At 38.1% G+C, this 64934-nt stretch overlaps 4 protein-coding genes and 1 pseudogene across 8 annotated transcripts; 3 read left to right on the top strand and 2 right to left on the bottom strand.

The window, feature by feature from the left end:
- The first annotated feature begins 7009 nt into the window (after positions 1-7009).
- Positions 7010-17259, top strand: LOC105059573 (ribose-phosphate pyrophosphokinase 1). The gene is given in 10 exon segments (XM_010942912.3): positions 7010-7320; positions 8409-8585; positions 13014-13209; positions 13212-13261; positions 13632-13775; positions 13935-14102; positions 14854-14923; positions 15258-15339; positions 16299-16458; positions 16833-17259. Coding segments are annotated over 10 exon segments (1227 nt in total). The 5' UTR covers positions 7010-7179; the 3' UTR covers positions 16872-17259.
- A 6044-nt stretch (positions 17260-23303) lies between these two features.
- LOC105059571 (vacuolar protein sorting-associated protein 55 homolog) lies at positions 23304-26978 on the top strand. 3 transcript variants are annotated; one of them, XM_073250087.1, is made up of 5 exons: positions 23304-23523; positions 26050-26207; positions 26318-26357; positions 26445-26529; positions 26624-26978. In XM_073250087.1, exons 2-5 carry the CDS (start codon positions 26109-26111, stop codon positions 26814-26816), a joined length of 417 nt encoding a protein of 138 aa, XP_073106188.1. In that variant the 5' UTR covers positions 23304-23523; positions 26050-26108; the 3' UTR covers positions 26817-26978. The 3 variants fall into 3 exon arrangements, with proteins under 3 accessions (XP_073106188.1, XP_010941210.1, XP_073106187.1); XM_010942908.4 differs by having other exon boundaries at positions 23307-23523; positions 26043-26207; XM_073250086.1 differs by lacking the exon at positions 23304-23523 and adding an exon at positions 24106-24602 and having other exon boundaries at positions 26043-26207.
- Positions 26979-28711: 1733 nt separating this feature from the next.
- LOC109506702 (eukaryotic translation initiation factor 3 subunit B-like) lies at positions 28712-29681 on the top strand (annotated as a pseudogene).
- Positions 29682-33903: 4222 nt separating this feature from the next.
- Positions 33904-35158, bottom strand: LOC105059572 (transcription factor MAMYB). The gene has a single exon (XM_010942910.3). It carries the CDS (start codon positions 35105-35107, stop codon positions 34121-34123), a length of 987 nt encoding a protein of 328 aa, XP_010941212.1. The 5' UTR covers positions 35108-35158; the 3' UTR covers positions 33904-34120.
- Positions 35159-53671: 18513 nt separating this feature from the next.
- On the bottom strand, positions 53672-59530 carry LOC105059570 (UMP-CMP kinase 4). 3 transcript variants are annotated; one of them, XM_010942905.4, is made up of 11 exons: positions 59397-59456; positions 58911-58997; positions 58313-58369; positions 57735-57789; positions 56711-56828; positions 56305-56461; positions 56061-56141; positions 55872-55979; positions 55264-55335; positions 54797-54842; positions 53672-53896 (listed from the first exon to the last, which is right to left on the bottom strand). In XM_010942905.4, the coding sequence occupies exons 3-10, from the start codon at positions 58328-58330 to the stop codon at positions 54834-54836; spliced, it is 618 nt and encodes a 205-aa protein (XP_010941207.1). In that variant the 5' UTR covers positions 58331-58369; positions 58911-58997; positions 59397-59456; the 3' UTR covers positions 53672-53896; positions 54797-54833. The 3 variants fall into 3 exon arrangements, with proteins under 3 accessions (XP_010941207.1, XP_010941205.1, XP_010941209.1); XM_010942903.3 differs by lacking the exon at positions 58911-58997 and having other exon boundaries at positions 59397-59530; XM_010942907.4 differs by lacking the exon at positions 58911-58997 and having other exon boundaries at positions 58313-58384; positions 59397-59515.
- Between the last annotated feature and the right edge of the window lie 5404 nt (positions 59531-64934).

The following is a 64934-nucleotide window of genomic DNA, read 5'->3' as shown; positions in this document are numbered from 1 at the left end:
TTTTCGTCGCAAAAGCTTAAACTTTTGTCGCTAAAATTGTGACAAAAAAATATTTTCATCGTTAAAAATGAATATTATTCGTTTAAAATTTTTATTATTTTTTTAAATTTTAGCAACGAAAAATAGAATTTCGTTACAAAATTTAGTGATGAAAAAAAATTTTGTCGCTAATTTAGCGACGAAATATGAAATTTTGTTGCTAAATTTGTGATGAAAAAAAAAATTTATCATAATTTTAGTGATTAAAAAAAATTTCAACGCAAATTTAGCGACAAAATATGAAATTTTATCATTAAAAAAATAAAAAAAAATAAAATTTACGATGAAAAAAATTTATTTTTAGTGACAAAAATTCGTTTTGTCGTAATTTTAGTGGTAAAATAATATATTTCATCGTAATTTATAGTGAAAATTTTTATTTTAGAATGATAAATTTTTTTAATTATTTTTTACGATGAAATTAATATTTTATTACTAAATTAAATTAGAAACAAAATAAAATATTTTTTACTATTTTTACCACTAAAGCACATGTTTAAATGCAAATTTCTATCAGATCAAGCATATTTTTCATAAAATATATGAACACGATAAAAATATTCAAATTTTAAATAATAATAAGTTTCATAGCTATCATTATCAGATACAAAAGTATAAGTTCATACACCATTTAAAATTTAAAAAAACTACAAACTATATATCATCACAGTCATTGGTCTCGTTTCCTCCTCCAGGCATTGATCTCTAGCCTGATGTGTATCGCGATGGCTGTGCAGAAGCGGCATCATGTGGCTGTAGAGGTGCTAACTCGGAGGTATCAATACCGAGCCATCCCGCCATCGCAGCCACAATCCTCTCGAGCATCTGACTGCGATTTATCCCATAAGTAATTTGATCCTGCATCATACTCATCGATGTCCTGACTGCCTCTGGCATCGAGGCATCATCAGATTGGCCGGACGATGAACTGCTGGATTTTTTGGAGCGCATGCTATGCCCAGACCCTAGCTGTCATTCGAGGATGACATCCATGATCACATCATCTGTCATCGAACAAATGAGCTGTGATCCAGCATCGCTGTCAGATCCAACCTCCCTCATCGTCTGCTCTCTCAATTATAATATTTTTTCCTTCACAATAGACCAAATAACACCATAAATTTGTTTCAAAGACTTTAAAGGCATTCAAAATGTAGTACCATACTTACATAATGCTGCCTCGCCTCCTCAGTCACAAACTCACCATTTTTATTTTAATAGAATTTACCATAGGCATCAATCCCGGATACTCCCTGTTCAAACAAAAGAAAAGAAGAAAAAGGACATCAAAGTAATTTAAATATTTAATAAGAACTTACAGCGTGCAATTACAAATGTAGTTACTTACCATCATCTTCATTCTTTGTGCAAAAGAAGCACTCCCTTGCATGTGAATAGAATCAATCTTATTCTTATTCATCTTGTTCGCCTCCGATCGTCGCTAAAAAATACATACAGTTATAACTAATAAAAGACATAACAATATCAAAATAACTTGAAATACTAAACATATTTTAAATACCTTACTCTCAAAATGCTCGCATAACCACCGTCAATCATCATTACACTCAGCCTAATTTCTATAAGACTGGATCACAGGATCAATCTCCTTCACCTGCAGCTGATTGTAGTACCTATGAAGCCTATATCGTCGATCTCTATATCTGTTTGCAGCCATTTTGAGAATACATGCCATCACTTGTTCATCGGTGCAATCTTCGAAGTTAATATTATCCTGCACATATGAACATTCATCATAATAAGAAGTAAAGACATAGAATTATTCATATAATAAATAATTATCCATATAACAAAAAATTATCCATGTAACATCCTTGAAGTGTAACAAAGAGACTAGAGAAAATTATCCATTATTTATGAGGACATTCTTATTATCCTGCATATTCGAAGTTAATTCTTACTTTGATGTGAGAGATAAGGGCATCACGGTATCGAGAGGCGACATGCTTGAAACTTTCGGTGGTCCATAAAAAATGATTTTACATATATAGATTGATCTTGTTGGCGACTATACTAGCCTCTATGCCAATCGGATGATCCTGAAATATCTATACTTTCGACTTTTCATTGTGCATATGCACGTATTTCTCCAAAACGAGGCCCCTACTAAAATCATGCACCGTACGTCGCTGCTATATTCCTGCATATGAAAATTTATTAAATGAACATATATCATCTACCAATGGATGTATATAACCAAAAAATTTATATAGTTTATAACTTTGATAGAGATATACCTGCAGGGGGATGATGCTGTGGTGCCATAACTTTTGGCTGGATAAGCTCTGGCTGAGCACTAGCTTGCTCCGTGGACTCGGACAGCTAAGTCTTATCTAAGTCTTCTAACTCATCGTGCAAAATGCTAAAGTGAGGATGTGTATCATCAAGTGAAGCCTACAGTCTATGCCGTGAACGTCCACATCCAGGACCAGCCATGATGCTGTAATGATTAAAATAATTTAAATCAGCACATAATCAAAAAAACTCAAATACTATATGATGTAATAAAAAAATAAATTGAATTTAACTCGGAGGTTCTTCCCGGTAGCGGACTTGGTACCTTTTTTCTGCAGGATTTTTCTCTCTCTCTTTGATGGGCTCGAGCTCTTTCCAACTTCAGTTCTACAACCATCATGGAGATCCAATTGTAAGACAAACAAAGCCAGAAGAGTTAAGATCAGAATAGCTTACTCACATACCTTGAGAAGCAACTTGACTGATACTGATATTAAACAATGTCTGAGCCGATAGCAGCTATTTCAACTCTGAAATCTTGAAACCCCGCAGAGCTGCCATCTCCTACTCTAGAGTCTTGTTCATTGAAGGCTCCTTTAACGAAGCCTCTTGGGGTTCGCCCTAGGTAGTAAAGTTTTAATCTTCGGTTGATGTTTGCGAAATGAAGAGAAATCTTGACTTCCAACCGTGCGTAGCGGATGGCATATCCAGAAACATCAAGTGAAAGCCATCCTTTTTTCTCTGCGGAGTCACCTACCACCATCCGCACAAAGTCAGGATGTAGCTTGAGGCCTAAGAGAAAGTGAAAATATGTGACGTTCGGTATGACCGCAGCTAGCACACATACCGTAGTGAATTCGCAGATATATCTCCATACATTCGGGACCACCATGCACGATGATATTTCGAAGTATTGAAGAAGCGCCATGAAAAAAGGATGGAGAGGAAGCCTCAGTCCAGCCCGAAAGTACTCCTCATAAAAGCCCATACGTTTCGGAGGTGGACGGTAAACTCGATCATCTGATCTTAGAACTTCAAACTGAAATGCGGGAGGTATTTGATACTGCTCATGTAGCATAATTATATCTTGCTCTGTCATTTCTGACCGGAAGTCCAGCGGTGCAAAGTTAGGCTCCGTGGTGGCCATATCTCTCTCTTTCGTGCAGGAAAGACACAAAAAGATGAAGAAAAGAAGAATTCGCAATGGAAGGAGCAGGTAACCATAGCTATGTAAGGTCCGTGTCTCATCATGTTTGGAGATTTTAAATAATCTCAGACTCGAATGGGACCACTAAAGTCGCACTCCATCTGCGCATTAATTGTAGGTGATGTACACCATCAGGGGACTAGCGTACGTGCGATGCGTGGAGATTATGAATAGATATGATTGCTGCCGCTGATATGGTAGTTAATGCCAGCAGTAGGTGCATTGCATTTTATGCCACTTTCGAAGGGGTGCATACAGACGTGTGCCAGCTGCTCATATGGAGGCAATTCGAATTCCAACCTTCAACAGGAACCTCGGATCACACACAAAAAAAAACAACAAAAGAATAGGAAAGCATAAATCATTCTTCAAGGGGATTGCCAGGGTAGTCGTCTGTATGATGGTATTCCTCGGCACGATGATGCTTTCGATCTGAACAACTGCATCGGTCTTGTCCATCTCATCTAGAAAGTAGGATGTCATCGTGAACCTTAATAAGTTATCAAACAACACCGCCTGCAAATCTTCATCCAGACAATCAATTCGAAGCTGCTGAATGAAGTCAGGAGGAAGGTGTACCTGAGCAAAGGACTTGCACCTCTCAAAGCCCGCGAAGAAAGCTGCCTTACAAGCTTGGGCTATAACTTTAGCTCCTCCTTTCTCCAACTGCTTTCTCCTGCTTTCAGCACATTTAAGTAAAATTCTCTGATCTATAAATTTATCCTAAGGAAGCTTATGATTTATCTTTTTCTCTTTCAGCTTTTTCTTTAGGTGCTCCACCTCTGATCCAGCCTCTTGGATTTTCAAGAGCAATTCTGGAGAGGTCTGAACTCCCTTGAAAGTAGAACGCCTATCTCCTCGAGGAACCTTCTCTCCACAGCTCGTCTCCTCGAAAGTCCTGGCCCTCTTGGACGGACCCCCATTGGGGCTCCTTCGAGGGTGAGTTTTAAGATGAGGAGAGCCTCTTCTCCCTTCAGGTGCCCTCCTCAGATGCTCCAAGTCATCATGGGCCCAACGATAATCTCTCTCAGCCTCAGACTTTTGTTTCTCGAGAGTTCTAATATGCTCCTCGAGACCTTCGATCTTCTCATCGTCTTTGGATTTTAGCCGCTCGAAGGCCATGATCTTTCTTTCATCTCGCCCTAGTTCTTTGTCCCGATGGAAGATTAACTCCTAGGCCTTCTGGAGAGCCTCCTCAGTAAAATTGAGTTCCTTGACCAGCTCGACATTGTTCCTTTCTAGCTGCTCTGATCGGTACTTCAGCAATTCGATTTCTTCCTTCTTCATTATCAGAACATCGAGATTAGAACTTGTAAAACTTGTCAAATATTGGCCCACATGTGCAAGGAATCTTAAAACATTGGCAAATCGCTTCTCTCCCCTTTGATCGTTGAGGAACAACCTTTCGGCTGGTGGTAGGAGATTTCTCAGATACTCCATCATGGATTGGAGTTTCTCTCCTGCGGATGAAATATGAAGCGTCGGATCTGAAGGATCCATAGGAAAAGTGGCTGTAGGAAGGCACCAAGCAAACAACCGCCTTTTTCATCTGCGATATCTCAGTCGGAGCCTCTTTGATGCATCCCACGACGCTCGTATCTAGTGTTGTCTCCAAAGGTGCCCCATCGATTGAAATTTTCTCTAGCGAATTCTACACCCCAGCTTCCGATGATGGGGACGTGGGCTTGATGGCAGGAGCGGCATGATCTTCTTTCTTAATTGTAGGTTCCGCTTGAACAACTGGAATCGCAACCTGTCTCCTTCGAGCCAGAATCTGCTCTAGCCTCTTCACACTCTATGGACTCATCCTGCCCCAAGGAAGTGATGAGAAATCAACACAAGAAATCTATGGATACTCGTTCTTCAAAAGCATGAATTTAAAAGAGGAATAAAAATGAAAAGCTGTCGTAAAATAATTAAAGCCTCGAAAGGATCATCGTCTGAGTGATTCCATCAGTTATGCCCATCCACATCGGTCGTGTCAAGCTAGCATCACAAGTCTTGAATGTGAAAAATAGACGTGAAGTCAGAAATACCCGACACCAGATTCGAGGCACTTTTAGAGTACTCTCTTCTCCTGATTCTCAGACTCGAGAGTAGGGGGTAATGTCATGTGGGATACTGTGAGCATCTCGGATTGGCATTGCATCGCAAGGCATTTCAGGCTCTGGGGTCGTCAACACGATCGCTGATTATCATACGAGCTAAGGAGTCGGTCTCCCTACTGAGCTGAGCATCCGCGAAGTCTGACCTATGCATAAGCTGTCTCAGCCGACTTATCCCTTCATTATGTGCGACAGCTGTCCATCTTGAATAGATAAAAATATGACGTAACAGTCTCCTCTGATCTCACGGGAGCCATCAAGGGCTGAATTATCTCACCCACTATGACAATTTCAATGATCCGACAATCTCGGGATCACACGATCACACAGCTATGCAATCAGCTGTTCGATATTCTTCTATATAAATAACTAGAGCTCCGAGGATCCAAGTAAGTCAAATCGAATCTCTCTCGGAGAATCAGTTACTATTTTTTTGTTCTCTGCTTTTCTGACTTGAGCATCGGAAGATCCTCGTCTGAGTCACAACTTCTGGTTCGGGACTTATTTTGCAGGTCTCTCCAGCACCAGCATCCCTGCACTAGGATCAGATATCTGCTTTCCGACCTTAAATGTTCGTCTTTCGGTCTCGATTGATTTAAACAGCAACAAAATGCAATACACTTGGTGAAGAAATGAAATGCACTTGATGCTAGGTACTTCAAAGAAAATTTTGAAAGGATTTTACTTTTGCAGTTTCTAGGAGATGTATTATGCTACCACTGAGGAGGTTGATGAAATAGATGGAGGTGATGGCTTTGGCTTTTGGGACTGGATCACTTCTCTTGGACTTCTGCATTCCATCCCTTCATTTTTCCCTCCAACAAATTTAGCTCTTTGATGGCTTTTCCTGCTATCATTAGTGCATTAAATTTTATTATTTTAATAAAAAATCAAAAAAATAATTATTTATAATATATCAAATTAAAATTGTGAATAATTATTTACCTTCTTGGCTTTTAAATAGTTCTAACAAGAATGTACCTTTTTAGTTTTTTTTTTTGCTGTTTGCACTAGATGTATTATGTTACCACGAAGGAGGCTGATGAAATATATAGAGGTGATGGCTTTGGCTTTTTGGACCGGATCCCTTTTCTCAGACTCCTGCATTCCATCCTTTTATCTTTTCTTCCAACAAATTTAGATCTTTGATGACTTCTCCTATCACTATTAGTATATTAAATTTTATTATTTTAACAAAAAATACATAGGTTTACAACAAATAATTAATATTTTAATATTTTTAAAATCCAAAGTGTGTGCGTAAAATATGGGCAAAGTTAAAGAGTTCTATGGGAATCAGACTGACACGCTTCCCTTCACACAATCACACGTGCCAGGCACTGGCGTTTCCCCTCAAGTGCACCGCACGTGCCAAACACTGCTGTCAAATACCATCGTCGCTCTCCATGAAGCCCCCGAGGAGTCGAGCGTGTGGCCGACCCATTCGCCGGTAAGACCGCGACGCCATTCGTCCGCCGAGGTTCTGGCGATTAATCGCCCGCCTCCTCGTTGCCTGACGCTAGCTTCCTGTGAACCGTATCTCCCCATTTCCATCGATCGAGAGAGACTGAGATGGCTTCAATCGCATTTGCCGCCTCCGCCGCCCCCTCCGTCGGCTCCTGTCGTCTGCCGAGATTCGGCGTTTCTGGCGAGACCGAGCTCTCAAGATGCCGCTCCTCCTCCTCCTCCTCCTCCTCCTGGCGTCTGGCCGTGGTTAGCGCTGCTTCCTCGACTAGGGTTTAACTTCTTAGGGTTTTAATTTTTGCTAGTATATAACCTTGTTTTCCTGAATGCTAGTTGATAGACTGGAATTTCTAATTTGAGAAGGTAAAGTTTGATTTTTCTCGGTCTTGCATCGTTTGATCAGATTTCATATTGCATCGCAGCTTTTTTGCTGTATATAATGGGGTAAATATGTTCTTTTGATCATCCGATACTGTTGTTGCGTGTTTTTTTTGTTCTTTTTTGCTTGCCATTTTTGTTGCAATTGGGGGTGGGATTTGTCTTATTAATACTTATTTTTTTGGGTTTATTGGACATATGATACTTTATGTTTTATTTATTATTTTATCAAAATTTAGATGCCGAAGTAGACTTTGTAACAAAGAAGATGTTGCTATGGCCTTGCTGAAAATACGATAATTCGTCTGGCGTTCTGGTGATTATGCATGTTCTTTGAATTAATCAATCTTCAAATCATGCAAATGGATGTTTGCTTGTGTTCTGACTCAATAATATCCTAGAATTCGTGGAATGAGAAATTTCGTTTTGCTAGTTCATCATTTCTCCCCTTGATGTCACATTAAATTCTTTTATTTTTTTTAGGTGTTACTCACAATAACGAGATCCCTGAAGGGATATTAAATAAAGAAAATGGAAGATGTATAGTTTTGAAATTTACACCTTCACCTGAAACCTTAATCCATGAATGAGTTTTGCATCATCTTGTCTGCATGGAATTATAAACTTTTAGTGAGATTGTTATATTTGTCTTGCTTACATAACAAGGGGATTGGAAGTTTCCATATGCTATGATCAGCAATAATATCATCTTTTGCACGGTACTGAACCTTATTGGGATGGATGGAGTTTGGCTTTGGACCTAAAACTGTTACTAATTATACGGAATTCATTAACAAAAATCTATCAAGAAAATGAAATGCATGTCAGGTGCAGTCATGCTCATGTGTTCTTTATGAAATTTGTCTTTTAGTTCAAAATTTAGCTGTATTTATATGTGCTAATAAATAAAAGTTAACATTATTAAGTATATATTTGTTAACGATTGTCTCTGTAAACAGAGATGCAAATTGCTTGAGCCACTGAGGTCTGACAATGGAGCATCACCATGTATTCCAATCCTTAATGATCAGACATTACCTGGCCTCTTGACAACACCACACCTACAAGAGATGCACAATAAGCATGACACGAGGTTGCGTATCTTCTCGGGCACTGCAAATCCTTCACTTGCTCAGGTAACTTTGTTAATAGTTTGATGATATTTGCTTTTGGTTCAATAACCTGGGTATGAAGGCAATTTAGAATAATATGCTTTGGATATGAGATAAGTTGTATGACATATTAATTTTCTTTAATTAAAGATCTTGACCTTTAATATTCCTATTTGTTCTAACTATCAAATGGTTAGATGTCATTATGTATGCTTAATTGTTCCTGTGATATGGACTCATAATTAGAATTTTAGAGAAATGGATTTTCTCTGTCTCAGCCAGGTCTTTATCTTGTGTTTGTTGCCTGGTCAACTTTAGTTTGTCTGCAAGCTGTCTAGTTAGATATCCTATAGCATAAGTAATTCGATGATGGCCCAAGGCATTCTGAACATTTCTTTTTGTTGGGGATTTGATAATATGGGTTTTGCATCCAGTAGGTGTTATGTTTTGGTTGGAAGAGCTATTATAATTAACACCTTTTCTTCTGATTAATTTGATCTTGTTCAAGGCAAATTGTTACTAATATTGATATGGAATATGCAAACCAAACCATATCCATTTGGCTAAGGAATCTGCAAGTTTGTAAAAGCAAGGTCAGTTAATCAACTTTATGGGAGTTCCAATTTCCTGTATCATGTTTTTTTTTCATGAGTCGGTTTTAACCAGTGTTGCATGATCATGAACACAAGATTGGATTCAGTTGCATATCTTAGTTTCTGATTTGGCAAACTGGAAAACAATGTGGGGTTTTTTATTTTTTTTTAAATACATTCATTTTTTTTTTTCAATATTATAGAATGGAAATACGGTAAACAAGAGATCTATTAAAAGATAAATATTGGTAGCTTGGGAGCAATGGGAGATTGACGCAGCAGCTTTTATAACTATTATGTCAAATTTCTGCTACAAAACTTATTGTATGAGGTTTCTGTTTTATTAATTGTTTTACAAAAGAAACCCACACAAAAGTGATTGGCAGTTGAAATGTCATACTTTTATTGCGGCTTTTATGGCTGGAAGAAGTTAATGCTTCTACACTTACCATTTTGAACTTGAGGTGATGTGCCTAGGTAGCAGCTGCTTATTATAATAGCTAATGGCTAAATGGTTGTTGAATGGGCTGTAAAATGGCTACTATTAAGGCAATGTAGGTATTTTGGCCCTGAAACATCCCAACCTTCTTTTAAGTCATGGATCTAAGACCAATTTCTATAAGGGAATGGCTAGCTATGTTCTTTAAATCCTAGTTGCTGCATGTTTTCCTTTCCTTAGGGCTCGGAAAAAGCAATGGATAGGGGAGGTGAAAGCAATGAGCAGTGGAGGAGGAAGCAGAAGGATTTGGATGGTACCAATTCTAGGTTGCCTCTATTTTGATCTCTCTTTCCCCTTGCTTCCTCTTTGTTTCCATGCCTACTTTCTTCTATGCTTTGATTCAGCAATGAGCCATGTTGGACTCACCTTTGGAGATCTGACTCTTCACTAACTCCAAAAACCTGGAAAGTCCCATATCCTATGCATATCCCACGAGTCTAATACTTATCAACATGCAATATGTATCAACAAAGCATTTTGTGGCTGGACTCTCGTGTTTGGGTAACACTGGTTCTGCCTCTCTTTTGCAATCTTGGCAGATTGCTTCTGCTCTTTACAGGGTTTAACTTATTTATAGGATGTCATTTTATTGAAGGCTGATATCCTAAGACAAACCTTTACATATTTTATCCTAAGACAAACCTTTACATATTTTAAAGGGAAAAAGAGCCCCTTGTTGTAATGTGGAAGCATGATTACTCCTAGATTGTTCCTGTAATATAAATATGAAGTATAAACTGTCCAATCTTTTTGAAAAATCAAGATGAAAACATCAATTTAACCACTTTCCATCAAATTTCATATAAAGAAACTATAAGGCAGCTGTTATTCGCAAACTTCTATCATTTTCCATGCTTAACTCGAAAATAATACCTCTGACTTGGATAAAACTCTAAGCATGAGGCTTGTTTAAGACTTAAAACATAAGTAACTTGATGGCACGAAGTTTGGAAGCTGTAAGTGTTTGATAATTTGATGCTTGTACCATTAATCCTAGATTTAGGTGCTGATCCTAGTGTTATCATGAGGACTTGAACTCAGATTAGAAATTCATGTATGATGTTACAAGTTGGTGAGGGATGTGGAAAGATTTATTATATGGAATATGTGCTTATCATCCTGAGATCTGCATTGACAGATTTAAAGGTTCTTATTTATTGAGACAGTTATAAAATTTAGCTGAAAGGTTCCATGTTCCTGTGATTGCGGAAAAGGAGAAGGTTTCTGATTATTAGGGGCTGCCACTGTATTTTATGGAGCAAATATGCTGTGAACAAAGTTGGTTTCTGTCATTTCTAATGTATACATCTTGGTTTAGCTTTATAAAAAGTTTAAGTCTAAAGATTCTGATTTGAATGGTTAATAGGTTTTGAATAAAAAGTATATATAATCTGAACTGTTTTTGAAAGCACAAGAGTAGAGAAGGAAGAAAGAATGGAGAAAGAAAGAAGAAAGACAAAAGAAAGAAGAAATTGATTTTGAATAGAAAGTACGTGTAGTCTAACGTGTTTTCGAAAGCACAAGAGTTGAGGAGAAGAAGGAAGAAAGAATAGAGAAAGAAGGAATGGGTGACCCTTCCTGATTCACCTCTAAAATTGAGCCTGAAAACCACTTGCCGTTTTCTGTGGGATGCGCTTTATGATACCTGTATACAGCAACTGCTTGTCCTCTTGAGGGTGCTGGGTCATCAATGGGCTGATGGTATCCTCTGTTTCCCCTATTTCTGTGTTGTACTACCTCTTTTGTCAATAAGGCAAACTGGATATTGGAGAACCCATGCCTCTGGCAGACTAATTGGGTTAACTCATGTCCCTGGTGCTTAATTTTGGCCAGATTTGAGCAGACAAGCAGACATTCGCTTAAGCATGGGTTATCCTATTGACATCCCTATGAATACTAAAGCATTTGATTTTGAGAGTTAACTGAGTTTGGATGGAATACATGGATCTTGGCAGGTCTTATCAATTTTCTTTAGGGCAAAATAAATCATTGAAATCAGCTTAAATGATGGATTCTTTTCCCTAAAATATAAAAAGGATTTTAGTGTATATAACCAACTAACCTTAAAGTTGTTGAATTTATGATCCATGTCTACTGGCATACTTGGCTTGGGAGGAATTAATGAGTATTTCTTCAGAAGAAGGCAGTTTTTATGGTTCATCACAAAGCTCTTCAGACTTCTTCACTGGGGCAATTTGTGTAATGGGAAGGCATCAGCCGCAGAGCTTTGACTCATTTTCTGACCCCTCTGTTGCCAAGGCGAGATAACTGTCATCAGGGGTGATCTCTATGAGTTTGTATTTTGCTTGACAGCTGTACATTCCTTCTGCCTCTTGTAATTACCACTCCTTTTAATTTTAATTAATTCTGGGGGAAGCTTATTGCTTCCTCCATTTGCCTTCATGTCTGGCAATGTCACATGGATAGGTGGCACAGGTTTCAAGTGTCCAATTCTTTAGTAGTGTTGGACATGGGAACCTTAAAAAAAATCAAGCATAAGGCAACGTCTATACTGTAAAGATGTTTTTGTAAATTTGTAGATATTTATGTGTCTAATGAATAGTTTGATGAACCATTTTTTTTTAAAAAAAAAATTGTAGAACTGACAAATCTTGCTATATGTTATGTTAGACTTGAAAACTTCTAGGTATCGATGCCAAAAGGTGGTAGATAACCATGTTGACATTAGAGAGCTAGGGTTGCCACCAAGGTTTATCATACCGGTCGTTACTGTACTGAACCGAACATATCATAATGTACCGATATCGAACCGATATGCAGTCTTATATCGTACTGACACTTGATATCTTGTATCGTACTGTATATTGACTTGGTAATAGAATAGTACCGGTATGAGATCCAGTATCGAGATTGGAAACGCTGGTTGCCACAATTGTCACACACCTCTACGTAATAAGCAAAGATTCTAGGACCAAGTCCTAGGTGGTGTATCCCAACGAATTTGTGCCTGGATAATTTAAATCTTGGTGTCTCTCCCTCCTTTCTCTCTTAAAGAAATAAAAAAATAAAGGTAACAATTTGGTTGTTGCTTTGAAGTGTCAAGGAGTCATGTAGCATTCAAGTGTCTGGACATGTAAAAAATCCAAATGTTGAAGTGCCCATGGTCCCATGCAAGACAGATGTTTGGAGGGCATTTTTTTGCTCTCTGTTCGTTATGTTACTCGTTCAAACTCGTATCCAAGCTCTTGAATCATCTTCCAAAAAATAGACATCTTATTTTAGTTTTTATCTATTTCACTTTGTCTTCCCTTTTGATTTTGCTATATGCCTGTTTCTTTACTTGTGCCTATTTTTGGATAATTTACTAATGGTGCCTCTTTTTTTCCCCTTTTGTGGTAGGAAATTGCAAGTTATTTGGGTCTGGAACTTGGAAAAATCAAGATAAAGCGGTTTGCTGATGGCGAAATTTATGTTCAGTTACAAGAGAGTGTTAGAGGATGTGATGTATTTCTTGTGCAACCAACATGTCCACCAGCAAATGAAAATCTTATGGAGCTCTTGATAATGATTGACGCATGCCGCAGAGCATCTGCAAAAATATTACTGCAGTTATACCTTATTTTGGTTATGCTAGAGCTGACAGAAAGGTAAAATCTGTTTGAACGTACTAAGTGAATTAGTTATATATGTGCTGCCAAAGTGCACTGGTTCTTCTCTTGATAGCAATTTCTTTTTAAGGAATTGTGATTGTCATTTTAAATCTGTGCGAAACTCTTATCACTGGTCTGATTTCTTGTTTCTTTGGCCTACTAACTACAAATAAAAAATTAACTAGTTTCAAGATTTGATTGTCAATTCTCATGCTTAGAGCACTGTTTTTATCGTTCAATTATCTTTGTTCTGATGGAACATTATGTGTTTTATTATATCAGCCTAAAAGCATTTCACCTTTTCTTTTGTGTTGATCGATAATATTAATATATCACATTTCCTTTCTGTGTCCGATTGTCTTCTCAGACTCAAGGGCGTGAATCCATTGCAGCAAAACTTGTAGCAAACTTGATTACAGAAGCAGGTGCAAACCGTGTACTGGCTTGTGATCTTCATTCTGGGCAGTCCATGGGATACTTTGACATTCCAGTCGATCATGTGTATGGGCAGGTATTAAGATTTGGTCAGTTCATCTGGATAAATAGTATTAGAGAAGCCCCTTGGTTTAACGGAAATCTAGGCCAGCACATTATTAGATTTATTCCATGTATTTGCTCATTTTGATTATATGTTCTAATTGATTGCATTCACTATTTTGCATGTGTTCAGCCTGTGATACTTGATTACCTGGCCAGCAAGACCATTTGTTCAGATGACTTGGTAGTGGTCTCTCCAGATGTTGGAGGTGTAGCCAGGGCACGTGCTTTTGCCAAAAAGTTATCAGATGCACCTTTAGCCATTGTGGATAAAAGGCGTCATGGACATAATGTTGCTGAGGTAAATATGACCGGGTTATTTTGATAGATCTTCATCTAGTAAAGAGACCTGTTTGTGAATTGTTTCCTTTTGTATTTATGTCTTTCATCTAACGGTTATCTTATATTGTAAATTTAAGCAAGGAGTGGAATATTGAGAAGTCTTCTTGACATTCTATGGAACTTGGATATGCAGTTAAACCCACTTCTTTTATTTTGTATTACATATTTGAAAGCTTATATACATCCATTATCTATCGTAAGTTTGAAATGCTCCAGAAGGTTAGTTTTTAACATTTCTTGTATGCTTGGTTATATTCGTGGATCCAAATTGGTTTCTACTTTCTATATTAGTCTTAGTAATGGCATTTCAGTGATCTTGGATTTTAGTTCCATTGTTTGGTTCCTTGCATGCATCGTTGCTTTTTTTCCTCCATCCATTCTCTAGAGGCTTCCAAGTCTTGAGAAACCTATACATGAGCTTAAATTGTGGAATCAAGAAGCTAGGTCCCTGTATCCTTCTAGATATCATGATGGTTGCTCTTCATTCAAAGTTGTCTTGGACAAGGACTTCATAAAATTTAAAGGTTGACTTAGATTGGAACCAGTTGTAAAATGATCTCAAGGTTTATGGATCATATGGATAAGAATTGTTGGTAAGGTTAAAGTTAGAGCTCTCTCCACTGCATGACATGCGCTGCCACTTCTATTGATGTCCTTTATATTTGAAATTATGATATTAAATTAATAGATATAAATCGTCATTTCTGCAGGTGATGAATCTGATTGGTGATGTTAGAGGAAAAGTAGCTGTAATGGTTGATGATATGATAGATACTGCTGGTGAGTTGACTCTTATTGATTAGAAAAATCAACACCATTGCTTGTAAATAGTTGGATACATATTTCGGTGTTGATTTTTGTAACTTGAATGTATGGATCTCCTCATCTGTTTGACAAGATGGATTTCAGACATCCAGTTTGTCCATCCTTTTCATCTCATAACCTTTTTTTATTCATGTGTTTCCCACTATAAGCAGCTGTTGGTTACTGATCAATATTCTTTACTCCTGCATGTGTTTTACACTAAACTTTGATTTGTATGGATTGCTTTTTCCTATGTGTTGTTATTCTTGTTTCAAAGTGGAAATTTTAATTGCTACTTTGATGAACCTAGGAACAATTGCAAAAGGTGCAGCTCTGTTACACCAAGAAGGAGCAAGAGAAGTCTATGCTTGCAGCACACATGCTGTTTTCAGGTATCTCTTTATTCCTTGAGACCAGAACTTAGTGATTTAATTCTTGAGAGGGCAAAGTCTGTAACCTTGGATCCTTAATGAAGGATTTTATTACAGTGGAGCAAGTATAGTGTTTATTAGTGTTTCCGCTCATGCTAGGTCATTTGCCTTTTACTTCTAGTTTCGTAATCATGGTGACTTGGACATCTGACAGAATCAACAGTACTTGAGCCCAGAAAATACTTGGATAATTTGTTGGGTTGTTCAACAGATGTATATACTCTATAGTCACATCCTTTTAGTTTTGGAAATTGGATACTTCCCAATAGTGATGCGCTAGCTGCAGACCATTCTATTTTGTAGCAGTGGACCAACCATCATAAAGCTTAACATGGCAAGGATGAGGAAGAAGAGTCCAAAAATATTCGGAGTATTACAGTCAGATGTCAGCAAATAGTCCAATTGGTTCATTGGAGAAATTACAAGCCACTTGAAGCTAAAAGAGCAAATGATGGCAGCTCAGGGGTTGGGCTAGGAACATGCAGGAAAGAGGGGACATATGATGCAACTCGCTGGAAATATGCCTCCCACCCATGCAAAGGAAATCCCCTTGAATATTGTTCAGTTTATTAGTAACCTTCACAATGATTTTTATCATCTTTAAAAAAAAAAAAAGAAAAAAAGATCCTTTGATTTATTTATAATGCTCCTAATATTCTCAAAATCTATGTCATTTTTTCCTTGAAGAAAACTCATGCATTTATTATTATTATTATTTTAATATCAGTGGTACCTCTTTTCATGTTATTTTATATGGGTGGTTCATTGTTTTGTCTGTGTATTGCTTCATTTCTTTTGATTGCCTGGTCATGCCCTGCATCTGATTGCCTGGTCATGCCCTGCATCTGATTAAATGGTATATACTGTGTATTATCCAGACATCTATCTATTCATTAACTATTTCTTAATTGTTCTTGTAGCCCTCCTGCAATTGAGAGGTTGTCAAGTGGACTATTTCAAGAAGTTATAATTACAAACACTATTCCTGTGTTGGAGCGAAAGAATTTCCCTCAGTTGACAGTTTTATCGGTGGCTAACCTTTTAGGCGAGACCATCTGGCGTGTTTATGATGATTGCTCTGTGAGTAGCATCTTCCAGTGATAGAATTACTAAACTAATTTACTTGCCTCCTACATCCCCACTCTGAACACCCCCAACACCACCCCCACCCCCCCTTTCCCTGAGAAAAGCAGGGTAAAGAGGGGGAAGAAGAAAACTCGTGCTCCAAAATTTGGTTCGTCTTATTGACTGAAATCCAGCCTACACAACTTTCAGCATGCTTGACTTTCTCACCTCCAAAGCTCCGACCATTATTTTGCATCTATAGCAAGAAACAATTTTAACTGTTTTATTACATTTATATGGCAACTTTTCTTAGTGTAGAATAATAAATACAGTGCAAAATCAGCTGTTCTGAGAGCCGCTTCCTGTCGCATTTTTTTGCTGACTGCCAGGTTGGTTATGAACCCTATTCAAGCTTGGACATTGACTGATCTCGTTGAAGGTAGAAAGTGTTTTGGGCAGTAGCAATTGCCTTCATCTTGTTCTCTTGAATGTCCACTGCATGAATATTATCTTCTATTTTAGTCACATGACTAGTTTCTTCCTACAATATTCCTGCCTGGAGTTTAGTTTCTAAAAGGCTGATGGTTTCCTCTTTAAGCATGTGAGCTGCATGCAGTACCAGCTCCATGATGGGTTGCTGCTTACAAGGTTAAGAACTACATGTTGGTGTTTTTTTTCTCCATAGGTTTTTGTGCACATCTAATTCCAGTAAATAGGCTAAGAGAAGAGTTTGTTGCTTGTTTGCATTAACGTGTGCCCATGCTTAGGGCAGAATTGTTGCTTGAATGTGTATGGGCTCTATATGTTCCATTCAAACCTATCTTTTGACTATTGCCATGGTTTAGTTGGTAAACGTGATATGTTAATATGGAGTCAGGAAGCCTATATTATATTGTAATGTTTAGTGAGGATACCAGTGTAGTGGTTTTATACTAAAATCTCTATTGAGAAATCTCCATGGTGTTGCATGGGGAATGGAATGATGAATAAAGGTAAGCCTATATTATATTGTAATGTTTTGTGAGGATTCCAGTGTAGTGGCTTTATACTAAAATCTCTATCGAGAAATCTCCATGGTTTCGCATAGAGAATGAAATGATGAATAAAGGTTATATCCTGTTGTTCTTTTTGTTATAGGCATTTGAGTGATGAGGAAGCTGACTTTGATGGCATCTTTCGGCTATGATACAAAAATTTAGATAAAGGGCTTGTTATTCACCATTTTACTGGATTATCTAATCTATGGGTAACACATGCTATGATATATCAATCTCAGTAGTAACTTGGATACACAAATCCTGTCGTCTAATCTTATTGATTGCAATAATCATGGAAAAGTCAGTTTTTTTTCTTAACCAGTGCAAATTTTGGAGATTAGATCTTTTGGAGATAGTACATCTGCAGTCTCTGGATGCTAAAATCAATATTATAGATTTTTTTTTTCAGCAACATGCATCTGGTTAGCTTCAATCCTTTGGTTTGTGGGCTAGCTCATGAGGTGAAATGCATGTGGCTCATATTAGCTGGACTTAATTCTGTTAATGATTCCTCTATTTCCGTGTTCTTATGGCTGTGATATAGGACAATCGGAGTGCGATTACTCAAATAAATAACATTGCATGTATAATGCTATTTGTCCTTGCATTTTCTTCGTCGTGTCATGAGATGGTTCTCTTTTTTTCCTCTGCTGGAATAACCAACGTTCTCTGATACTGGTCTTTAGAAAATAATTCCTAATGCTGCTTAGGGATTATTAGTTGTAAATTCTTGAGAAAGGGGTTCCAATGGATTGCAGTCATGCCTAACGATTCATTGTTCATGCTGTGGAAGTTTCCATCTAGCGTGCTTCTACTCTTCACAGTAATGAATTTATGTTGTTTCATATATGAATCACCTTCACTTCCTCTTCGTACGAGATATAAATTTGCCGGTTAGGGTTGGGATTTACTTCTTGTCTAGGAGCATCAGGTGTCATCACATCAGCTTAATTTCATCTCCCGCGTTCTTATAAAAGTTTGTCGCTGCATCATTGGACAATGAAAATGGCTTTGTGAGGAGCAACAGGAGGCATTTTCTTCATCCTTGTACAAATGATTCATCTGTGTGTAATGTTAAATCTCATTGTTTGTTCGCGGGGTTTTCCTTGAACTGTGGTTTATTTTATTGCAATGTATCAATGTTGAATTCAAAAGCACTTGTACCAAAATTATATTGTACTCCAAGTGTGTACATTAGAGGAAGAAAGTTAATAATCTTATACGTGGTCGGCATTTTCCCCCAGTATTGTAAAATTATTGTTAAGATGATGCAGTGGAGGGGAAAATGGATCAGTTTATGGATCATATTAGCATTATTTGCATCTCATGAGTGCAAAAACTTTTTAGAGTGGGTAGACATGCTAAGTCCATCAGCGTTGGCTGAGCTGGTTTTGTTTCCCATCATTAGGATTAGAACCTGGGTAGGAGCATCTTTGTCATGCTTCACAAAGGAGTGGCTAGAATTTTGAGAGGCTGGACATGCTCGTGGGGTAACAAGAAAATTAGCAAGAGAACCAAATGGTAAAAGGATTAAAAGATGTGTGTAAGAGAGGGTCAAATGGTGTGGCAAACTATGAGGTGGTCGTGAGAAGAAATCGACAAAATGTCATTCAAGTTCTGGTCCAATTAGAAAATGAGCTCAGTTCGAGGAGCTCAACTCAGAAACAAACGTGGACCAATTAGAAGATGAGTTTGAATAGTTTTGAGGGTGCAATTTCTAAATTGATCGTGAGGGGCTAATCCTGACATGTTGCTGCTCTCTATCAATCCTGCATGATGGGGGATGCTATTGAGAATCCAATTCCAGTTCTCTAGCCAAGTGACAAGAGATGGTACCATTTGAAATAAGGTGACGCTATTGCGAATCCAATTCCAGTTCTCTTGCCAAGTGACAAGAGATGGTACCATTTTAAATAAGGTGATGCTATTGAAGACGAATTCCGGTTATCTTGCAAAGTGATACGGGATGGTAACATTTGAAATAAAGTTTAGTGGTAATTCCTTCGCACCTTTAAAAATGGGTACTTGTGGAGTGACTTCATAAATATCTCTTAGTAAAACTTAATTATTTTAGAAAGACATTGAAATAAAAGGAAAAATGTCAAGGCAATAATTTCATAGTGAATTAGGGTGTCAAAAGCATAATTTGTGAAGTCAGAGGATTGGTACTATCCAAACTGAATATTGTATTAGCCCATTGGATGGCTCATGTTGGAGTAATTAAGTTAATTAAATGCCTCCCATCTCCGCTCCTTTCTTTTTCTCTTTACACATAATTACAAACCATTGTATAATGAAAAATGTTCCCATTTTTGTAAAAGAAATATAACAAATGAACTCGATTCCAGCTTCTAGTTCCTCTGTTTTTTTTTTTTTTAATATATTTATTTTACGAGAAATGTAAAAAAAAAGGAAAGAACGAATGAAGGTAAGCAATGAAGAGTTCTTCGTTCATGTTCTGGAGATGGGTGAAAACCATTGATGTTATTCCTTTTATTCTTTTGTCATAAGCCGTTTATTTGAAGCAACAAAAATAGAGAAATTTTACCTTGGCAAGTATAAAAATCTTGCTTGTCATTTGTCCATGCATGAAATATAATTCGACTCACAAACAAAAGTTTACTACATAATGATCATCAATATGAGTATTTTGGAATCAAAAATATACTCATAATTAATCTCAATCCACTGTCCCATGTTGAAATCTCGCATTCAATTTCATCTTTCTAATGCCCTAAATTTCTCTCTCTAGACTCTATTCTAACCAGCTATACTCTTAACAGACTTATTTCGCTTGTATTTCTCTCATTGCCAGCTTTGTCCATCTCCATCTTCTATCTCCCATTTGAATATTTAATTTTTATTTTTATAATATTATTTGCTTTTTTTCCCTATTTTACTAGATACGCATTGCATACCTACATGCCGCTACCTGTAAACAAGATGTATTGACAAATTTTTCTAGTCAGAGAAAATAAGTTAATGGCACTACTTACAACGCTTGCTTTTATAGGATCTCTTGCAGCTGGAACATTACTTCCACAAAAATGTGGAAGATGGTGCAACTAATGCTACTCAATCAATTCATTAGCAAATGCTCAATTGTGAAAGACCCATTTGGTTTGTGTGAGTGGGCTGAGTGGGAGCTTACTGCATTTGGCTACGCATAACTCATTTTGGGAAAATTTTTTGTGCACCATGGTGTAGAAAATTCAATATAGAACGCACCATCTTGTTCGATTGATCCACATAGTCATTATTTTTTAACATGTATTTAATGTATGCAGATTGTCTTTTTCGTTTAAAAATTTTGTATGATGAAAATATCCCTGTCCTTTGGTTATGACACTCCTTCACAAAAATTATGACATTACTTCAAAATATTTATGGCACCTGCTTTTAGTTTTTTATTTAATATCGGGATGTCATAATTTTTGTGAAGGCATGTCACAATTGTTAAGGAGTGTCATAATTTTTAAAAAAAGATGTCATAATTTTTTTCAAAGGACAGGAGTGTCATAATTTTTTTTGAAAGGGTGCCATAATTTTTTTGAAAGGATGTTATAACCAAAAAGCAGAGATATTTTCGTTATATAAAATTTTTAAATGAAAAAAATAATCTATAAATATTAAATATGTATTAGAAAGTGATGACCATATATACCAATCGGATAAGGTAGTGCACTCTACATCAAATTTTCTAGGCCGTCTGCGGTGCACAAAGAATTTTTTCACATTTTGGCTCCACTTCAAACCAATTAAACAGCCATTTTGACCAAATTCAGTTGAGGTGCAAGTAACAGGTAACAACCCAACCTCATCCACTCCCTCAATTGCTTTAGTTCCTCCCTCCTAGCTGATAACCTTAGTGGCTCTTATTGTGTTGCAATTCAAGGGTCGTCATCTATCATAGAGAGTGGTCCCTAAATCTTCCACATAAACAAAATATGCTAATTTTTTCGATAGTGAAAGAAAATGCTTATATATTACCAAGGCATCGGGTTCGGATTGTATCTTTCACATCAAAAAATGACCAATATCCTTTCATGATATAAATAAACTAGATCATATTCTACACAAATATTAAAATATTTCAAACTTTTTCATTTATCCACCAATATAGATCTCAATGTGGTTATTGCATGATCCAATGGTGGATTTGCGTAAAGGAAGGTGAATCCTTCTTTTGCACAGCATACTATTGGCAATGATTCTACTACGATACGACAAATTCCCAAGTAATCATTATTGTTCATTGGATTTTGGAGGAACGACTTTGTTTGAATTGGAGAATTGTTGTATGGTTCAAACAAGGAAAGGCTTACGGTGGATATCTAGACATCCAGAGATGAAGAAGGACGTAGCAAGTGACGAAATGCTTCGAAAAATTAAAAATAAGTATAGATCCAGAGATTTTTGAATAGATCAACCTTTCAAACTGCTATCAAATCCATGGACAGACGAGATAATCTAGTAAATTAAAATATTTTAATAGTCAGAGAAAAAGAAAGCAAAAATGATTCTCATGGTAGTAGTGAGTGAAATGGGAGCAGTCTAAACCGTAAAAATGAGGTTGTAGAAGAACAATACAAGCATCGTACTGTTAGATAAAGTCGTAGAATATTGCACCCTTGATGGCGAAAGTCCAATAGCCAAAAGCATCCCTAGTTTACGCTCTGATCTGATAGCATGGGGCACGTGGAATCCCACGTGAATCAGCAAAGACCATTTTGCAAGGCTAAATACTTTTGGATTTTTATCCATATCCATTTTTATACCTATATCTATCTAGATATAGATAAAAATTTGAGCATTCAACTAATATTCGTGTCCATATCTATACTATTTTTTTTAACGAATATGGATAGACAACTATCTAGAGATGGCAATGGATAGGGTTTGGGTCGGATATTGTACTATCCATCTCTAAATTCGGACTTAATATCCTATACCCAAATCCTATTTGATACCTGATCGAGTAAGAAAAGAGATATCCATCTCCATATCCAATGGGTTCGGAGATATTCATGGGTAACCCATTTCTCCATATCCAATCCATACCCATCTCATGCCTATCCAATACTCAAAAAAATAAATAATTAAAATAATTTTATGCATATTATCAATCAAAATAAAATTACCAATTCAACATAAAACATAATTTATGAGTCCAGTTTTATAAAAATCAAACATAGCAATAGAATTATAATACAACATAGCATATTATCAACCAAAACAGAATTATAAACATATATATATTCGGATATGGGTTCAGATATTATCCATATCCGTAGGTTTGGATCGGATTCGGATTCGGATTTGGGTAGAAAACAGCACTACCCATATCTTACTCTTACTCATGGTACAGTTTTCGGATTTTATCCAAATCCGAATCTAAACTCGATCAAATTTTATTTTTCAGATTTGATCGATTTTGAATAGGGTGCATACCCATCAGGTTGAATCGATTTTACCATCCCTACAACTATCTGCAAACATCAGATTGCATTTATAATCTTATTTAATTTTATATAATACTTATAATTTTTTAAGAGAAATAAATAACCACGTCTGCATATTATTAGCTTGATTTATCATCTATCTAATAATATCTTGAAATCTATAGTTATAAAATTTAATCATCTATATATATATATATATATATATATATATATATATATATATATATATATATATATATCAAATTTATATCTATATAAAATAAATATGGATGTGCATGTATCCATGTCAACACAGATACGGATGTATTCGTATCCGATCCATTTCCTATCCGTTTATAGCCCTAGGCCATTTAGCGCTTCGGTTTCTTATTTTGTCGCCTTTGTTTCGGTTCCTTCACGGGTGAGAGCAAGAAGCCAGAAAGAACGAAGCCATTGCAAAGCTTCGATGCCTGTGGCCACTATGCTTTGGAATCAGGAATCTACCAACTAAACCCTAGATTCTTGAAAGACAGATCTCAAAGACTAAGCCAATTCCTAATTCCCAAATCCCTCCGCCAGAATCCTAGCCTTCTGCCGCTATAGTACGTGAATCTGTGCCTTTTACCATGTAGTTTTATATATTGATCATTGAGATCATCTAGAGTTTTCTCTGCTTTCATATTCTTCCTTTTTCTGATTAGATTTGCGCAAATATTTTAGAATGATCTGGATTTTGGATGTAGAGTTTATGGCAACAAAAAAGTTACGATCTTTGCATTTGATAAGTAAGCTGCTTGATCCGTAGAGAACTGGGTACCGTGTCTCATGTAGTTTTTCTTTAATATATTGCATTTTATTACAATTTTCTATAATCCACAAGAAAAATATTGTTGCATAAGGTTTATCCATGTGCTGTTTCCGTTGCCATTTTGATTGTTTGTATTTTTTTTCCCTAAAATTTTGTCTTTAATTAGTAAGAAGAGATCACCTTCACATATAGATGAATGCCACTCTTGTTCTTCTTCCTGCTTTTGGTTTTGTTATTGGAATCTGATCACACCTGGAGATGTACAATCTATATATCAAATTCTACTTAATTGCATGTATTATGATCTGTGGCTTTAAATTTCTTTAATGTTAATGGAGATTCTTAAAATGTTAATCATAATTAAAAGTAGCTAATTCTTTGAGCAGCTCATCAATTTAATCACATATTTATGGCTTTGCAAGGAGAAAAAGAAAATAATGGGAAAAAGAAAATATTATTGAGCAAGTCAGGTGGAGCATTTACACTGCACCTAAATTTCTATGACCCACTTGGTCAACTCTGCATCAACACTACCTTACCCCAGCTACCAAACATGTGGAGTAGTTGGTCTTTCATTTAGACTGAACACTGAAAGTAACGTAAGAACTAGCGAGGGGGATCATTTCTGTAACTTCTTTAGGTGAACGATTGCATCTTCTGAACCCCTGATCAATGCACTTAAGATTACCTATGAAGATGAACAAACTGAGGGAGAGTGGTCCATGTGCCATAACCTTCTTTTAGCAACTAATAACCAAGCTGCCTGCAATTAATTGTTATGGAACCTCTACTTCCTTGAGAATTGAATCTTGATTTATCATGGGGTCAGAACTAGCATCAAGAAACTTGTCGAAAACCAACTTCTGTGAATTGGTAAGATGCAAAATTCATAACCTTCACTTTATTATATAAGCTGGTTATGTAGGCCTTTCATTAAAACAGAAAAAGAGTAATAAATTGTTCTCTATCTTGAATAGAGTTTAGAAGTGGTTGACAATAGTAAGTTGGAGAATCTGAATGATGTCAAACACTATCATTGAAAAAAAAAAACGAATTTCAAGATCATTGTTTGTGTTGTCAGACCTTCCAACTTCAAAACTTGCTAAATTGCAACTTGTTCAGGAAGTAGTCATAGGCACAACAACCATTCATTGCTAGGTCATACAGATTGAAGAATGGGTTCCAATTCTTTTCTTCATATATTTGTTTTTCATTTTTGTTTTTTCCCTTTTCCTTTTTTGGCTGCAATATTGTAACAAAAGAACATGAACACTAAAGTAACAAGCCACTAAACTAATATTTTCTTACAAGAGCTACCATCAAAGATTTTACAGAAAGTACTTGATGATGGTTGTCCATGTCTTCTAGTGAAAATTACACTAGCAGTTAGGAGCAATTGTTGTATAAACAATATAACAATAACCTGTTTCATAAGATCTACTAAGTTTTTACTATTACTAATTGCATTAAATATGCATCATCTAGGAGACCCTGTAGTCACAATCTTGATCAATTTAGTCATATTTTAGATTACCATTTTCACCCCTATGTTTAATTGTTTTTGTCTCTTGAGGAATTATGATTTTCTTTGGCTGGTCAAGAAAATGATGCTATCCAGTCTAGCATGTGGTTAAGAAGTTTTTATGTAAAAAAGGTCATCTTGATGCCACAGCAGCTGGAAAAGGGCTCCTCCTAAATTTCACAGCATTCTTTTGATTATCATATACATCCAATGCTTGAATCAGATGTGATTTCATGGTTGGCCTCTTTATTTATTTTTGTCCTCATTCTTGGAACTTAAATTTGCCAAAACTGCAATTGAAAGAGGATTTCCTCTTGAGAGAAAGCTTGGCAAAGAAGGTTTGCATAGCTGGGTAAAAGTAGATTTGATAATCTTTTTTGGTTATCTTATGGATTCACATTCTATGTGGATTTTAGATGCTAAATATGTGTCATCTTACTTTAACAAGATCTAGTAATTTCAGTCAGCTCCATAAGTGGGGCATATAAGCGAGGCTGATATTTTGGATGTTTGGGTTTTCTATCTCCTTGTTTTATCCTAACCGGGTCATGTTTACTTCCCTTGTTGCTTTTTTCCCCAGTAATGTTTTGGCTATTGCAAACCTACCAAATTAAATATTCAATCCTTTTGTGAGTTATCAAGCATGTTACTATGTAATTCATTTTTTCCTGGCATTCAGCCACAAGTCTGCCCTGCCTGAATCTGTGTAGCTTAGAGCTGATGTTGGGTACCTTCCTTTACCTTGCATTTTGATTCTTATGGAGAATAATGTTTTCTATCTATATTTGTAGGCTGCAGCACACCAATCCATTTAATGCTCAAATTTGCCATTCAGTTGGAGCTGTTTTAAACGAACAATGGCAGGTTTATCACGCAGCATGCTTGCATGCCTTCACACTGGACAGCTTGCTCTTTTGGCAATTTTGGTATCTGGTGGAATTGCACTACAAATCTTGGTCAGTATATTCTAATTTTTCACCATTGGTTTGGTCTTGCTGCAATATGCTTTAAAATCAGCTTTCCACAGGCTCTTATTTCATCAGTTTTTTTGTTTATGATGTGTTAGGCATGTGCTTTATATAATAACTGGTGGCCTATGATAACAGGTAACAGGCTTATTCTCTATAGCAATATAATTTATCTCTGTTAAATGAACATAACTGTTTGGTAACAATGCAACTGGTCTTGTGCAGTAATAATGTATGTGATTCTTCCTATGCCCTTGATGTTTTTTATGGGATCCAAAACCACCTCACTTATGTCGAGTGATGGAGATGGGTTAGTAACTCTTGAATCAACTACACCAACCTCAGTATTCTAAGTGTCAACTTTTATTTTGATCATTGTTTTGCACTCCATGTCCTGATCACAGCTGGGTGAACTTCACAAAGTTCTTAACAGGGGCTTCGGTGGTAGGAAGCATTGCGGTACCCTCCATCTTAAAGCATGCTGGTTTAATTGGTTGGGGAGCTCTTGCAATGGAGCTCTCTTCTTTTCTTATTTTTGCTGTGGCTATTGTATGGTTGCTCCAGATGAGCAATGAAGATGGATATGCTATGTTTTGAGATTTCGGTTGTAAATGCGTCAGTGTGAAAGAAAATACTATTGCATTCTTTGACATGTACAAGAGCATGTTGTTAATTGTATTAAAATTATCTCGTTTTCAGCTCAGATACAACCTATTGATGTTGGAAGTTTATATTTGTTAATTCTTGATGTTTGTGGCACCAGACTTCTTATTCTTGTGTATACCTATAAAGTTGAATGCTAGGCATGAATTTCAGGTTTCATTATATTTATGGTTTTGGGTCTCTTTTCTCTCAATTGACTTTATCCAGATCATTTGGTACAACTATCAAGACTTCACCAGTTTGGAAAACTGGCATCTTCAATGATGTCAGTTTTCAAAATGCAAGGCACAAATTTCAGAGTCTAAATTTCAGATTTTATTAGCTTTCTTCTTTCCATGTTGGTTTAACGTTTTAATTTTCTTCTCTTTTTTCTTTTGTTTTCCAGACATACCTTTTCAAAAGTTTCAACCTGGAAATTTCTTCATATTCCAATTGTAGAGATGTCATTTTTTTTTTTTTTTAAAGAAAACTAAACTCTAAAAAGTGTAAAATTTAAATGATCAAGCACAAATATTTGTGGTGGTTTAGCTAGAACGTTCAAGTTTGAAGACTTCCGAGTGCAAAGTATATGGGATTAAATTTTCAAATGAGCTGGCGAGGTACAATGCTAAGATAAATTGAGCCAATGATCCTGCCCATTTTTTACCGTAGCTCACCCACGTTAACGAATCAAGCTAGCTGTAACATTGTAACCTGGAAACATTCACATGTTGCATAGCTACACTATTTGCTGAATAATTATGTCATGCATGCCAAAATTTAGTAAAAAGTAAAACAGTCTCCTCTGGCTCGAAATTTATCAACTTCCCATACATTTATAAATAATTCATATTTAATAAACACAACTTTCTACAATGCTAGTCATCCTATTACATTTTAAAGAGAACGTTCCTCTTTCAAAAAGATATAAAACAACTGTTTTCTGTAAAATTCTCCAAATTTAAAGATGCTATAATTTTCAGGTTGAGTTTGATAGGTTACTGGACACAAAAATAATCGAAAAAGGTCAAGAGAAGAATCTATTTGGAAGTGTATGATTGGATCCCTGCAAATTTAGTTGCAACTACAGTTGCAATCAGAGGCCCAGCACTAGTAGCAACTCTATCTGCAGATCGCATGTAGCTCAGATTCGAGCTGCAACAACTTCAGTGATGCATCCTTTCAAGAATAAAAATCTTAGAGCGCTCTTTAAAGATGCTTTACCAAAAATTATATCTAGGAGACCGTCGAAAAGACCCATTATTCAAGCCCCTCTTCTCCTTATCCCTCTTCAACCTTTTGATTTTGTTCAATCTTGCTATAAAAATCCTAGTCATGTGGGAACGTTGCATGCTCAATTGATTTAGGCTGAGACATAAAATTACCAAGTTTATTCTATTCATGATGAGAAACAAAATAACAAAGTTCATTCCATTAATGATAATTTTGTACTCATTGATAAAATGAAGTTAGATTAGAGTTGATTTCTTTATAATTGTTCTATTCATTTTAATTTAAATAGATCATTTGAAAAGATAAAGGCTGGAGTTCTTTGTATACAGTCATGGGTGCTAAAACAAATGTACATCTATCTTGATGCAAGGAGCTTAAACATCTTTTTTCATCAAAGAGATTCATGTGTTTGCAAGAAATTACAGGTTCATTACATCCTGTATTTGGGACCATTCTGTGTAGTGGTGGTGTCTCACTAGCTATAAGTGATTAGCTTTTAATTAGAGGGTCATGCTAAATATTGTTGATGTAAGAACTGCAAAAGTGATACAAGACTTCAAAGGAAATGCTCATAAATTTGAACAGGTGGAAGTGGTAGTTTTTCTGGAGTACCCTGGCCAATATTGAGTGATGGTCACTATCATATATGATTCTGCACGCATTAACAGCTATAGCTACAGCTTCTTGAGTGCTGGTCTCATGGATGCTGCACATGCTCTGTATGTCAGGTGGGCTGGAGGGAGAGATGACAAATACTTCTCTGGAATTGGGAACAATGTAATATCAGCTTATCAAACACTCACTTTCACTCTTATTGATAAGAAATCTATGAAGGTTGAGAATGTGATGGACTTCAATTGGTCCCCAACTGACCCAATCCTTGGGATTCTTGTTCTGGAGCTAGATGGTGGAAATCAGACTGCCAAGCTGATTAAAACTTTCTCTTCAGGTTAAGCATTTGAATGTTTTACTAATTTTTGATGAGAATTCTTTTGACAGGTGAGCCTTGTTCAAATTCATGGCAATCAGGAACTCAGGAAGAAGAACATCTACAGTATCAGTGTTGCAAAATGGACCGGCAGAGTAATGGAAAGCACCTTGTTGTTAAGGTCGACGGATAGATTAAGAAAAAGAGAAGCACCAACCCTGGCTTGGAGCTATTCTGGATAAAGGAAAGAGACATCACAATCGAGGACATAAAGCTTGACAACAGGAACCACAAAATATTAGATTTTGCATGGGAACCCAAAGGTCATAGATTTGCAGTGATACATGGAGATCAGACACAGCCTAACATAAGCTTTTACTTGATGTAATTGCTCATAACACAGACCATGTATCTAAGCTTGTGACTCAAGTCCAAGCAGGCTAATGCACCCTAAGGTCCCCTCCTGGCTGATGTATGGTCCTTGATTGCCTCAAGAGTTAAGAGCTTTATAATGTTGATGCACTTGAGACCATGGGAACTGGGGAGCATTTCACGGCCACTTGCAATGAATCGGATTCACTGGAAAGTCATTTCTTACTGCTTTAATTGCCATAGGTTCATTCATACTTCCATATACCTTTCAGATGGATAATCTCTAGCTCTAGAATGCATGCTAATTGTACATGATGAACATGTTTTTCTTTCACAGATATAAAGAAACCTCTGTTCAGACAATGACATCGAAAATTGATTCCACATCTGGTCAGTCAATGGGATGATAATACACAGGATGCCTAAAGATCACTTCTATCAGCTAGTCCAAACCTGTGATAAGATTAGTTTCCGTTAGACCTTCTACAACGTTTGGTCTCATTGTATTTTCCATAATCAAACAGTTCCTTTGGCGACCAAAGCAGCCTTCCCTATTGACAGCTAAGAAAGATGAAGATATTGCCAAGAACCTGAAGAAGTACTGCAAGAAGTATGAAGCAGATGAATAGGATGTACCATTGCAGTTTGGTAAGCAGGATAGGAAGAAGAGGAAGGTATTGCTGGAGGACTGGGATCAGTTGGTGAGTGAGTTGAAGAGGTTGAATGAGGAAGAGGAGATGAGGCAAACATTGAGAGATGGAAAAGCCCATTACATGGAGGAAGAGATCGTGGTGTCTGAGCTTGAGTTGATTACCATCATCTTTCCAAAGGTTCTAATATTATGGCCACCAAGAAATGGCAAGAGCCTTATATCTATTTTATCATTTCTTTTTCAGCTTTTATTAGTCCTAGTTAAGATTGAGCCACTGTTAGGTGGACTGCATTACTCCTTCCATAAGGCTCGCTGGTCTGTACAATTTGATATTAATTATAAGGTCTCCTTTGTTGAGCTTTCATCAAGGTTGTAATGTGGCCAACATTCGCGAACAAAGCTGAGGGATGCAAGCAATTATCTGTTTAATGACTTGTAGTTTCAATGACTCTTTTGTACCTCAGATGGTTGGACTGGATTAAGTTGAGGATTTGGACCCAGAGCCAACCGTGTGTTACCATAAAATTTGTTTTTGGAGATCTTGCACTAGGATTTGAATAGTTTCATGTCAGGATACATAACACCCAGGAAACATGATTAAAACGGGGGAAACAATAAGGGAACTTGTTTGAAATAGCACTATTTCTGCATTATAATATTCTTCTCTTTATTTTCCTATTAATTCCTTGTAGAATTTATATATCATTTCTTGCAATCATTTACATAAACTGACAAAAATAGCTGATGGTCCAACTTTGTGCTTTTAGGTTGAAGTTATTAACATTAGCCTAGAATTTGGGCTCAGATCTGGTCAGGCTTGACCTCTACCCAAATTTATAAACATTGTGGCTTTGTTAAATTTTTTAGATAGAGCCCAAATTCATTCTGTAAAACCCCCAGCCATGACTGAGGGTGATTCGTTAAAAGAAAAAGATCCCGCACCTCTCTAAGTCTTGTATGCATTGTGTTTGCACTGGGTTCAGATCTTTTTGAGCTTGGGTCATAATCATCAGTTTTAAACATTTTCCAAAAAATAATTTAATTTATACTCATTCAGAGAGGATTTTAACTACCGGTAGGAAGTTTTCAAGAAAAAAAAATACACTTTACCATTTTATTATTAATAACATGAATAAATTTGCAAAACACACTGATCAAATTTTATGCCTAACCTAAGACTAAACTCCGTAGCCCAAGTTTCAACCATATTCTTGCAAGTAAACCATGGACTAACTGAAAATATCCTCTTCTTCCTTCCATGCCAACTAGATTGCTTGCACAGGAAGAAACAAAACCCTTGTGGTCTACTCTATAGCCTATAATTTGTACCCTGAATCAGAGTTTCATGTACAAGCTGTAGCATGTATAGTGTGGCCGATAGGATGCCAAACTAAGTCAATTGAAGGTGCTTTAGGATGTGTCATGAACTTTTAATCTGTTGCCATGAAATACCATATACCAGAAGTAGATTAGACCACCTTATCCTTGAGTCGTGGAGGGCAAATATGAGGGGCTTAATTTCAATTCGACCTGAGAGTTGTCCCTCTGTCACAGATTATTAACCCACAGGATCAACTGATGCAATATGGAAACAACATACTGCTAATGATATGGTTTGAATTTCTGCATCAAATAATTGTGTAAATGTTCAAAAGAGAAGCATGAATTTAGAGGTATTTTGTATGTTTCCTTTCATATTTTGTTTATATAAAAAGAGGGGCATAGGTTAGAGTATTATACCTTGTACATAAATTGAATAGAAAGCCTGAAGGTGAAGAGCATGAATTGTTGTTTCCCTTTAAGGATTTTTCCTATTCAACTCTTGTGACTGGGACAGTGAAGGAAGCCCAAAATGTGGAGGCAACACTGTCTTCTTCTTACTTTTGCTTTCTTCTTTTGAAATTCATGACATCGAATTTACATAAACGAATCAGAACTCCAACAACTAATAGAATTAACAGAAGAAATATATACAAGGTCCCTGATTAAGTCAAATTGCATGGGATATGAAGAGTTTACTAGAATACTAATTCTTAATTCTATGTCAGAGGCCTAAGTGATTGTAGAGATGTTAATGACTGAGCATCCATTTATAGTGCAATTAGTGGAGCATGGTGTATGTGCAAATTCAAACAATTGTAAAGCTTTGATTAAGCATAACTCTTGATACCTAACTTATATACTATAAGGACTAAATTCCTCAAACATTATTTTTGAAGAGAAAACTCCAACATTTCATTTCTTAAAGTTTAGTGATCAAATCAAAGACCATCATTTTGGACCTGGAGGACCAAACTAATTTGGCAGATCGTGCAGGATCTACTGATCAATTGCATGTCTATAGCATTAGATTAAGTCAATGACATAATTTAGTTAGAAAATTACATTAAATTAACTAAATGAAAAAATTGGGCATCATAAGATAGTTAAATTTTCTGTTGTATTTTCCTTTGAAGGGCTGAAAATTTTCTCATATTTCAGTGATAAGTTAGGTTTTGTTTTAATGATAAAAGAGATTTGGACATCTTACGAACTTCTGGAAGTTAATTTGATCCATAAGTTATTGTTGACCAAAGCTCAAAAATAGTTTCTTTGTTCTTTTCTTATCAACATTGAGCCATGAGACACCTAGATGGTCATTGATGTGAACCAACAAGAACCAACAAGAAAATTCTTCAGATTTAAGTTTGTTCTAGGTTTTTCTCTCTAAAATTTTATCATAAAAGAAAACAGACCATTCATGAATCCAATGAAAATGATTATATTGCGCACAGTAGTTGGTATCACCTCCTTGTATTAATACCTTAAATTATTAGCCAGATTAAAAACAAAACCAGCAATCCAATGCTTGCAGGTGACTGAAGTGTTTCGTATCTTTTTGCCAAGAAAGTTTCGATGTGACTTCAGAATGTCAATGTGTTCTAGGATTTGAAAAATATCAGGTAGGTGAAAGTATAGAAAGGGTTATTTACACACTTCTTCACCAGATTGCTGAAGGAGCCGATGCATCGGAACCAAATTCATTCAGCAGCATCTTTTCATTATACTGTGTTTCCATAACATTACTTAGAGAGAACCTACCAACCGAACCCTATTCGAACAAAGCGAATTCAGTTCACAAGTTGGTTTATTCAACATATAAACAATGCCTAATTTCTTCATGAGCAGCATTTGCACTTAATTCATGACCCTTTTCACTTATAATAGAATGTTTGATATTTAATAATCCTTCATTCAACTCTTGTCAAAACCCTCAATTTCTGTTTACTGTAATTCTATTAATATCCAATAGAAATGTGTAGTCAAAAATTTACATTATTCCCCCAAAAAATGGTGTTTTTTTGAATCCCTCCCTATTATGTTTTTCTTATTTCATCAATAAAGGGATAGAATCTGGACCTCTTAAACTATTTGCTCCGTTGCTTGGTTTGGTTATTTGTTCTACACCAACATTATGGACTTTTTGGGTTAAGAAAGATTTGGTAGTAAAAAAATATGTACAATCCATATTCCAGAAGAATTTTTGATAACAAAAATCTGTGATCATGAAACTCTACAATCTAAACTCCTAGCTGTTATAGTTTCAACTAAACTCCTTGCTGTTATACTTCTAACGACATTCAACAGAAATGCATATGAACTTAAAGATCTAATTTTCTGTTCAAAGTTCTACTTTTTTTCTTAAACATTGTAAATTCACAACCCCAGACAACTTCAACAGTCTGAGAATCAACATACCAATGAGAAGATCTAAATTTGGGTACCCACACAATAATCATAAGTTTATCAGACTAAGACTACGAGACTTGTAGATGATTATAACAAGACTGTCTGATTCAAATGGCTAAGCATAACAGTTCAATTTCTACCATTAAAACATTAAAGAATAAAATATAGAAGAAAACCATTAATTTTGCAAGAATGGGAACTTAAACAATGTTATACTTGTAAGAATCTGGATGAACAAAACTCCATAATAATAGTTGTGTCTAATCCAAGTAGAGCTACAGCAGCCACCAGATACAGGGCTCACCTCATTGACGCCTCCATACCAGACCAAATCAAAGCAATTCTCTATGTTTCAGAAGCTTTCGAGCTCCGAAAGTCCCTCTTCAACTCTGCAACTCTCTTCATACAGCAAGCCTTCGACTTCCCTGGCACCGCCGCTGCTATCTTCTCCCACCTCATTGACACATCCTTGGGGAATGCCTTGAGTGCATTAAGCAGTGCAAGATCCTCTCCAGCACTCCAGCTCCCACTCCCTCCCCCACCCTCCTTCCCTAATTCACCATTCTCTGCCAAAATTTCATCTTTTGAGTCCCCAACATTGGCGTCCACTCGCTTGTCCAATGGCTTCCTCTGCTTCAAAAATTGCTGGAAAGAATCCCCAGCTGCAGGCTTCCTCTCCGACAGGGATTTGGCAGTCTTGATGATACTATCCAATCCATGCCGCCCTCGGAAGGCTTCAGCGATCCTCTCCCACCGCCTTGGCTCGCCGACCGGATGCTTTGAGATCTGCCTCTTTAGAAGCTCGAAATCCTCATCAGTCCACTCCTTTTCTGCCTCCACTTCCTTGGCCGATCCGCTGCCATTAGAGTTCGTATCGCCACTTCTCTCCTCTGGCTTCTGGGAGATTGGAGGACTGGAAACGACCGAAGACGAAGGAGGACCGGACGGCGACGGTAGAGGCTGAGATCTGGGGCGGCGGCCGAGGTTCCGCTTCCGAGGCTCGTCGGGTTCAGAAGGGGCGATGGGGGTGGCGGGGGGGTCGGGGAGGACGGGGCCGCGGCCGACGCGAGGGTCGCCACCGGTGGCGGAGGGCGGAGCAAAGGGGGCGAGGAGGAGGGAGAGAGAGGCCCAGGCGAGGAAGGAGGAGAGGGTTTGCCAGTGCGAGAGGGAGACGGCGGCGAAGACGAGGAGGGAGGCGGCGGAGAGGCAGGCGGCCGCGTGCAGCTTGTGGACCTTTAGAGTTCCGGCGTCCGGGTCACCGGCGGCAGAGGGGGCCGCGCCGCCACCTCGGAAGAGGAAACGCGGCCGTGCCTCATCTTCCACGAACTCCATTCCGATGCGATAGACCGCGGCCCGCAGTGGAGGGGAGTAAGAGAAGAGGGGTAGTCTTATAGCACGCACCCACGGTATATTTTATAAAATACACCGTGACGGTTTGACAAACGAGCATATTATTGTTATTACCTTTATTATTTGCAATGAGAGTATAGAGAACTCTTGTGGATGGTCACCACAGCCCCGGCCAACCTGCCATAAAAGTCGAGGTCACTATGGGTATAAAAATAGAAAGCTAGTTCAGTCTATCCAAAGATATCAGTTATGAGATCAGAATCAATATGTTTGTAAGGTTATCTTTAGACAGCAGCTCGAACCTCGGCATTGGCCAAGGTGTTCAGTTCTCAGCGCTTTAACTGAAGTGCTTGGGCTCGTATCTCGACCATCGATGAGGAACCTCAAGGTAGACCAAAACCGACCCTAAGAAGATGCATAAAAGGCAGCAATCTCTATTTGGAAAGTCCATCAGCTTTACGACTGTGAAAAGTCCAGATAAAAAAGAAGATCGTCAAAATCGAATCATGCCCCAAACAAAAACAATTGCCGCCAGCTTGATCCATACATAATAATTGAAAATCGATTAGTCTACAGGGCATGCACGACTCTAATTCCTCCTTTATAAATAGAGAGATGCAGAGACCCCCAAAGTAAGCTCTTGAAAGGTCTTGAAATGCTTTTTCTTACCGTTATTCTTCAATTTTCAGTTAACTTGAGCATCAGAGGGTCTCCACCGAAAAACTTTTCGGTCAAGGATTTGTTTTGTAAGTTCAGCTATGGCATGCAGGAGGTATCTCATTGGCACCTCATATCTCACTGAGGACCCCCTTCACTTCATCTCTAGCCAAAGACTCATCCACCTCATCCCCAGTTGAAGATATTTTTACCTCATTTTCAGTCGAAAATACTTCTATCTCATCTCCAATTAAGGATACCTTCATCTCATATCCAGCCAAGGACTCCTCCACCCCATCTCTAGCCACGAACTCCTCCATCTTATCCCTAGCTGAGGATACCTCCACCTCATCCCCAGCCAAAGGCTCCATCTCATATCTAACTAAAGACCCTTCCACCTCATCTTTAGCTGAGGACTCCACTTTATATCCAGTCGAAGACTCCTCCATCTCATCTTTAGTTAAAGATCCTTTTGCTGCATCTTTTTTTCTGAGAGACAAAGTCCGATCTCACTGGCTTGAATTTTGGCCACAATAAGAACCATTTGCAAATCTAAGTTTACCATGTTGATAAGGTATTCTAGCATCAAATCCCAACGTCACCATGGATTGGAGTTTAGAAGAGGACCAAGTCTTATCGTGTTGTCCATAACTTGAATTGATTTCAAAAAATTGTAAACAAATAAAGCTTGATCTTAAAACTCAAGTTGGAAATTAAGTTTGAATTGTGTTCAAAAAATTAAGCTTGAATTGTGTTCAAAAAATTGTAAACAATAGTAGCAGCCCCTCGAAATTAGGGGTCTAGTGGAGGGAGCAGAGCAGTGGCATGGAAGAAGGCATGGCAACCAATCCTCAGGCCACACTAGAAAAGAAAAAGGATAAATTTAAATGCTTTGGCTTCGAACTTCTGCATCTATTCTTTTCTTCTCTTCAAACTCAAACCCTCCCTCCATTATCTCCTCTGCCGCCCACCCCTCTCCTCGACACCACTCCCCGACCCCAAAGAAACCTCTTCCTTTTTATCTTAATGGCTTGGCTTTTGCTTTCTCTTTCCGTTGCTCTATTTACACAAAAGAGATGGCCAAATCTTATAAAGGATCATCTCAATGCAACGGTATTTTCCTAACATGATTCCATGTTGGTGCGTTCCGAAGCAAGATGTGATTCATTTCATGAAACTTACTTCTAGAATTAGGAACAAAAATCATATGGGGTGGGGACTATAGAATATTATATAGGACGGCCTTCATAGTATACCATATTTTTTTTAATACTAATCTTAAAGAATAAGTCTCAAAGTCAAAGATTTTTTTTTACTAACGGAGTTATTAGTTCCGTGATGAAGACATTCTCCTTCTTTCTCATTTTCAGCACATAACAATACATACTATACGACTATATGATACATACTAAATATATAGCCAGATGATGCATACTGTAAACTTTTTTTTATACATATTCAACAACGATCCCATACATATCTACAGCTAAATTAATGAAAAAATAGTACCCTACAAGCCAATTGCATATGTGATGCGATGGGATATTTTCTATATTCTATCTTTCTAATTTATATATTTGACATTAATTATCAATAAAATTAAATATTTTATTTTATTATATACTGTATTTTGATACATGATTAAGATTATAATAAACTTCATAGATTAGAATAATAATTTTAGGACCATGATGAGATCATACCAATGAGATCTAAATTCTTGATAGACCTAATCTAAAATATTTTCATCGTAGGATCATTGATTTAGAGATCAATGATACCGATAAGACTGGCACATCCTATGTATGCTCGATGGGGAGGATGGTTGATCTCACAATCACTTATATAGTAACATCATTATAAAAATATGGGTGCTCATTGGAGAATGAGTTTACTGAATTGACCTAATAAGAGAACATCTGATGGAGTTTTATATACATGTCAGCTGATTGTTCTCAAGTAGAGTAATATACGTAAGTGATCCTTAGATCTGAGATCATCATGGTACTTTATGTATATGGATCTATGTTTTGGTTCATTAGCATTGCATGGGATGTTCTGGATATGATGAAGTATATATAAAGGTTGTGAGTGGTCAACAAGAAATAGATCACTCCTTATAAAGAGAGAGAACATCTTATATTATCTCATAGGATGATATTCAAGAAGTCTTTGGCCAAAATAGGATGATAATTAGAAAGAATTTTTAATATATCATTAGCTGAGTCATCATATTCAGATCAAAATATATATAGATAAGTATTTGAGCTTGACATGATTGTATGTCCATAACTTATCTAAGATGTTGTATGATCGAAAGAATGAATTATATGGTAACTGATCACTGAAGGATATTTTTGATATTTTCAGTATTTTCATCAAAATTTTATATCTTCTGGGTAGTCATGACATGTATTGCTAGACATCAATCTTGACTTGTAGACTCGCAAGAATTAAAGAGTTTAATTCAGTAATCAATTAGAAGTTCTAATTGATTGATGCATTTAGATCGAGTCTACTGCTGGTTAGATGTGGAACCCAATAGATCACACACTTAGGAATTTGATCATGAACTAATCTAATTAGATTTATTGAAAATCCTATGGGTCTAATTGACATGCTAGCACATGAATTAATCCAAGTTTCTAATTAAGCTTAGCTCAAAGATGTTTGAGCTAATCTAGAACCTGATGCCTTAACCTAATCTGATTAAGCTCAAATTTGTAGACTCTTAGGTGTCTAAACCTTATCATATAAAGTGTTTCATGAGAACCTAAACTCTTTTGTTATGGTGGTTACCGTGAGCATCTCGGATCAGCGCTACATCACAAGATATTTCAAGTTCTTAGATCATCAACACGATCGATGACCGCCGTATGAGCTGAGAAGTCCATCTCTATGATGAGTTGAGGCATCCACGAGGTCTAACCTGTGTATGAGCTGCCCACGTCACCTCAACCGATTTATCTTCAACGTGCGCAACAGCTGTCCATCTCGAATAGATAGGATCTGGCGTAACCATCTCTTTTGATCTCGCGAGAGTGATTAAGGGCTGAATTATCTCGTCCTGTTTGATATGTCCAATGGTCCGACAATCTCGAGATCGTGCAATCTCACATCTAACAATCCAGCTGTCCAACATCCTTCTATATAAATAATCAGAGCCTCGAGAACCCAGATAAGTCCAATAAAATCTCTCTCAGAGAATCTGTTGCTACTCTTTTGTTCTTAGCTTTTCTAACTTGAGCGTCGGAGGGTCTTCGTCTGGGCCACAACCTCCGATTTGGAACTTGTCTTGCAGATCACTTCAGTGCCTACATCCCTGCATGAATATTAGGCATCCATCTTCCAACCTCGACCGATTTAAGCAGCAATAGATAGAGGAAGGCCATATTCGCATTCATAGCTCAAAGATAAATATCTTCCTAACTTTTCAATACCGCCGCTTCCTGACAGACGGCCAGCCAGACTGACAATCAAGTTCAACCACTGGCACCGAAAATCCCTCTGCTGGCTCAATCGATTGTCCCTCCGTCGGTACAACCAGCCCAACTGGCGTCAATCATGACTGATCAATTCAGTCAGCTCTTCCAATAAGTTCAACACCTGACGACCGTAATTCAAGCAGTCCAGACCTTTCTCACATCCTTTCGGACAGCACCACAGCCTCTCCAGACTGTCCTTGCACCCCTTACAGTGGTACGTTATACAGTTTCCTCAGTGGTGCCACCTGTGCCTTCCATAGCGGCGCTCTCATGGAATTCTACGTTGGTTGCGGCTCTGCAGCCACCACCTCAACCAAAGCCGCAGGCACCTCCTTGAAGTCTGGAGAGAAGGTTGACTCATCAAAATCACCGTAGGGCCTAGTAGCCAGCCAAGCGGTGATCTTCAAGCCCACAATCGGGTCATAACTCAACCTCTGGATGTCAATCTCCTTTGCGCTCCGAGACTAGTACTATCCATGAAGTTGATTTTGAAAGACGATTCCAGAAGCTTGATCAACAGTTAGGTCAGAAAATAGAAAAGGCCCTCAAATGGCTCCTCGGTGTTGCCTTACGAAGGGTATAATAGCCAGCCGCCCTTCGCTCCGAGGATTGTGCAGGAACCACTCCCCTTATACTTCAAACTGCCTCAGCTGGAGGTTTACAATGGAAGCTCCAACCCCATCGATTATATGGAGACCTTCAAGGCAGCCATGCTTCTTCAGGGAGCATCAGATGCAATCCTCTATTAAGCATTTCCTTCAACCCTTAAGGGGGTCACTCGATAGTAGTACTTGAATTTGAGACCGACATCTATTCATTCCTTTGAAAACTTGTGTCGGTCTTTCATCGACCATTTCATCAACAGTCAGCGACAGCAAAAGTGATCCAACTACCTCCATACCATCAGCAAAAGGAGGGCAAGTTGATTTGCTCTTTCATAAATAGATTTAATATGATGACCCTGAAGGTCCAAAACTTGGACCAATCGATCGTGATGGTCGCAATGATGAGCGGTCTACTGAAGAATGACTTGAAAAAGTTGTTAATTAAGATTTATCCTCGAGATCTCTCAAATATGCTTGTCTATGTAGAAAAGTATGTTCGCGTGGAAGAGGTCTTTATCGAGAATACTCCTATCGATTCAGCCGTAGTGGGATCCAATAAGGAGTGCCATCCAAGGCGAGTGGAGAAAAACCACCAACGCTCCTGGTCCCTGCCTTAGAGGCAGAATAATGGGGGTCAAAATTGTCGATCCCAGAGTCCTCTGAAAAGGATTCGACGACCATCACCTCCTGGGCAGTACAATAACCATACGCCCCTGACTGTTCCTCAGAGCAAGGTATTGTTATAAGTGAGACCTGAGTTACCTGAGCCACAACTGATGAGAACAAGACTAGAATGTCGTCGAGATCCGAATAAATACTACTTTTATCATTGTGACAATGGTCATGATATTGAAGACTGCCACTAGCTTCGTGACGAGATCGAGAGGCTTGTCAGACAGAGACGACTTAATTATTTTGTTTGAAGAGTGGCTCCCCAATGTCGAGTTTCAAGGGTTCAGCAGCCACCTCTTTTGTCTCAACAGCCTCTCCCTCTACCTCAACTGCAGCAAGCACCAACGCGGTAGGAGCAGCAGCAGGTCGGAGAGCAAGTGGTGGAAGAAGAGTGACCTATCCGAGGAGAAATTCACATGATTACTGGGGGTCGTCTGGGTCAAGGGAGTCTCCAGGTGTGAAGAAGTCGAGACTTGAGGAGGAGCAGGAGGAGGTCATCACCTTCACCGAGCGTGATGCAGAGCGTGTGCTCACTCCGCAAAATGATGTGGTGGTTGTAACAGTGAACATCGCTAATTTTAATGTATACCGTGTCTTTATAGATAATAGAAGCTCGATAGATATTTTGTATTTTTCTATCTTCACCCAAATGGGGTTTACATCTAGCCAGTTAAGTAGGTTCGATACCCCAATTCAGGATTTCTCCAGAAGTTCTATGATCCCAGAGGGAATGATTAAGTTACCTCTCACTGTGGGAATGCCACCAAAGTGAACGACAATTCAAGTTAACTTTTTGGTGGTCAAGCTACCCTCGACTTTACAATGCCATCCTCGACTGTCCTAGCCTGTGGACTCTGAAAGCTGTCATTTCAAACTACCATCTGATGGTGAAGTTTCCAACCAAATATAAAGTAAGGTAGATCCGAGACAATCAAGCCATGGCTCGTGAATGCTTTGCCACCAAGCTGAGAGCGGAGAATCAACTGGCAGAGATCCAGCCTGAGCTCTCGATAGGCTTGAGTGCTAGGGAGAACCTGATTGATGGACGCCCCCAACCAATCGAGGATCTTTTAGATGTCCCACTGAGAAAGGAGAATCCAAATCGGATGGTGAAAATTGGCTCATATCTAGATGAGATAATCAAATGCTGGCTAATTAATCTTTTATAGAAGAAAGTGAATCTTTTCGTCTGATCTGCTGCAGACATGCCCGGTAATGATTCTGAGGTGATATCCCATCACCTAAGGATGGACCCAACCTGTCGGTCGGTAAAGCAAAAAAAGTGGAGTTTTACCTCGGAGCGTCAAAAGGCCATAGCTAAGGAAGTCGCAGGCTATAATCAAATTCGTATGACACCTGAGGATGAGGAAAAAAACAACTTTTGTTACTGACGGTGGACTCTATTGTTACAGAATAATATCCTTTGGTCTAAAAAATACAGGGGCCACCTATCAGCAGTTGGTGGATAAAATCTTCAGAGATCAACTCAGCCGCAACATGGGGTCATATGTTGATGACATGCTTGTCAAGAACCGAGCTATCCTAGACCACTCAAAGGCTTCGAACTGGTGAAACACCCTTCAACTTGGCTTTCGGGACTGAGGCAGTTATTCCTGGGGAGTTTGGACTTTCCTCTCTCAAGGTCGAGGAATATAATGAGGACACCAATTCGGTGTGGCTCCGTGCCAATCTTGATCTAATCGAGGAGAGTAAGGAATGCGCTGTACGAAATGCGCTGCTGTTAGAATGGCTGCCTACTACCAACGGATGGCCAGATATTACAATTCCCGGGTTAAGCCAAAAAAGTTTCAAGCTGGTGATCTGGTGCTACGACGAGCTGAAGTCTCACAGCCTACCGAGCAGAGGGAGCTATCATCCAACTGAGAAAGTCCTTATCGAGTGGGTGAAGTGGTATGCCCAGAAATTTATAGGCTAGAGCAGCTTGATGGGATTTCAATTTTCAGGCTACGGAACTCGACGAACCTCCGTATATATTACCAATGATGTAACAATACCTTTTATGAAAATAAAATTTATAGAGCCATCAATTTGCGATGGATGCTCGAGTCCTCCAGGAGTTGCCTCCTCCTTCTACTTAAAACTCTGAACTATAACTACGATCAATTAACGTGAGGGCTAACCTACCAAACTCTTGAGAAGATCCTGACGATTTCGAGACGGGACTAACTTATCAGACCCCTACAGAGCTCGAGTCGCGCAAGAAGCGGAGGGAGATCCTTGAGAAAATTTTCAGAGGGATAACTAATCAGATCCTCAGAATGCCATTGAGAATGCAAGATGCCATAGGTACAAGCTCACCACTGGCACATACTACCTTTCGTGTAAAGATGAGAAGTACTAGATACCATAGGTACAAGATCATCGCAGGCACACAATGCTACTCGTGAGGGATAACTAATCAGACCCTTGGAATGCCATCGAGAGTATAAGATACCATAGGCACAAGCTCGCCGCTAGTACACACTGCCTCTCGCATGAAGACGAGAAGTGTTAGATGTCATAGGCACAAGATCGCCACAAGCATACAACGCCACTCGTGAGAGATAACAAATCAGACCTTTGGATGCCGTTAAGAGTGCAAGATGCCGTAGGCACAAGCTCACCACTGGCACATACTGCCTCTCACGCAAAAATAAAAAATACTAGATGCCATAGGCACAAGATCGTCGCAGGCACACAGCACCACTCATGAGAGATAACTAATCAGACTCTTGAAATATCATCGAGAGTGCAAGAGGCCATAGGCACAAGCTCGTCGTTGGCATACACTGTCTCTCGTACGAAGATAAAAAGTGCTAAATACCGTAGGCACAAGAACACCATAGGCACACAACGTCACTCATGAGAGATAACTAATCAGACCCTCGAAATATCATCGAGAGTACAAGAGGCCATAGGCACAAGCTCACCGCTGGCACACATTATCTCCCGCACGAAAACGAGAAGTGTTAGATGCCATAGGCACAAGATCACCGCAAGCACACAATGCCACTCATGAAGGATAATTAATCAAACCCTTGGAATGCCATCGAGAGTGTAAGATGCCATAGGCACAAGCTCGCCACTGGCACATATTGCCTCTCGTGCGAAGATGAGAACTGCTAGATACTGTAGGTATAAGATCGTCGCAGGCACACAACGTCACTTGTGAAAGATAACTAATCAGACCCTCGGAATGCCGCTTAAGAGCCCTAAATGCCATAGGCACAAGATCGCCGCCGGCACACACTGTCTCTTCAGAAAAAAAATAAAAAGATGAACAATGTATGGCCAGAGGTATTATTTCAATAGTACTCCTTCCGCCTGAGGTATTATTTCAGACTCAGGAGTAGAGGAGTAGTGTTAAGGTGATTATTATGATACCTCGATCCATAGACGATTGAACTATATTCAAGTTGTTCTAAACTACTCTAAATATGTTCACTTCGATCGAAGTTATCCTAAATATATTTATGCTAAAGCTGAGCTATCAAGAACCTTACTCGTGCTGAGCTGAGCACTGAGCATTTTCTCATATTAGTCTGAGCTATTCGGATCCTTACTCATGCTGAGCTGAGCATTGAGTATTTTTTTATATTGATCTGAGCTATTCAGATCTTTACTCATACTGATCTGAGTACTGAATATTTTCTCATACTGATCTAAGCTATTTGGATCCTTACTTATGTTGAGCTAAGCAGTAAGCATTTTCTCACACTGATCTGAGCATCTACTTGTGCTATTTTCTATGAGCTAAGCAAAATTCAAAAAATTCACACATACAAATTTAAAGTTAGAATCAAAGTAAAGACTTTCAAAATAAAGCATTCTTTTTTATTCATTAAAGTCTTTACAAAGAAAAAGTCGGTGCTCCAAACACTTTACAAAGAAAAAGCTGGTATTTTGAATATTTTACAAAGAGAGGATAGTTACTCTAGACATCGTCTTGCGAACAAGAGAAGAAAACAAGAAAGGAAAGAAAAAGATGAGGAAGGACATCCCGCTACAATCGATGGAGAATCGAATCGACCAGATGAGCCGATCCAATCTTTGTCCATTGAGGACTTCACCTCCTCACAGTCTGGATGAGCTGATTCAATCTTCATCTATCGAGGTCTCCACCTCTTCGTCGGTACTATAAGCCAGTATGTCATGAAGTTTTAGATACGGCATTATCCTCAACGGACGGGCCTTAAAATCATCGAAACCCTGGATGAAGGCAGCGACGGTGACGTCAAGCATTTTCCTCCTGAACACCACAGAATCTTAGAACTTTGCAATATAGCACTCCTGAATTGCAGGCGGGATGTGCTCAAACTGAGGGGGGAGCCTGGTCGCAGGAGGCAGAGAAGGGGGGACCCAATGAGAAGGGGATGCGCCGGCCCACCTAGCTTTCTCCCTTTCATGGGCTAAATATCTTCGGTGGGCATCTCTTGTAAAGGCATTCTGCTCTCTCACCTGTTGCTTAATTAACTTCAAGGATGGTAGATTTGAAGGCAACGACATGGTAGCAGGCGAAGAAGGAGATTTCTTGCCATAAAAGAAGAATTAGAGATTCCTTTGCTCTCTGGTTCCCTGTTTATAAGTGCAAGCAGCCACATCAATCATCAATCGATGTTTTTCAGGAGTTAATGGCCAAGCAGTTAATGACGTGCTTTCTCTGAAGTGAGAATAAATCCCTGCGATGCTTCGCAAAACAGAGTGTGCCCATGTGGCACATCTTCATAGGCCCCATACCATCTTCCAGGCATGGTCTTATCGGGTGAGTCATCGACCGTCATTCTCCATAATCATCTGCATTTAAGGGAGTAAAATAAGATTACCATTTAATTAAATTCGGTATGAGTAAGTTCACATAGCAGAAGTATGACAAAAAAGATTCTACTCATTTTATTCTTTTCAAAATTTTCTTACAATGATCCTAAAATACGAAAAAGAGAAATACAGAAATTATAAAGTGGTGTCTGAAACTGAGGTGCCGGCCGCTGAGATATCCACCGTGGTAGGATCTTAGATTTCATCTAAGAAATTCAAGTCTAGATCTAGATATCTGATAGCAACTCAGACTTGGATAAACTGTCTTCTGATGTCATAGGCATCGATCAAATATTCAGCTCTTTTTTTCTCATATTCTTCTGTCCTCCACAGTCTTAGAAGCGGCCTCAACTGTTCACTTCTCCTCAGCCCCTAGTCAGACCTTCAACTCTCTTATTTCCTTTTGTAGACAAGAGTTCTCCTCACTAGCGGCCACGTTCCTCTTTGCCTGAGCTTCGAACTCTGCTGTCTTGCCCAGCAACCGAGAATTCTCCTCAACAGCCTTCCTTAATGCCACCTCAGCATCTTCAGCTCTCCTCTCGACAGCATCGGCTTTCATAGAGACTTCTCCAACCTCCTTCTCAACCTTCTCTTTTGCTCTTTTGAGCATCTCAACTTCGAACCCAGACTTCTTCACCTCTTTGGTCAGCTCATGGAAGCTTTCAATGTACCCGTTCAAGTAATGGGTGAGCTAATAAGTGAAGAAAAATTCATAAGTGATAAATGAGCATATAGTAAGTGCTAAATGAAAAAGTCCCAACATATCCGGATGAGGCAATCCATGACTCCTCTTCTCATCTTCCTTTGAGGAACGTTCCGCAGCTCATTCACGTCGACAGGGAGGAGCAGTCTGAAGAGTAGCTCGCAGGCCAACGTGGGATCCCTCAGTACTGTGGCCTTAAGCTTCAATCTAGCTGGTGCAATTCTAGATGTGTCGGCAACCTCGGTTGGTGCCTCATCCAAGGAGGATCCGACAGCAGGTGAAGCTAGTCAGGTCATTGAACCGAGAGGAGTAGGTAGGCTCAAAATCACCTCCTCCAGGCCTTGGTTTGCACGGCCCACCCAGTAGCCTATAGTAACTGAGATGATAGGCAAGCTGCTTTTCATCCATGTAATCTCATGGTCTTTTGGATGAGAAGGTTCAGACTTTCTGACCTCCGAAGTCAGTTGTGTGGGATCTCCGACTTTGGCCCAGAGGCTCCACCTGATGGCAGGCTTGGCACCTCTTTTCTACAGGATTTTCTTCTCCTTCTCTGATAGGCTCGAGCTTTTCCCAACATCTAGCTCTGCGATCATGGTGATCAAATTGTAAGACAAACAGAGCTAGAAGATTTAAGGCCAGAGCAGTTGACTGATATACCTTGAGGAGCAACTTGGTTGATACCGACATTAAACAGTGCCTGAGCTGACAGTAGCTCTTTCAACTCTGAAACTCTGAAGCTTTGCAGAGCTGCCATCTCCTGCTCCAGGCTCTTATTCGTCGAAGGTTCCTTTAGCGTAGCCTGTCGGGATTCATCCCAGATGATAAAATTTCAGTCTTCACCTGACGTCTGCAAGATGAAGAGAAACTTTGACTTCCAATCATGCACGACGAAAGACATACCTAAAAATACTGAATGAAAGCCATCCTTCTTTCATGGAGTCACATACCACCACCTGTACGAGTCTGGATGTCGCTTGAGACTGAAGAGAAAATGAAAGAATGTGACATTTAGCACAACCTCAGCTAGTATGCATATCGCGGTGAAGCCGCAGATATGCTGCCATGCATTCGGCACCACCGTACATGATGATATTTCAAAATATTGGAGGAGTGCCACAAAAAAAAGATAGAGAGGAAGCCTCAGCCCAGCTCAGAAGCACTCCTTGTAGAAGCCCATACATCCTGAAGGCGGACGACAGACTCGATCACTCGACCTCAGGATTTTAAGTTGGAACGTGGGAGATATTTAATATTGCTCATGCAGCATGATTATGTCCCACTCTGTCAACTCTGATTTGAAGCCTAGCAGTGCAAAGTCAGGTTTCATGGTGGCCATCTCTCTCTCTCATGCAGGAAAGCTGCGAAAGGATGAAGAAGAGAGGAACTTGCAGTAAAAAGAGAAGATAATCGGAACTTTACAAGGTCCATATCTCGTTCTATCTGGAGATTTTAAATAACCTCAGATTTGAATAGGACCTCGAAAAGCTGCCTCCCATCGGTGCATTAATTGCAGGAGACGTGCATCGACAGAAGACTAGCGTACATGCGACACGTAGAGACTATGAATGGATGCGATTGCTACCATCGATATGGTAGTTAATGTCAATGGCAGATGAATCACACTTTATGCCACTTTTGAAGGATTATGTGTAGACGTGCGCCAATTTCTTCCATGCAGATGCAATTCGAATTTCAGTCTTTTCAAAATCTATACAACAGGTATGGAAATTTATCTCAGATTGGAATAAAAATTATAATCTCTACTACACTTGCAATTCTAACCACAGCTAGAGCCAGCTCAGATTTTTGCCCTAACTTCAACTCAGCTTGTGCCTTACTTGAAGCACAACACAGGCTAAGCATTCGCCTGGGCTATTACTCTAATCAAGTTTTATAGTTATAGCCAGGGCCGAGCATATGTTAAAGACTTTAATTCACATCTTTAAAAGCATGATTCATATTCATCAAAAGAAGAAGAATACATCTGTTTCTATAGAGATCCTATTACAAGATCAGGGGCCTCGGATCACAGAGAATAAAAGAAGAAGAGGGAATAAATCACTCCTCAGGGAGATTACCATAGCGATCATCTGCGGGATGATATTCCTCAATGCTGACAATGCCCTCGGTCTAGACGGCTTCGTCGATCTTATCCACCTCATCCAAAAAGTGGGATGTCATTATAAATCTCGATCAGTTATCCAATGACACCGTCTGTAAATCCTCATCCAGACAATTGATTTGAAGATGCTTGATGAAGTCAGGAGGAAGGTGCACTCGGACAATGGACTTGTACTTCTTGAAGCCCGTGAAGAATGCCATCTTGCAAGCTTGGGCTATGATCTTAGCCCCTTCCTCCTCCAACTGCTTTCAGCGCATTTGAGTAAATTTTTTGATCTATAAATTTTCCCAAAAGAAGCTTATGATTTATCTTTCTCTCTTTCAACCTTTTCTTCAGGTGCTCCACCTCCAATCCGATCTCCTGGACTCTCGAGAGTGGCTCTGAGGAGGCCTGAACTCCCTTAGAAGCGGAGCGCCCGTCTCCTCGAGGAACTCTCTCTCCACGGCTCATCTTTTCGGAGGTTCTGGCCCTCTTGGATGGACCACCACTGGAGCTCCTTTGAGAGTGAGTTTCAAGATGAAGAGAACCTCTTTTCGCTTCAAGTGTCCTCCTCAGATGCTCCAGATCATCACAGGTTTGGTGACAGTCTCTCTCAGCCTCAGACCTCTGTCTCTCAAGGGTTCTAATCCATCCTTCGAGATCTTCAATCTTTCTATTGATCTTGGATTTCTATCATTCGAGGATCTCAATCTATTTTTCGGTCTATTGTAGTTCTTCATCCCGACAGAGAATCGACTCTTGGGCCTCATGAAGAGCCTCCTCTATAAAACTGAGCTCTTTGATTAGCTCAGTATTATTCCTCTCTAGATGCTCTAACCGATACTTCAGCAAGTCGATCTCCTCTTTTTTCATCATCGGAACATTGAGGTTGGAACTGGCAAGACTCATCAAATATTGGCCCACATGTATAAGGGATCTTAAAGTGTTGGCAGATCGCTTCTCCTCCCTTTGTTCGTTAAGGAACAACCTCTCGGCTGGCGGTATGAGGTTCCTCAAGTACTCCACCATAGATTGGAGGCTCTCTCCTATGGATAGAGCACAAGGTATCGGATCTGAGGGTCTCGCATGAGAAGTAGATGCAAAAAAGCATCCAGCAGAAATCGCCATCTCCAGAGATCCACTAGTCTCCATCGTCATCGTCAGATCCTTCTCCAGATTGTCGACCACTTTCTCCATCCATGCTACCTCAATCGGATCTTTTTTAGAGCATCCCTTAGCACTCATTTTTTGTGCTGTCTCCGTCGGTGCCCCGTCGATCAAAATTTTTTCTAGAGAATCCTGCATCATAGCTTCCAATGGTGGGGCCGTAGGCTCAGCGGCAAGAGTGGCATGTTCTTCTTCTCCGACTGTGGATTTCGTTTCAGCAATCAAAACCACGACCTACCTCCTACAAGTCAGAATTTGTTCAAGTCTCTTCATGCACTATGAATCTATCTTGCTCCAAGGAATCGTGATAAATAATCAGCACAAAATAAGATCTGTGGCTACCTGTGTTTTCAAAGCACAAATTTAAAGGAGGAAAAAAATGAAAAGCTACTGTAAAGTAATTAAAACCTCAAAGGGATCGTCATCTGAGTGGTCCCATCAATTATGCTCGTCTGTATCAGTCGCATTAGGCTGACGTCAAGTGCTTTAAATGTAGAAGGCAGATGTGAAGGCGGAAGTGCGTAGCATTGAATCCGAGGCACTTTTGGAGTACTCCTTTCGTCTAATTCTCGAACTCAGGAGTAGAGGGATAGTGTTATGGTGGTTATCGTGAGTACCTCGGATTAGTGCTACATCATAAGACATTTCTAATTTTTGGATCATCAACACGATCGATGATCGCCATATGAGCTGAGGGGTCTGTCTTCATGATGAGCTGAGGCATCCATGAGGTCTAAACTGTGTATGAGCTGCCCACGTCACCTCAACCAACTTATCTCTTCAACATGCACGACAGCTGTCCATCCCGAATAGATAGGATCTGGTGTAACCATCTCTCATGATCTTGCAGGAGTGATTAATGGCTGAATTATCTTGCCCAATTTGACATGTCCAACGGTCCGACAATCTCGGGATCATGCAATCTCATAGCTTACAATCCAACTATCCGACATCCTTTTATATAAACAATCAGAGTCTCGAGGACCCAGGTAAGTCCCATAAAATCTCTCTCAAAGAATCCGTTGCTGCTCCTTTGTTCTCTGCTTTTCTAACTTGAGCGTCGGAGGGTCATTGCTAGAGTCATAACCTCCGGTTTGAGACTTGTCTTGCAGATCACTCCAGCGCCAGCATCCCTGCACGAGGATCAGGTGTCCATCTTTCGATCTCGATCGATTTAAGCAACAACATCCTCCATGCCTCCATGCCATTTATTTTCATCACCACATTTATTTAAGGTGCGCAGAAAGAAGAGTCCTCCTGGGCTACTCCTCTTAATTTTTTTATGCCTTATTTAATCCACACGCCATCTTATGGCACCTTAGGGAGTGTGCATAGAAGAGGAAAAGACCTTCTGCTTTAAGACTCTTTCACACCCATTTGTTTTCTTGTGTTGGTATTTATCTCACACCGAAACCAAGGAGTTGGTCCCGTGTGAGATAATGCAGTGCCATGGGTTGTTTCCCATGCCCCTTCATCCTATATAAATAACAGGGTGCTCAAATGGAAAAGGCATGGATTTGAAAGGGGTGTTAGGCATGGGTTATGAAGAAGAAAAGAAAGAAAAAAATTAAAAGAAAAGAAAAAGAAAAGAAAAAAATAAAGAGAAAAATAAGAGAGTAAAGAAAAGCAGATTGTCTGCTTCTCTTACTAGATATATTCAAGAGTTAGATATCTTAATCCGCTCTAGGTGTATCAATCTTTTGGAAAAAGAATTTTGGCATAATCTAATAGAGTTTTAAAGGTCATCAGGTTGCGGTGCACTCATTCTTGAGAAGATAAGTTGGCTGCGTTCTTGTGAAGCTATCTTCAACATAGCAACAGATTGGAAAGATCCATGATCGATCATGTGTGGACTATCATTAGAGGACATCCAAGTGGGTGTCCTGTGGAGATTGTTCTTGTATTTGATCATTGTCTTCTGAAAGGTATAATTCTTATCTTAATTATTATGCATATTTTGTTTGATTGAAATCAGCAAGGTCTTTCAGAGATTGAGTTTCCGTTTGCTGCTTTTAAGAGTTAAAAGTATGTTCTAATAAAAAAAATAATAATAATTTTTGAAATTCATATTCCACTGTGCAACCGAAATCCAATAATTAATACATAGTTTACCGAACTTAATTTCACCAGTACATAGTATATAACTAGCTGATACACACATAATAAAATCTTTATCCAATATCCCAATATATACCTCTAGGTAAAATGACACAGTTTTCAAATAATAACATTCATCAATATATAGTACACGAGCAAATGATATATACTAGATGGCTTACTGATATATATTATAAGCTTTTTTGGTACACACTCAGCAATAATTCAATACGCACTTATAGATAAATTGATATATAGTTTATTGAATTTAGTATCACTAGTGCACAATGTATAGTCACTTGATACATACCTATCAAAATATTCATCCGACATCCCAATACACATATCTAGATAAAATGATATACAATTTTCATAAACTTTTAGATGCAAAGATCTCAAAAAGAAAAAAAGATTTGGAAGACAAAAAGGAACCTCAAGGTGTATATTTGATCTTTGCTAGATATGTATCAGAAAAGCTTCGGTATGTATCAATAAACCATATAATGTATATCATTTGTTCATCTACTATGTGTTGATGAATGTTATATTTTGAAAACTGTATGTCGCTTTATCTACATATGTATATTAAGATATTGGATGAATATTTTGTTAGGTATGTATCAACTAGTTATATACCATGTACTGATGAATACTAAGTTTGATAAAACTATACATCAATTTAACTGTACGTGTGTATTGGATTATTGCTGGACCTGTATCAAAAATTCTTATAGTATGTATCGCCTGGTTACATATTTAGTATACATTATATGGTCATATAATATGTATCGCCATGTATTAAAAACGACGAAGAAAGAGAATATTTTAATCATGAAATAAATAACTCTGTCAATAGATATGTTTTTTTAACTTTTAGATTTATTCTTTAAGATTAGTATTGAGAAAAACGTGATATATTATAAAGCCCACCCCATTTGATATTTTATAGTACCTGCCCCATATGATTTTTGTTCAGGAGTTAGGAAGGCCCTTCATGATGGTCAATCGTTCAGTGAATTTAACGATTTCAATGTTAGAGGTTGCACTTGATTGCAGTTCATGGTGGTACCATTTTTAACTCTTCCATGCAGTTTATACCTTTTTAAGGTTGGCCAGGTGCTGCATCACCTGGCCCTTTCCATTTGGCTGAAATTCTATTTCTGCTACCTGCTACATGGACGGACCACAATGCGATCGAGGCAACCCGAGCCATTGCTCTTGAGTTTTTCTATTGTAATATGATGGCATTTTGTTAAGAATTACAATTTCATAGGAAATCTAAACTTGGCCAAAGTTAGATGGGCCTGGGTCTCGCGCTAGATTTGGGCTGGTCTTTTTGGTCCAGGCCTAGAGGCTTTTCTGTAACTGGTCGGGATCCAACCCGATTGGCACCTTTCACATCTCTCACAAACATCCCCCTGGTGAGATTTCCAACTGGTGGCGTTAAGAGCATGGCAGGTATGGAGATGCCAACAAGTTCAGCGGAGATGGTCGGGGGTGTGGATATTTATCAATGTTTAAATGGAGCATTTGTTGACAAGGATTCATACCTCCGGATCTTATCTTGATGCCAAGGCATAATATAACAATATGAAGCAAGGTATACTCTTCCAGGTTGAGATGATGCCATACCCTCCCAATTGGGCAATTTATTCTTTCATTCCTGAAGACCTTCACACCTCAAATAATCAATTTGTCATCACCGATTTCACTAATAATCTTTGAAATCCCTGCAACTGCATATTATGGACATAATCATCTCCACCTCTAAGTTATTATTGGGACTTCAGAGATCACATTCAGGATTTATTTTTTCGGTTTTGTCAAACAACTATATAGAACTTCATTATCCTCTCACTCAAGCCACTTTTCACCAGGGTATAAGTAGGAATAAATGTCAATTTTAATACATGAGTTGAAAAAATAAAAAGAATATATCTCGCTTTGACACTTCAACTGACTGATATTTGTGAATACTGACTTCGTGTTTTATCCAAAAAACTCTTGAAGATGATCAGGGAAGAAAGATCAGCAAAAGAAATTCAAATAAATTTCCATCAAAACAAAGAAATAGCATAATTTTCATCAATCTTTTGTTTTGGGGTTCAAACAACATAAAAAATGAAAAGACAACCAAATATGAAACTGAAGGATCTTGTTTTGTTACCCCAGGAGCTAATCACAATTAAACTGCCATTTACTCTACAATGCAGATTTACAAAACTTTGACTAGCAATACACAAATAAAAAAATAGACAATTTATTAATTATATTAAGGAAATGTTCAGGACGTGGGATAACCATGTATAATAAATAACATGGAACCATCTATAGGTATATCCATTATGAGCATTCAGATAACAAATTTATAACATAAATGAGCTATAATTTTCTCCTATAACCGGTATGCATGCCTACATAGGTTGATTCATATTATAAATTCACCCAAATTGTTCTCCAAAATAGTGCCTGCAAAACAGTTTTACAAACCATCAGTAACTTGACAAGTACACATGGCTTCAAGTCAATATAATCAATTGGCAGCAAAAAATTTAGTGCAACATTTGGGTCTTTATTGAATAATTTTCTAACTCCAAAGAATGGCCAAAAGGAGTTGACATTAAACATGCGGCACAACGGAGCAGAAATGTCTCATTTCTAATAATGATTATTGTAAGTTTCTCATGAAAAGGACAAACGAGGATGGAAAGAACATTGATACTATCACTAAAAGTTTTAGAGATGCTAAGGAAGAGAGAATTTCATGATTGTTGCAAGCAAAAGAGATTGAGGAACAACTTTTTTGTAGGGCTGTGAGATCATAACAGAAGATAAAACTTGTTAAAAAAATGAGGAAAAGCACAGCTTTCAGTATCGTGCTTTCTGAAAGTAATTATGACCAGCAGACAAACAATATTTTCCCTATTTCAAAAAATGTGAGGGTCTGTCTGTATGTCCAGGTAATGCAATTCCACAACAAGCACGTTTAATATTGGGATTAAACCCAATAATGTCTAGCTCAAAAAAACCAAGTCTCACCCTTAGAAGAACTTTGACCTAATCCAACACAAACCACAAAGTAAATGGATAAGCCCGAGCGTAAACATGGAGACTCAGAGTTGGGGCTTGATCATCCAATAAAAGATAAGATACATGCAATTGCCTCTGTCTTCAAATGAGGCTCATCATTCTTAAAGAAATAGAGCAGCAGAGAGTAATGACTCCAGAAGATTCAACAAGGGCATATAAACAATTAAACAATTATATTATTAAATTCAATGGGATTGGATAAACGTCCCTAAGACGTGTATGCTCATCAACTTGATAAGCAATGCACACCAAAACAAATGACGTCCAAGAAAAAGTTACCTTTGATAGTTTATTGGTTTGTATCCTCCTCATAGCTCTAAACAGCCTGTCAGAATGCACAAGAATGAAGACCGATTAACACATGATGACGATGCATGAATGCAATTTTTGGTCAACATGTATTTGTCAAAGTTATGTCTAAAATTCAAATCATCATCATTCAGCATGAAACATATTAGCTGGTGAGATATTCCTGATAACAAAAGTATGCTGAAGACAAGAAATGGAAATACAGAATTTAGTTGTTGTTGCATTGAATACTAAAAATTCATATGTTAATCCTTTAACTAAAAGCTCAATGAGCCACCACTTTATGTGACATATAACATTCACAAGTCTCATTCTTCTATTAATATTTGCACTGCTCGACTGGTTCGCCTACCAAAGAAAAATGCCAAAATATGTGCATGTACATAATGGTACATCTTTTATATACTGGAGAAGCATCATGCAGGTATGAATCTTACCTCAGCATTAAATGGGGCAAAAATGGCCTTCACAGCTTCAAAAACCTCATCAATGGGCTTTGCAGCATCAATCTGAAAGTAAGTCACGCCAATGAATCAGTTCATGAGTAAATCATAGGCTTTTCCATATATGCTCAAGGGTCAGTAAATATTTGACTGCAATAATCTACACTTCATCATCATGCTCTAGATAGATCACAGAGGACAAGAAGTCATAGATGAACCAAACGAAATGGTGTACAAATTTGCCCACAAGAGACATCTTGGTATGTGAGACCTTTTTTGCTCGTTTATGGACTTATCTGTGTACATAGCAGTCCCAAAATAAGCAGGTGATCAGTAACTACTCGTACAGATTACTTTGTTATCAGTTGCTTAAGGAAGGAAGCATGGAAATGATTGATTATAATGCAGAGAAGGATAGAACAACCGGCAGAATATATCAGATGTAATAACAACATTATTTTTAATGAAATTCAGAGAAATTGATACTACAATGAAATTCAGAGAAATCAGTACTATAACAGAAAAAAAAATGAATTGTTATGAACAAAAACTATCATATTAATCTCTGCAATATGTTGCAATAAATCTAAATGAGATATTACCTTCCGGACCTTTCCCTTTGCAGCATAATACTCAACTACAGGTAAACTGGATTCAACAAATACTTTAAACCGCTTCCTTATGGTTTCAATGTTATCATCATCTCTTCCCTGAATAATAGACAAAATATATTTGTTTAAAAATTTATATGTTAAAATAAAGCATGATGGAAGAAAAGAAAGGAGTAAGACCTGATTGCGACTTAGAAGTCGTCGCTCCATCTCCTCCTCTGGACAATCAAAAAATAGTACAAATTCGGGCTCAATTTTTGTCTGTCCCAAGAAAAAGTAATTGAATTAAAGCATGTACCATGATAATCATTTCATCAACAGCCTTTAAATAAATTTAAAAAAAAAAGAAAAAAAAAAAGAGCAAAGGAGGTCTACAAGATAAGAAGATATTATCTATGACACTGGCAGCAGATTGTAGGCTTACAAGTTTCTCAAATGCAGCACGATTCTCTTCATTCCGGGGAAAACCATCAATAAGAAATTTGTCATTTCCAGTTTCAAGCATAGCCTTTTGTAAAAGTTTAATTGTAACCTCAGAGGGGACAATTTTTCCTTCCTTTATCATGTTCTGAATCATGGTTCTGAGGAAGGCAGCAATGAACATAATGAGATGTTTGTGGTAAAAAATTCCCAAGCAATGAACACAAAATTCTCTTTCAAATGAAAATTAAGAGCGACACAGAGCTAGAAAATCAAAATGGATGAAAGCAAGAGATCAAAGAATTATTGAATATCTTCTTAATTGACAATGAAGAAAGAGATTTATAGTTGCACTTAGAAAAGAAAGTAGCAAGTATGACTTCTTGGAAGAAGCTAGTACTGTTTGATACCCATTTTCGGATCCAGATTTAATTTCTGCACGCAGAAGATCACCAGCACTGAGATGAGTGAACCCAAAGTGTTTGACAATATTAGCACACTGTGTGCCCTTTCCACTGCCAGGCCCACCTGTACATGTTGCACATGAACAAACAATAAGCTTTTGAAGGTCATAAAATGAATTGGAAAGGGAAGGAAAAGAAAGAAATTGACCACCCAGCAAAGAGGAAGAGTGGAAGAAATGAAATGGTAATTTGAAATGTTTGTCATCGATTGTTGCACCAATGTAGATCCATGATTTATTTTTTTAAAAGACCTTAATTAAGTAGAAAAGGTTGGCTAAAATACCATAGATAGAAAAATTTTCACCAGACATAGCGGTAGAAAATTTAATGAATTAGATTGTAGGAAGCCTGCAAAAACAAGTTTCTTCTTTATGGTCCTTACAAGTAAACAGATTTTATTTTATTCAATTCAGTATTTTGCATGTTAGAAACTTGAAGTTGCAATTCCAAAAGGAAATTGTGCCTCTATAAGAGAGGCAAGGGGATGAGATAAACAGGTGCCACAATGCAAAAGGTTTTAACAAGTTCCGCCGACCAATACCAAGGACTATATCGGCACATTATTAGTTCAGTACGATACAGCATGCATCTTGTATTGAGAGAGCTCCCAATACCATTTTCTCAACCCTAATCATGGAACCACCCAGAACCACATGGTAGAAGTCGGTGCAGAGCAGAACCTGGTGGTTTTGCTCAGTTTGGACTGATTTAGACCAATTCGGGCTAGTTCAACCTTACTCTTGAACTGAACCAACAAATCAACCCGGTTCTGCACCAGTTTCGTTTGGTACGCCTTAAACCTGTTGGCTCAGGTCAGTTTTGCAGACCTTGTTTTGAGAAGCCTTCACTACTTTGAAAGGGATGTAAATTAACAAACTCAAATGAGGCAGAGAAGTTTCATGGCAACCAATGCAGCATCAAAAGAGAATGATGCTATACTATCAGCCCTTTCTATAGAACAAATTCTCACCTAAAACAAAGACGACAGTAATTTTTTTCTCCCCAGGAAAACTCCCATCAACATCCTGTAGCCAAGTAACATAATCATTATTTCCCATGATAAAAGGTCATATATTCTAAGAATGGAGAACTCCAACGTACAACTTTCTTAACATATTATATAATAGAAAATTAGCAGTATATGAGTGAATTACAAATGAAAGAACAAACCAAATTCACAATAATAAATTTATTTTTCCAAGAAAATAAATCAATGGCTACATGAGTCATTTCTATCATCATAGATCAAAATTGAATCAGAAAAGCTTATTCTTCCTTTTCTTTTGATATAAAAATGTAACTGGCACATGCCATTCATCTGTCTAAGCAGTCAAAATCATGCCATGTATGGATTTTGGTTTCCTCGTAGTAATTATGTTTCCAAAAAGGCTCATTGCAAGCACTCTACTTATGTGTCTAGCAAGATAAATCAGTAAATTTTTTGTACTTTTGGCAACAAGATAAATGAAACAAGTGCACTGCTCAGCAACCAACTCTTGTCATCAGCATGATTTTATAAACACATTGTACATGTGAAAGGAAAAGTACCTTGCTTGCATCAACCATGGTGCCCACAGAAGCCAGTTAAATTTCAAAATGTTATACCTGCAAAGAAACAAACTGATAATGTTGTGAATATATATCCATCTCCCGAACCAGAAAATAAAGTTTGATAACAAGATTGCACCAAATGAACTTGAAAAGAAAATATCCATTGAAAGAAATAGGATCTAATGGAAGAAATGAGTGCAGTCTACAGAAATAGGATCTAATGGAAGAACATTATATCCATTTTTCAGATCAGCAGGCACTTGGTTAATGTCATAGCATGCAATAGCACCATGGGACATGTCATTTATCACCATTGATGGAATGATCTGCACGAAATAACAGATCCCTGGACACAAAAATGACCTTGGAGATAGCACTACCTCTATAACAATTTAGAAACCTGGCTATTCAGGATATCGACATGGCCAAGAGGGCCATATATAGATGATTGACTAATATTAAAAAAAAAAAAAAAAAAACTGCACCCTTTTTTCCTCCTTGAGCAATCTAACAATGTAGAGCTTGGCAGAGCAAATCATGGAAAATATAAAGTGGTTCCTAGATGAAGATAATCGTTAAAACTGTTAAATTCTACCTACGGCAATTTATTTGAGAAGATCGGTCAAATGCAGTCTTCTTCATCTCACGTCTGATAAACAGAATTCACAATCATCAAGCATACCTTCAGAAACGCAGATCCATTCGATCAAATTCAAAATTTCTGTCATTTTTTTTTTCTATTATCAATCAGAATCCTAGATCCCCTAAGAAAATAAGCGCCAAACCAGTTTGCAAAAACTTTGCAACCAAACGAAGAAGAAAAACAGTGCACATAAAAGATCTAAGCCTCATTGGCACCAAATTCACCAGATCTATTGCGGGAGAAGCGCGGGAATCCGATGCAAGAAGAGGAACCCAGATCTGGGAACCGATCCACCAATCAAAGCAATGCGAGCATTAATTTAAAGAGAAAGCATCGGAGGCATCAAAATAAAAGGATTCCAGAGAAACCAGCATCAAAGCGGCACGGAATCGCAACAGCTCCGTAGATTAGGAGGTGAAGGAGAACGAGATCTGATACCTGTGAGGGAGAAGAAGGGCTCTCGAAGCGAAGCTTCTTCGGTTCCTCTACTCGCTTCCACGCGAGCGTGACCGGAGAGAACCGAGTCCTCGGATGGCCTAAAAGAACTAGTTCTTTGGGGGCCATATGGCGGCTAAGAAATTTGCAGAATTATTAGAATATATAAAAAATGGAAAATAGAAAAGCGTGAACGCGTTGCGCGATTCTCTAGTCCTGAGTGGCGTACCATCAATTTGAGCCGTTTGATGAATAGATTCGGACGAGAAATCGTCTAATTGGACGGTTCAGTCTCCCTGGAGTGATACAGCGGAGTCCTTTTGATTAGAGAGTGATGATCTTTTGAAAGAGGAATGAGTGGCTGAGTCGAGCCATGCGAATTGGAGCGCCCTCGTCCAATGGGTGGGAACCCGGAACTGGGTCCACCGGTATCGCGTGCGCTGAAAGCAGTTAGTTTGGTCGTTGGTGGTTTGCCAAGGGCGTTGATGTTTCAAATGAATGTTTTAGAAATTGTTTGGTTGTTTTTAATTTCATCATACCTATAATCTATATATATATATATATATATATAGTGGAAAAAGTAGTCATGCAGCTGCAATTCAAAATTTTTAAAACAGAACTAACAGTTCATTTTTTAGCGTAAAATAGATTAGGAGGTTATCACGTTGCATTTGAGAGGTTCATGGATGCTTTCAATGTAATATCAAGTTTGATGACAATGATGGTTTCATTTGCTAATGACTGCTTATGATCTATGAGAGCATAAAGAGTGCTCCTATAGCTATTGTAGCTTTTTTTTTTTTTTAATCCCACCTCATCTTCACCAAAAATTAATTAAAAATAAATGATAAAAAAAAAATATACATGCGCTCGTCAGTCAGAAGTAAAGCTGGCAAAATGTAATTCAATCCATCAATCTGATCTGTGCTCGACCCGTCATAAGCAGATTTGAGTTTAGGCTAAACGAGTTTGGGTCATAAACAAGTCGATCCAGTTCAATCATTTAATATCTGGATTGGATTTGGATTTCAAATATCTGATCCATTTAATCCATTTAATACTCAGCTCAAGTTGAATCAGATAACCTGTTTAACTCATTTCATTCGTTTAATCCGTTTAAAATTTATTTAACCTATTTAAAAATCTATTTAACTTATTTCTGACCCATTTAATCTGACCTATTTAACCTATTTAATTCATTTAACTCATTAAAAATCTATTTAACCTATTTAACTCGTTTAACTTGACCTATTTAATGAATGGGTTAAGTCGATCGGATCGGATTATGTATTTAATACACAAATTGGATTCAGATCTGAATTTCTGATCTATTTAATAAACATGTTAGATTTGAATTGATAATTTTTTTAATCCAATCTGTATCGACCTGATCCGACACAATTGCCACCCTTGGTTAAGAGATATTTGATTGAGTTCATGAAAGGAAGGGTAAATAGTATTCATCCGTTATTTGTTCAAAAAAATTAGAAATGATAGATGAAAATGAGATATAGCCCATTCATCTTAATGCACTAATTTGCATCTTCCCAATTTGAAAGGATACAAGATAGATGGAATATGTGAAAGATAGATTAATACATTAAAAAAAATTATCCATCATTAATTTTTTTAATAAATATAAGAGATCCACATCCTATCTTTTTGTTATTAAAAATTAGTTTAGTAAAAATATCATATAAATATCATTTATCTTGTCTTTTATTCCTTTTATACCAAATAAAGAGGAACATTATTCCCATTTATTCTTCTATATTTTACCAAAATACACCAGGAAAGGTGTCTCTTTGTTAGGGATGGCAATGAATTATATATGGATCAGGTCGGCCCTTACTCTTATCCGTCCTATAATTAAAAATTGCATATCCATACCCACCATGTATCCATCTTGAGTCGAGTTGGATCGGATCAAATAGAGATATGGGTTGGATTGGATTGGATACATAAGAAGAGTTAGATTGAATCGGGTCGAGTATATATAAATCATATAAAATTATTATAATTTTAAAAGAGGATATATATATTAAGATTATATCCGGTCGGATTTGGAGCTGGGCATATCATTATCCGAACTCACTTAGGATATTTTTTTTTAGAACTCAGATTCGTCCTAGGTTCTAATTAGATCGAGTAAAACCTGCCTCATTCAGGTCAAATCAATTTGAATACTTGACAAGTTGGCTAAAATTGCCATCCCTACTATTTATCATCTATTTTTTCTTCCTTATTCATTCTTTGTACCAAACAGAGAATTATTGCACTTAAAATATAAAAGATTTTTATAATAGTATATAATTCCTCCCATAAAAGGATAAAATTAAGTTGTGCTCATAGTCTTATCATTCATTTTAAGCAAAACATACAATATTACTGGACTTTATTTGAGAAAGACAACCTCCGTTGCTCACCAATTACATTTAAGGCACATTCATTTAAAACACATTTGGCTCGTGACTAAAATAGAAATCAGAATCAAACTGGATTAGAATAGGAATCGGAATGGCCATATTGCCTAGCATATTTGATTTGTCATCAGAATCGAAATGAAAGTTAAATATTAACAGAGAGTATGAATTGGATTTTGAGGAATTTAGATATTTTTATTTTTTTTTAAAATCAAAATGGAAACTCCAATCAAATAGCTAAAATGATAGTCACTAAATTTCTATCCTCATTTTAGAGTCCAACTTCCTCCAAATGCCCTTAGGGTCCAATTGAACCTCAAATGCAACACAATTATAAACAAGCATTGGCTCTGTTGCAGCCAACTCTCTGTCGCCTGTCGTCGGGAACGAACACCTACAAGACAACGTCTGCACTGATCGAATTTGTATCTGATGGAGACCCTTCGATGTCTAAGTTAGAGAGAGAAGTTGGTGAACAGTAGATGTTAAAATTTAGAGTAGTAGAGTTCTGGCTAGAAGTGGCTTACCAGTCCTGTTTTTCTTACCTCCTTTTATAGACGAGGTTCTTGTAACCGTTGGACGTGGTCCCGTATTTTGTGGCACTAAATCATCGGACCATAATCACGTAGTGGGTCATTAATTTTTTAATTATGGCACTGTGATGTGCGGCTGGTAACCATTCGTGACGGTTATGGCCTATTGAGCAGATTAGCCGACTGTATGTCGGTAGTAGGTACAGTCGTCAGTTGATGATTCTGCTGTATCGTCGGTCACCGACCATAAGTCGGTGATATTTGTTCAATTGGTTGATGAAGAGTCGGAGTCATCAATTCAGCTGATGCTCCATCGGAGTTGTGCATTCGATCAGTCAGCTATATCAGGATCGGAGTCGATCAGTCGAAGTCATACATTTGGTCCGTTGGCTATTGTCGAGTCAGAGTCGTGGAGATCAGAGTCGGAGTCGGTGGGTTTACCCCAACAGTTGCCCCCCACTCTCAAGTCTAAAGTGATCCAACATGTAAATTATCACGTGGTTTATCACGTTAGACGAAAAGAGTTCTATCACATCGAGCTTCAATTTTGACGTCGTTTCCTCTGAGATATAGGTGATTGATTATTTTATCATATTGATAGGTATAGTTGTCAGTTACACTGATCGATCGATTCGATATCAGTTGTCAGTGTCAGGCGTCGATTCAGAAAGTCGATTCGGCATCGAATGATATGATTCTGACAAGTAGATTTGTTCCACGTGTCCGGATGTTATTGGGTTATTCTGACAAGTAGATTTGTTCCACGTGTCCGGATGTTATTGGGTTGGAATTATTCATGCGGATAAGGGTGACATGGTTCAATCTGAAACAGATACGTCAAACCGTCCGACCAATGGTCGGTCCAGATATTACCACGTGTCGTCATCTAGTGGATTTTCGATTTGATCGCTCTCATCTCGACCTTTGAGGGATCTTATATATAGAGTCGCTCTCAGCCAAATTTTTACTTTTTACTATCTTTGGTGGTGTTGGGACTCTATCGGGTTGTTGCTCCAATGCTCAAAGTTATCGCTCCCAGCTTTCAGATCAATTTTATCTTTCTTTCGAGTCATTTCTTCTTTCTTCTAAAGTCTTCTATCTTCTTCAGAATAATTCTCATGACTAGGGCTTCTCCTTCTCAGGAAGATCGATCGAAGAATCCGATTGATGAATCTCAGTCAAGTCCAGATGTGGAGTCTTCTTCACTTTCGGGACCGAATGTTGAACGACTCCAGGAGCAGTTTTGTATCCCGGAGCAGTTTCAACTTTTCGCCCCTGGAGTCGATGGTCGGGTGAATAAGCTACCATTATGTGCTTCATATCCTCATCTAAGCCATGTAACCAAGGATGCTAATGATGGTAGACGAAAATCTGAAGCCCTCTTTGTTTTCGTACGGGTTGGTCAGGCTATTGATGTGGTCGGTCAAGCGAGGTGGTCAGAGAGTTGTGTCCAGATCTCGACTGGAGCGGCATCATCCCTCCAAGATCGGAAGACGGAGTTGTTGAAGAAAAAGCCACTCCGATTCAAGAAGAAGCACCAACTGAGCTCGAAATTGTTCAAGTTGAAGATGCTACACCCGAGCAAAGGAACGATGACGAAGTTTAGTCGGTGTATTTTGCTTTCTCTTTTTGTAATCTGACACTTGTAGTCGAATTTCGATCCAATTTTGTAACTCTTTTTGATAATGAATAAAAGCATCTTCTTCCAAATTTTGACTCTTATTTTGCTCGTTGATAATGCCTGCAATATCTGCAATGTAGAATAATCACCGAACATTAATCGGTTGTCCGATCATTCGGTAGGACTTGTAGAATATCCGTTAGTCGCATAATCATTTTGACGTACTTAACAAAATTAGGATAATGATTGTAGATCAAATATCCCATACTCGATATTTGATCGGGCTTGTACATCAAATTATCTGATAATCGGTGGCAAGTCGAATATCTTTCGACTAGCCATAGCCTACTCGGTATAATTTCAATCTGACCTTGATCGTTTTGGTATTTTTTATTTCGCTTAGTTGGGATTAAGTCAGCATATTAGTCTTTCGACTATAGTCAGCTTTTGCAATGAAAAATCGATATTGAGAACCGAAATATAGTCGGCAGTTCGATTTTTGTAGCGAAGCCTGTAGTCGATGTCGGTTATTGCAGGAGAACCGAGATACAGTTGTCATTCAAGCAGTTGATTCTTCATGTATAAGTACAGGAAACAACTCAGCTTTGGAAATAAAAGCCGACATTTAGTCGGTAGTTGATAAAACTTGTCAAAGACTTGTGATTCTGAAATTTCGATTGTATGTCAAATAATGTACATATCTATGATTTTATTGATAATACATTTTTAAATTGTCGACATTCTATTTTCAGAGAATCATCGATCCTTCGAGAGTTTCCAGCCGATATGCACCCGGTCTAAGAGTCTCGGATATTCTGCAAGGTCCTTTCTAGTTTGGAGATAGTTTTTCTTGATCCAAAGACTTTGATACTTTTACTTTTCTTAAGACCAAATCTTCTGATCGGAAGACCTTTGGCTTGACTCTTGCATTATAATATCGGACTATCATTTGCCGATATGTAGC

This window comes from Elaeis guineensis, chromosome 16, assembly GCF_000442705.2.
Source record: "Elaeis guineensis isolate ETL-2024a chromosome 16, EG11, whole genome shotgun sequence".
Lineage (NCBI taxonomy): Eukaryota > Viridiplantae > Streptophyta > Magnoliopsida > Arecales > Arecaceae > Elaeis > Elaeis guineensis.
This window is presented reverse-complemented; position numbering and strand designations above follow the sequence as displayed.

Excerpts from the sequence above, each read along its gene's own strand:
- LOC105059570 (XM_010942903.3), bottom strand. Across the intron at positions 56,462-56,710 it reads AAATCTGGATCCGAAAATGG|AACCATGATTCAGAACATGA; the intron begins GTATCAAACAGT and ends TGCCTTCCTCAG. Across the intron at positions 56,142-56,304 it reads GTGCTGCATTTGAGAAACTT|ACAAAAATTGAGCCCGAATT; the intron begins GTAAGCCTACAA and ends TTCTTGGGACAG.
- LOC105059572 (XM_010942910.3), bottom strand. The coding sequence starts at position 35,107 with ATGGAGTTCGTGGAAGATGAGGCACGGCCGCGTTTCCTCTTCCGAGGT.
- LOC105059571 (XM_073250087.1), top strand. The coding sequence starts at position 26,109 with ATGGCAGGTTTATCACGCAGCATGCTTGCATGCCTTCACACTGGACAG. Across the intron at positions 26,208-26,317 it reads GAATTGCACTACAAATCTTG|GCATGTGCTTTATATAATAA; the intron begins GTCAGTATATTC and ends ATGATGTGTTAG. Across the intron at positions 26,530-26,623 it reads ATGTCGAGTGATGGAGATGG|CTGGGTGAACTTCACAAAGT; the intron begins GTTAGTAACTCT and ends TCCTGATCACAG.